This window comes from Sycon ciliatum, chromosome 12 (assembly GCF_964019385.1).
Source record: "Sycon ciliatum chromosome 12, ocSycCili1.1, whole genome shotgun sequence".
Lineage (NCBI taxonomy): Eukaryota > Metazoa > Porifera > Calcarea > Leucosolenida > Sycettidae > Sycon > Sycon ciliatum.
The window spans coordinates 8,119,414-8,191,502 of NC_088654.1; the positions used below are offsets into that span (position 1 = coordinate 8,119,414).

A 72,089-nucleotide genomic window follows, 5' to 3' on the forward strand; every position below is an offset into this window, starting at 1 on the left:
TGCCCAATCTGCAATAATCGGTTTACAAGGGCGGATAACTTAGATCCGCCAGGACGAATACAGGCACACGCCGACCGTTCTTCCGTGGACCTGCGCTGTGGAACACTCTGCCAGCCAGTGTACGTTCCTGCAAAGCCGTGGCCGATTTCGCAGCAGCCGTGTACCCGTACACTCTCAGGCCATAAACGTTTTTAAAAGAAGAGAAACAGTGACATGCCCCCCCCCCCCACACACACGGACAGTATGTATAGGCATATAACGAACGGTCTTTTCCTGTTGGCTCTGTTTGTCCAATACATGAGATATAACGTCTTTCTTGTTGTTTTTCCTTCTCCATGTAGCTGCTTCCAGCATGGTAAACGACAGTACCATGGCCTTTTCAGATTTTCATTGTACCTATTTGTAGTACCTCCCGGGATCAGTATTTTCCACTTGAAATAACATCCACCCCAATGCCTCATTCTTAGCATTCTTTTATTCGCTTCCATGTAATTGGGCTTATTCCCCGTTTGGTATTGCGAATTCAAATAAAAAACAACAACAAACAACAACAATCCGCACCTACGTAACCATCACCGCGAGAGGGGCTTCCAGCCCAGTACGCAGAAGATTAGCTCATACATATACAAGTACACCTTTCAAAGCGGAGGAACCCCTTGATAGGCAACAAACCACTGGGTCATCCTGATAAAGATAATTATTGAAATTTGCAAGTTCTTCAAGGGCAAACATGTGGTAGGGTGCACTGGGTCATGCGCCAATGTCAAAAGCGGTACTAGTATTTATAGTTACAAGCACAGTTGTGTGCACGTGTGTGCGAAATGATACAAAGATTGAAGCGTGTTTCTACATACCAACAACACTGTGTGTGCATATGACGTTTTTTTGTGTGTTGTGAGTGTGTTTCTATATTTCTGTTTCCCTTTCTCTTTCACTACCATGCCACTCAGCTGTGAAGCATTCGTCTATGTTGGAACATAGCTATAATGTCATGAAGTTGATTGTTCCAACTAGGAACACACGCTTCTTGCCGAACTAACACTTGACACTTGACTGACTCACGACTGCCATCCGGAGCACACGAGGAGCACGTCGCACCTTCCACTCGGCAAACCTGCAAGAAAGCACCACTCCCTGCTCAATACACGGTTTTTCGGGGAATTCACCCCTCATCAGTTGAGCTTGAGTAGGCTGAGGAAGATTGTGCCTGAATAGCACCACTTATATAATTATTGCTCTCCAGGCCAAACCATCACCAGGGATACAAACTTACAGAGACGCTTTGTTTCCAGCGCGACAAACACCTCGTGAAGCTCTAGGTAGCAGCGTGAGTCAGAGTCGCTCATGGAGTTGTGAAAAACAGACGTTGAGAGCCAGTATAGCTATTCGCAACGCTGTCACCTCCAACAACTAGTCGCACGTCCGCGTGAGGGACAACAATACGATGAGGGGTGAATTCCCCGAAACACCGTGTATTGAGCAGGGAGTGGTGCTTTCTTGCAGGTTTGCCGAGTGGAAGGTGCGACGTGCTCCTCGTGTGCTCCGGATGGCAGTCGTGAGTCAGTCAAGTGTCAAGTATTAGTTCGGCAAGAAGCGTGTGTTCCTAGTTGGAACAATCAACTTCATGACTATTACCGCCGAAGTCCCAACTTCTAAGTTCGTATAGCTATAATGTGTTGTACTATTAAGAGCCATGCTGGTTTAAGGATTTCTCTGAGAACTTTGAAGGAACGCTGTTGTGGGTTTGTGCTCGTGTCGAAAACATGAGTTTTATAGTGTCAGCTGAGTAAAACCGGGAAATTATGTTTGTAATTCGATCTGATAGAAGCGTCTGAGCATTACGAAACAAGTTCACCCAATAATCCTTTTGCAAATACGTTGTGTGACCGAATTTATGAACGGTTTACGTTTTTCGAGCTCCGTCTGGTGAGCATTAGTTACTTAGTATAGCCTACGAATGGCTTTGGAACAAGAAGACTTCAGCTCTCTTACGAACGAGGATCTCAAGGAGCTGGCCCGGCGAAACGATCTGCAATGGATCGGGCAAAGTGGGTCCGAAACCGTGCGAGAAATAAAAAGTCGGTTTTCTGCCGCGAGTAGCAATGCGCCGGAAACAAGTGACTTACATAAATCAACCAGTGCTATTTCCCTTTTAGCTACTCTTGTGGACACGGTGAAGGTGCTGACTAACCAGGTACAGGAGCTGAAGGAAGTGGTGATGAGTCAAGCGAAGGCAAAGAATTCCGCCATTGAAGCCCTTGAGAAGAAGGTACGCGTTCCAACGGCCAAAGAGAGTTGAAAAGCTTGTGTCTTTGTGGGTAACTTGAACATTTGGGGCTCATGTAAAATCGCACTGATTTTGGGATTTCCGTGCAACCTTTTGCTTCAGCAAAAATGTTGTGCTTGACCGCATTCCTGTCACTTCGCAGTGGCTTTTCGTTGGTGCAGTTTGTATTTTCGATTTGTGTGAATATTTTGGGTCTATCATGATCATGGAAGAGTGTTCTCTCGACGGGAACAGGACTTCAACTCTAGATTTACAGCAGGAAAGAAAATCGATGCTGGTGGTGAAAGGTAAGACGTGATTGAACGATTTGTTGCTTAGCTGTTGGCAAGTCAAATACATGTACTTTGGTAAATTATCGAAAACATCCACAATCTCAAGTACTAATACTTATCTTTTCTCTCCGGTCCATGTGCTGTCCGAAACCTGGCTGGTTGTCCCAGTGAACTCCGGCTGGTGTTTTCGAGAGACATCTACGACCTTGCTGCCCTTCGCCACGATATGAGACAACTACTTCAGTATGACTGCGGTGTCACCACTGCCAGCACTTTCAGCGTGTCTCTGCCAGGAGCTTCGCCACCATTTGGGACACGATGTTGTGATCGACAGCGCTCATCACCAACTCCGTAGCCTCTCGATCTCATCACTGCGCCCACGGAAAAACTCTCAAGGACTCGTTGAAGCCTTTGAAGAGTATTGCTGCGGTAAAGGTACATGTCGACTCAATCGACATGTCGGAGCTGAGTGACCAATTGCTTTTACAACAAAATTTTACTTCCACAATCTTTGCTGGCCGTCCGAAACGCAATTATTTGTGTAGCTGTCAACTGGTCAACGGTGACTCTGCTCAGCCTTGTACGAAACTTGCTGGTGTGTGGCGGATTACGCTCAGCTCGTTTTAGCTGTTTCCGCCTTTCGCAAATCGATCAGCAGCTCCCAAAACCTTCAGGTACATCCGTTTGCAGGCGCAATCAGGCGATGTGGACCTTTCGTAGGCTGGACCGATTCATGATAGACGGTACACAGCACTGTCGTTTCTTTCTCTACTACTAAGGACTAGTACACTGTAGATCTACTAATAGTACTATGAAAATATAAATAAGATGAGTTGTGGTGGTGTGTGGCTGCGAGTGGAAACTAAAAACTGGAGCACTTGAAAACTACAACTACCACGAGGAAAAACAAAGACCACGATGGCAGGTTCAACAGAGTTGCGCAGAACAAGAGCAAACGCATGAAAATATTTGCGAGTGAAAAATACGATTTTTGCACTCTCCCGCTACGCTCAGCCGCGAAAAAACAAACCTTGCCTTCATCGCCTGCCACCTGGAGGCATGGATGGCTCGAAAACGAAGCTTTTTGACCTGGATTTGAACGTGCATCTTGGTCAGCGTATTGTTTAGTGCTGAAGGGTCTGCCTCAAACTCTGATGAACACGCCGACCTTAGCTGCAATTGCAGCGAAGCGGGAGGCCACAAACTAAAGCCTAGTTCACATTCGACGGGGCGCGACGGGATGCGACGTAAGGATCGACGGGTAGCGACGGGACGGACTGACGGCGTCCAATGTGAACACCAGGAACGGGAACGCAACCGTACGACCGTACAGATCGGGAAGCGACGGGAAGAGTTGGATCGATCCAACTTTTCATATCGTAGACGGGCCTAGACGGGGACGCAAGCTTACAAAACGGCTGCAATTCGAGTGTGAACAGGAGACGGCGTCGTGCGCCGAATACTCCCGATTCGTACTTGGAAGATTTTAGCATTTCGAACACTGCGCTTCCCATGATAAGTCACAGAATGGCTAGCACGACTTGAGTTGAATTTAAGCAACATAAGATCTCATGTCACTTATTGTATTTGGGGTCGTGACAGACGAACTATTCTATCATTTCCTGGGGCTCTTATTTGAATGCCACAACTTTCAAGGCTAATTTTTTGATCTTCATGAAAAACTGGTATTGTTAACTTGATTCCGCTTCTTTCAAGGTGAAGTAATTGAAAAGAAGTCCCGAAAAACGAGAAATTAGGTCCGAAAGTCACCCCGTCACGGACCGTGCCTTATGACTCGCGCTGTTTGACGTTCAACGTCGCAACGACCGCTGCTTGTCGTGTCGTACGAATCGTACAGCTCACCCCAGCCCTCCCGACAAGCCCCTACATCCCGTACCGTCGGCGTTGCGTCGAATGTGAACTAAGCATAAAGCCTGGTCCGTCGACAATGCTCTGCCTCAATATCTAGCTGATTTCTGTGCCCTTCAAGTGGACAAAATTAATTCGAAACATCGCTCTGGGAAGCGACAATTTTAATGACGCGGAACTAGTACAAAGAAAAAAGCAACTCAGAGGAATGAGGTTTTGTCCGACCCGCCCTGGAACACGCCACCTCGACCTGGTCCTATGCCATCACCAAAGTTGAGCTGAAGCGTTTAAATATTTTACAATCCAGAGTAGCTAGGAAGTATTTGCTACCTAAAAAGGTCAGTGTAGATAGATGCGAAACGTAATCCCAGTTAAATGCCCTTTGTGACTTAGAGTCCTTGCACTTTCGCAGACAAGTATCAGCTCTTGTTAGTCTATGTAAACTTAGAGGCAATATGCTTTGGTTCTGCAAGAGTGCTCAATGCCTGATTCAGAAAGAGCGGCGGACACAAAGGCACACAATGAAAACCTTGGCAAATTAATTCCGTTGTGACTCAGAGTTTCATGGCTGAACCAATCATCAGACAACGGTAATGGAATAGGAGGCAGCGCTGGTATATCTAAGTGGCAAGATGTGGGATAATACGATAGCGAGAGGAGTAATCGCGTGAATGTTTACAGGGACGGGCTATTTCAGAAGCAGATGCAGTAGGTGCAGGTCTAGCACTAACAAGTACGCGCTTAATCTCGCTCACACACCATACACACACATACTAACACGCACACACATAGTAACACCCACACACATACACGCACACACTAACACACACACACACATACACCCACCTACAACACCCTAACTTGCACATGGGCGCACGCACACACAGGACACCCTACCACCCACAACACCCTTACTCGCACACGCACAAACACACGCACACACGCATATACACACACCTATAGACACATGTCCACACGTATACACAGGCATCTGCGTTCGTATTACAAATCTAAGCGCACACAAACTCCTGCAATCACGCGTCAAAAAACCCGCAGTGATTGCAGGTGATTGCAACACTGCCTACTTCGGCTAAGAAACACTTTTAAGCTTGGAATAATTACGCCCGAGCTAAGGAAAAATATTGTTCATTTCATTGATGAGTGATTACTCGGTTATTCTATAGTATGACATTAGCAAATATCTCCTCAAGCACACTGGTGTGCCTGCCTCTACATCCCTGACCTACACCATCAACACACCTTTCTGACACCACCAGGCACATACCCTGCGCTAACATCACATTGCTAGCCCTGTCAATGCCCCAACAGCTCTCTGGCTACAACAGCCTCACACTCTGTACGCAGCCTCCTGATAACAGTATCCAAACCTACAATGACACCGCTAGTCGTGAAACTTATCCAGCCTCGAACATTCACGCACAGCTTCACAGACAGCGCTTACTTAAAACTACTAGATCAACACCCAAATCATAGTACCATAACAATTCACCATTACCTTGCCTGGCATGAATACCAGTTTGGCCAGTACCATCCCCGTGTTGCATTTACATCAGAGGAGCGACGAACTAGCCTTCCTTGCGGTTGATTGCCCTTGTCATTCTTTGTAGTATGGCACTAGAATCATCGAATAGATTTATATGTGGTCATGACGGCTGTACCCTCAGCTTCACTTGCCTTAGAAGCGTAGACCGGCACAGGCTTACGCATACAGGCGAGGAGCCTTTTCAATGCCCGATCTGTAATAATCGGTTTACAAGTGCGGATAACTTAGATACGCACCTCCGTGACCATTCCTGTGAGAGGGGTTTTTAGCCTTCAAATAGCACTGCTGCATCAACAACACCCGCCTCATCGACGGGTACTACCGCCTCCCGGCACAGGCGTAAGCATACAGGCGAGGAGCCTTTTCAATGCCCAATGTGTAATCATCGGTTTACAAAGGCGGATAACTTTGATGTGCACCTCAGTAGCCATCCCCGTGAAGAGGGTCTTCAGTCTATTAATAGCACTGCTGCATCAACAACACCCGCCTCATTGACGGGTACCACCGCCTCCGCTGTCCCGCAACAACACGTAACCATGGCAGGCTACTCCACAGTGAACGTGCCGCAGGAGCAACACCAGCAACAGGAGCTAGAACACCATCAACAGGAGCCAGAACACCAGCAACAGGAGCCAGAACACCAGCAACAGGAGCCAGAACACCAGCAACAGGAGCCAGAACACCAGCAACAGGAGCCAGAACACCAGGAACAGGAGCCAGAACACCAGCAACAGGAGTCAGAACACCAGCAACAGGAGCCACAACACCAGCAACAGGAGCCAGAACACCAGCAGGCAGAAAACAACCAACAAACCCACCATTAGGAGCTTCTGGTTCCAAATCCAGACCAGAGTAGTGGCATGACTGATGAAATGGAACATCCTCCTGGTTCACAAGGAGGTACAAAGGGTCCAACACCATAAAGGTTTTCTACTATCCTTGCAATGCCCCTACCTCCCACGGTGTAGGTGCTGTTTTGTGCTGGTGCAGCTCCAGGGTTTCGCGTAGCAGTGACGACTATGCCAACACCTTGCATATCCCTTGTATCAAGCAAGTCTGTGTCCAATCACACTTTGTCTTTTACGTGCTGATAACTTTCTAACGCTGACGTCACCTATATGTGCATGGTTTGATGTATATGTATCGACTGTCTAGTGTACACGGTCTGATGTATGTCTACATTCTTTGTCGTTGGCTTGCCACTATCATTAAAATACACATGCATATATATACATGGACGAAACAGTTCTGTCCGCAGATTGAGTATTTCGCTCCTGCTCTTGTAGCAGTTGAGCACTCTTGCGTGGGGTAGTGCCTTTGCTGTTTGCGTTATGCAGAGCTCACTGACTTGTCAGTTTGAGCACTCTGGCAAGGTACGCTCGGGCCTGATTGGAAATTTTTATTTCCATTGCTATCAGGTTCGGCCTCATTTCCTCTGTGCTGCGCTGACGAGTCCACAAAGGACGAAACAGTTCTGTCCGCAGATTGAGTATTTCGCTCCTGCTCTTGTAGCAGTTGAGCACTCTTTCGTGGGGTAGTGCCTTTGCTGTTTGCGTTATGCAGAGCTCACTGACTTGTCAGTTTGAGCACTCTGGCAAGGTACGCTCGGGCCTGATTGGAAATTTTTATTTCCATTGCTATCAGGTTTGGCCTCATTTCCTCTGTGCTGCGCTGACGAGTCCACAAAGGACGAAACAGTTCTGTCCGCAGATTGAGTATTTCGCTCCTGCTCTTGTAGCAGTTGAGCACTCTTGCGTGGGGTAGTGCCTTTGCTGTTTGCGTTATGCAGAGGTCACTGACTTGTCAGTTTGAGCACTCTGGCAAGGTACGCTCGGGCCTGATTGGAAATTTTTATTTCCATTTCTATCAGGTTCGGCCTCATTTCCTCTGTGCTGCGCTGACGAGTCCACAAAGGACGAAACAGTTCTGTCCGCAGATTGAGTATATATATATATATCTGCATTCCCTTCATGTGTTGTTTCCCGCATTTTTCCACTGCTCCATACATTCTTATGGTAGTGTAGTGTGAACTTGAGGCGCGTAAGAATATTCTTGCCGATTCTCTACCCCCAGTATAAATAATGGCTTCGTTTTCGTTCTTGCTCATTCCCATGTACCTACTGATGAAAATGGGTGAAAAGCTTTTAGTGTTATGAAACTTACAACCTTGTTGTTGTGTGTATATAAATTTTGTTCGCCTACCTCTCTATTTAAATATATATATATGTTGGACTCAGTAGAGCGTCCAGCCCCTATATGATGTCCAACCCCTATATAGAGTCCATTGGTCCAAAATCCACAGTACAGAGTCCAAAATTGGAATCAACTGTGAGCTCAGTTTAGATGGACATCACTCCCTGTATAGAGTCCAGCCAATTGGCTTCACCCCTTTATAGAGTCCATTGGTCCAAAATCAACTGTACGGAGTCCAAACTTTGAAATCAACTATAAAGATTAAAGAGTCTTTATGTGGACAACACTCCCTGTATAAAGTCCAGCCAATTAGGCATCCCCTATCGAGTTCGAAATTAGACATAGGATCTGCTGTAAGCAGTGAATATTAACCAGAAAACGGCCTCTCCCTTATCCTTTACATCATTCGCTTCTCAAGATAAAAAATAATGTATTGAGGCGCCACTGCAGCCACTTCACTACATGAAAAACCCTACAAACACCATCCTCAAATCAAGTGGTCTCTACGCAGACGCTGCAAATTACAATATCTCAATCATGCAGTGTTGCCAAATTATTGTGCACGCTGTGCACACGTCAGGCAGTTTCTTGGGATCGGGAGAGCTTGATTTGACTGAATTTGACTGACACTGCACAAGAGGTAAATAACTCTTGTTCTTGCTGTGAACTGAAAGAAGACGACGACTAAAACGCAAGGCACTTGCGCAGAGAAAAAAGGAGGAAAAAACATGGAGGACGTCGCTAAGAAGTGAGTGAGTCAGTAGAAATAATAAACACGCGGCCCAGCTTCGGTGTGGGAACGCGGAAACAAAACCGGGGTAGAGAACACAAACTATGACGTGTACTGCAAATAATCTCATGACGTTGAACATCATGTCAACGTCGTGACACACGCACACACACACATGTACACACCCACACAACGCCAAGAAAATACCTAGAAAAAAACAAGAATCGAAAGAGAATAATGGAGAGCCCAGGATCAATTATTTGTTTTCAAACTATTGCGCACACACACACACACACACACACACACACACACACACCTCAGACATGCCCATCGCGGGAGCGATGATAGAGAACAGCTATGTTAGACATAGCAACTTGTGCTGGGATTACACCATTCAACAGCTTGCAAGGCTGATGAATTGACCGCCACTATTTTTAGCATGGGAGCACACAACTACCAAGTTCTCAACGAATGTGATGCTCAATGAAAATCAATCCACTCAAAGACCTGTGAACAGGTGACGGTGGGGACAATAATCTATTAGTAATACGAGGAATAAGATCGTTTGTGCACACTCAAGACGCACAGACACACCAACATACATGTAGTGTACACAGTGTTTCACTGCAACTAAATTGAAATGAGATGATTTGAACAATCTGTAAAGCGTTGCCGTCAGTCAGTCTTCCCCAAGATGGAAATGCAATGATTTGTTGTCACGAGGCAGTTTCACTGACACAATGTCATGTTCGCGACATCAAAACGGTTACTTCAGGGAATACGAGTATTAGCTTGAAGCTTTTTCTTGTCATTGGCATACAAGCAATCCTCCTACTACTACTAGTACACTGGCACTGCGTTTGTGGATCCCATTGTATTTGACATCATACTATAATTTGTAGAGGAAGAGTGTCGTGGAGTTTCACATAATTTTCACAGGGATAAAAATACATTTCTCATGAAATAATTATAATAATTGATGATAGCTAGACGATCGTATACGAGTCCTTGCAGTCCTTGAGGACTATTACGAAGTGGTTGATTACTTCTAGGGCATTCATTCAAGCAACATCAAACAAACACGATACGCTCCTTGAAAATAGAAACAAATTCAAGCATAACGACAGAACAGCAGACCAATCGAAACGAGTAAAAGCTTCCTTACCTCAGTCATCGTCCTGCCCGAATGATGTAGTTGGACAGCCTTTTGACACGGTGGTACAGGCAGCTCTTGTCCAGTCAAACAGGGGTATCCTTGTGGCGTCGAACGAAAGAGAGTGTCAGTGTATCTGACTCGTCAGATTGGAACTGTGCTGAACTTTTCTCTTTCTCCGCTTTCTGCTTTCATCCCTCGCTCTGATGAAACCGTTCAAACGTCTTACTGGCAGCAATGGCCAGCCAAACAGGGGATCCTTGTGGCGTCGAACGAAAGAGAGTGTCAGTGTACCTGACTCGTCAGATTTGAACTGTGCTGAACTTTTCTCGTTCTGCAATTTCTGCTTTCATCCCGCGCACTGATGAAACGTCTTCAGAGAACCACAAGACGCTTTCCAGATTTGATTTTGAACGTCTCCTTATCCTCCTTGGTTACCTCGAGACAGATTACTGTCAGCAACTGCACAGCAGAACTGGGAGCCATGGCTAAAGTGGAGAAAGGAATGCGCTGCCACGAGGCAAGCAAAACTGAAAATGTGTTTGTTCTCTTTCGGGCACAACACACAGGACGGCGTGACTGGATAAACTGGACTCCTGGACTGTGAATAGGGGACTTGTAGAAAAAGTGTACTCCTTATAGGGGATTGCGCGGCAGGATGAAGCTGATCAAAACTGAGTGGACTCCTGGACTCTGTATAGTGGATTTTGGACCAATGGACTCTATATAGGGTGCTGGACATCATATAGTGCATGGACTCTATACTGAGTCCTACATATATATATATATACAATCTGCTTATATATATATATATATATATATATATATATATATATATATATATATATATATATATATATATATATAGAACAATAGAAGTATTTCTTGCGTCGGCAAAAAAGTGCTCAATGTCCTAAGACAGAGCGGGGTTATACACTCAGACACAAAGGATCTCCAAGTTTCTCAGTGTTGCTACTCTGAGTTTCGTGCAAAAGCAGTCTTCAGGCAACTTACTCTTCTCTCACATCAGTATCCCTTTACATACCAGAAAAAAGCACCCTAGGTGGGAATCACAGGTGGAGAAAAGAAGCACGCTAGCCAGTCTAGGTGGGAATCACAGGTGAAGGTAAGTGTGGCAAGTGTGGTGGTGTGAGCAATCGCGCAGGCCGGGTGGTGTGCAGAAAGTGAAGTGTGGCAGTAGGATGCATGCACATTAGATAGCAGGAGTTCTGTATATGTGTAACAGATAGCAAGCGCAGTCTACAGTTCAGGTCACCTCCGATAGGAGGTACTTGGTGCTGTGGCGACATTTTGTGACCAGGCTGCATCTGGTGTTGAGGAGCGATGCCTTGTCACTCTTCATTATGGCAATCTTCTCCGATAGGCATAGGTTGCACCGCTTCGAAGTTTTTTGTAGGCGCTGGATCTCTGCCTGATTCTCCACGAGATGTAGACGTCTTCACCTGCCTCCTTCAATGCCCATGCATGCTTTGACAGTTCTGTGCTGTTTCTGTGTGGGGCATTCCGGAACGATGACGTGTGGTTGTTGAACCGGAGTTTGAACGGGGTTTCGGAGATGCCGATATACTTCTTCCGGCTGAGATTGGAGTCCACTATAGCTTCGTACACTATCTCGCTGGCGTTGCAGTCCCCGTTGAGTGGGCAGTTTGCTTTGACACGGCAGTTACATCTCTTTTCTTCCGGCTGTCTGAGGACTTTCGCGTTGTGGCCCTTGATTATCGAGGCTAAGTTAGGCGAATAGCTGTAGCTGACTTTGATCGTGTTTTTGTTAAATATTTTTCTGAGGGCAGATCCTTCTGGGACATGGCGCTTGACAGGTCTCAGGAATGTCGCGCCAACATCAGTCTTCACGGATTGGCTGTACGGTGGGTTAAACCACCACCACACTTACCTTCACCTGTGATTCCCACCTAGACTGGCTAGCGTGCTTCTTTTCTCCACCTGTGATTCCCACCTAGGGTGCTTTTTTTCTGGTATGTAAAGGGATACTGATGTGAGAGAAGAGTAAGTTGCCTGAAGAGTGCTTTTGCACGAAACTAAGAGTAGCAACACTGAGAAACTTGGAGATCCTTTGTGTCTGAGTGTATATCGCTGGCTACAAGCGAGGGTCCCTGGTTCGAGTCCTGGTGGTGACAGTCAATTTTTTCTTCAGACTTTTCCCGTTTGTCTCTTTCCCTCAAACCAGTTAATATATATATATGTAGGACTCAGTATAGAGTCCATGCACTATATGATGTCCAGCACCCTATATAGAGTCCATTGGTCCAAAATCCACTATACAGAGTCCAGGAGTCCACTCAGTTTTGATCAGCTTCAACCTGCCGCGCAATCCCCTATAAGGAGTACACTTTTTCTACCAGTCCCCTATTCACAGTCCAGGAGTCCAGTTTTATCCAGTCACGCTGTCCTGTGTGTTGTGCCCGAAAAAGAACAATTCATTTTCAGTTTTGCTTGCCTGGTGGCAGCGCATTCCTTTCTTCACTTCAGCCATGGCTGCCAGTTCTGCTGTGAAGTTGCTGACAGTAATCTGTCTCGAGGTAACCAAGGAGGATAAGGAGACGTTCAAAATCAAATCTGGAAAGTGTCTTGTGGTTCTCTGAAGACGTTTCATCAGTGCGCGGGATGACAGCAGAAATTGCAGAACGAGAAAAGTTCAGCACAGTTCAAATCTGGCGAGTCAGGTACACTGACACTCTCTTTCGTTCGACGCCACAAGGATCCCCTGTTTGGCTGGCCATTGCTGCCAGTAAGACGTTTGAACGGTTTCATCAGAGCGAGGGATGAAAGCAGAAAGCGGAGAAAGAGAAAAGTTCAGCACAGTTCCAATCTGACGAGTCAGATACACTGACACTCTCTTTCGTTCGACGCCACAAGGATACCCCTGTTTGACTGGACAAGAGCTGCCTGTACCACCGTGTCAAAAGGCTGTCCAACTACATGGCAGGACGATGACTGAGGTAAGGAAGCTTTTACTCGTTTCGATTGGTCTGCTCACGGTTCTGTCGTTATGCTTGAATGTTTTTCCATTTTCAAGGAGCGTATCGCGTTTGTTTGATGTTGCTTGAATGAATGCCCTAAAAGTAATCAACCACTTCGTAATAGTCCTCAAGGACTGCAAGGACTTTGCATCAATCGTATACGATCGTCTAGCTATCATCAATTATTATAATTATTTCATGAGAAATGTATTTTATCCCTGTGATAATTATGTGAAACTCCACGACACTCTTCCTCTAGTATGATGTCAAATACAATGGGATCCACAAACGCAGTGTCAGTGTACTAGTAGTAGTAGGAGGATTGCTTGTATGCCAATGACAAGAAAAAGCTTCTCCCTGAAGTAACCGTTTTGATGTCACGAACATGACATTGTGTCAGTGAAACTGCCTCGTGACAACAAATCATTGCATTTCCATCTTGGGGAAGACTGACTGACGGCAACGCTGTACAGATTGTTCAAATCATCTCATTTCAATTTAGTTGCAGTGAAGTGAAACACTGTGTACACTACATGTATGGTGGTGTGTCTGTGCGTCTTGAGTGTGCACAAACGATCTTATTCCTCGTATTACTAATAGATTATTGTCCCCACCGTCACCTGTTCACAGGTCTTTGAGTGGTTTGATTTTCATTGAGCCTCACATTCGTTGAGAACTTGGTAGTTGTGTGCTCCCATGCATCATTACGGTAATAAGCGTATCCTTGTGCTATATATTTGTTGCAGGTGTGCTGATCTTCAGAAGCTTGCGGAACTGAGTGCTGCTGAACATTTGCATGGCCATGAGCAATGGTGAAGCTTGCTATTGCACTCTCAGCATGTGCTAGTATTATGCCGACTACTGCACTATGTTACTCTCTTACACTACTACATGTATGTAAACGTGCGTGCATCCGCCCAGGTATGCATTCGTTTCGTATAATTATTTGTTATCCCTCTTGACTTTACTTGTAAATGGGTGGACGTTTGCATGGCTGTTGGAGTTGTGTGTGTATTGTGTCTCTACTCTTTTTTTGGTGTTTTCTTGACGTTGAACAAGTTTGTGTGTGTGTGTGTGTGTGTGTGTGTGTGTGTGTGTGTGTGTGTGTGTGTGTGTGTGTGTGTGTGCGTGTGTGCGCGCGCGCGCGCGCAATAATTTGAAAACAAAAAATTCAACCTGGGCTCTCCATTATTCTCTTTCGATTCTTGTTTTTTTTTCTAGGCATTTTCTTGGCGTTGTGTGGGTGTGTGCATGTGTGTGTGTGCGTGCACAATTATTTGGCAACACTACATGATTGAGATATTGTAATTTGCAGCGTCTGCGAAGAGACCACTTGATTTGAGGATGGTGTTTGTAGGCTTTTTTATGTAATGAAGTGGCTGCAGTGGCGCCTCAATACATATTTTTACATTGAGAAGTGAATGATGTAAAGGATTAAAGGGAGGCCGTTTTCTGGTTATATTCACTGCTTACAGCAGATCCTATGTCTAATTTCGAACTCGATAGGGGATGCCTAATTGGCTGGACTTTATACAGGGAGTGTTGTCCACATAAGACTCTTTAATCTTTATAGTTGATTTCAAAGTTTGGACTCCGTACGGTTGATTTTGAACCAATGGCCTCTATAAAGGGGTGAAGCCAATTGGCTGGACTCTATACAGCGAGTGATGTCCATCTAAACTTTGAGCTCACAGTTGATTCCAAGTCTGGACTCTGTACAGTGGATTTTGGACCAATGGACTCTATATAGGGGTTGGACATCATATAGGGGCTGGACGCTCTACTGAGTCCAACATATATATGTTGAGTTCGAAACAGGACGACTGACAACGGGAACAAGTTAGTGGGAACGACATTTATTATAGACGACGAGACAAGAGACCAAGACGAACGAAACGACTACATAGTGATTATTGACGAGTGAGAAAAGAGAGAGAGAGATCAAGTCTAAACGGCAAGATAAAGGGCCTGGGTAGCTATGGCAAATATGGGTGCGCAAGTAGCTACCCAGGCCAACGGAGCAAAAGGAGACAAAAGGTGCGTACGCAAGTACATGCAGGCCAGCTAGAAAAGGTACGGGAGGAGGTACCTAACATACAACCCCTCCATGAAAAAAATCCCGCGTCCTCGCGGAGAGAAAAAAAAGAGAGAAAAAGATTTAAAAAAATGAACTGGAGGAGAAAACACACACACACACACACACATACTGCACGCGCGCATGGATCTCACGAAAGTGTATACTAAAAATGCACTCGTACACATCATTCCTGTACTACTTATTGTGTGTAATAACTATTGGAGTTTGACGAGGAACGTGAATTACTAGTATTTTGCACGGCTAATACAGCCTAGTTACACTTTTGCTAAACATCCAAAAATTAGAGCGTGGCTCACCATGATCGGACCCCTAACTTGGTTATGTTTTACGAACACACGCGCGCGCACACACTACAAAAAAAAATCACGAAAATAAATTTGACGAAGAAGCATACAAAAAAAAGAAAGAGAGAAAGGTAGCTGACCTGCATGGCTTGAACGAGAATAGACGAGGTAAGGTTGGCGTAGGAGAGACGAGGTTGATAGAGACGAGACGAGGTTGGCGTAGGAGAGACGAGGCTGACATGGACGAGACGAGGTTGACATAGACGAGACGAATGGTGGTTGAGGACGGCTGGGCATGGGATGATCTCAGGGTCGTGGGTCGATCAATAATCGGGCGCCAATGTTGAGTTCGAAACAGGACGACTGACAACGGGAACAAGTTAGTGGGAACGACATTCATTACAGACGACGAGACAAGAGACCAAGACGAACGAAACGACTACATGGTGATTATTGACGAGTGAGAAAAGAGAGAGAGAGATCAAGTCTAAACGGCAAGATAAAGGGCCTGGGTAGCTATGGCAAATATGGGTGCGCAAGTAGCTACCCAGGCCAACGGAGCAAAAGGAGACAAAAGGTGCGTACGCAAGTGCATGCAGGCCAGCTAGAAAAGGTACGGGAGGAGGTACCTAACATATAATATACTCAATCTGCGGACAGCATGCTGTTTCGTTCTTTTTGAACTCATCAGCGCAGCACAGAGGAAATGAGGCCGAACCTGATAGCAATGGAAATACAAATTTCCAATCAGGCCCGAACGTACCTTGCCAGAGTGCTCAAACTGACAAGTCAGTGAGCTCTGCATAACGCAAACAGCAAAGGCACTACCCCACGCAAGAGTGCTCAACTGCTACAAGAGCAGGAGCGAAATACTCAATCTGCGGACAGCATGCTGTTTCGTTCTTTTTGAACTCATCAGCGCAGCACAGAGGAAATAAGGCCGAACCTGATAGCAATGGAAATAAAAATTTCCAATCAGGCCCGAACGTACCTTGCCAGAGTGCTCAAACTGACAAGTCAGTGAGCTCTGCATAACGTAAACAGCAAAGGCACTACCCCACGCAAGAGTGCTCAACTGCTACAAGAGCAGGAGCGAAATACTCAATCTGCGGACAGCATGCTGTTTCGTTCTTTTTGAACTCATCAGCGCAGCACAGAGGAAATGAGGCCGAACCTGATAGCAATGGAAATAAAAATTTCCAATCAGGCCCGAACGTACCTTGCCAGAGTGCTCAAACTGACAAGTCAGTGAGCTCTGCATAACGCAAACAGCAAAGGCACTACCCCACGCAAGAGTGCTCAACTGCTACAAGAGCAGGAGCGAAATACTCAATCTGCGGACAGCATGCTGTTTCGTTCTTTTTGAAGTCATCAGCGCAGCACAGAGGAAATGAGGCCGAACCTGATAGCAATGGAAATAAAAATTTCCAATCAGGCCCGAGCGTACCTTGCCAGAGTGCTCAAACTGACAAGTCAGTGAGCTCTGCATAACGCAAACAGCAAAGGCACTACCCCACGCAAGAGTGCTCAACTGCTACAAGAGCAGGAGCGAAATACTCAATCTGCGGACAGCATGCTGTTTCGTTCTTTTGGAACTCATCAGCGCAGCACAGAGGAAATGAGGCCGAACCTGATAGCAATGGAAATAAAAATTTCCAATCAGGCTCGAACGTACCTTGCCAGAGTGCTCAAACTGAAAAGTCAGTGAGCTCTGCATAACGCAAACAGCAAAGGCACTACCCCACGCAAGAGTGCTCAACTGCTACAAGAGCAGGAGCGAAATACTCAATCTGCGGACAGCATGCTGTTTCGTTCTTTTTGAACTCATCAGCGCAGCACAGAGGAAATGAGGCCGAACCTGATAGCAATGGAAATAAAAATTTCCAATCAGGCCCGAACGTACCTTGCCAGAGTGCTCAAACTGAAAAGTCAGTGAGCTCTGCATAACGCAAACAGCAAAGGCACTACCCCACGCAAGAGTGCTCAACTGCTACAAGAGCAGGAGCGAAATACTCAATCTGCGGACAGCATGCTGTTTCGTTCTTTTTGAACTCATCAGCGCAGCACAGAGGAAATGAGGCCGAACCTGATAGCAATGGAAATAAAAATTTCCAATCAGGCCCGAACGTACCTTGCCAGAGTGCTCAAACTGACAAGTCAGTGAGCTCTGCATAACGCAAACAGCAAAGGCACTACCCCACGCAAGAGTGCTCAACTGCTACAAAGGCAGGAGCGAAGTACTCAATCTGCGGACAGCATGCTGTTTCGTTCTTTTTGAACTCATCAGCGCAGCACAGAGGAAATGAGGCCGAACCTGATAGCAATGGAAATAAAAATTTCCAATCAGGCCCGAACGTACCTTGCCAGAGTGCTCAAACTGACAAGTCAGTGAGCTCTGCATAACGCAAACAGCATATATATTATATATATATCTGTCAACTTCGTTGCATAAATGATGGCGTCACCTACATGTGTATGGTTTTTTTTTAAATTGACAATACTGCTAGTTTTATCTTTCAGTTGTTTGGGTTGTTTTTGAGTTATCACTTGAAGTTCAATGCACATTTTGCAATATTGCTGTATGCTATTCGCTGGTGCTTAGTATACCCGAGTTGATTTTATAGAAGTTTTGTCTATCGAGAACGAAATTTGCTATAATGTGCTTGAGAAACGAGAAAGTATCGATAAAACCAATAAATCGATCGAAAGCGTTAATGGTTAATCGTTAAGAGTGAATGAGCGTTTCAGCCCTAGTTTGATGTATATGTGTATACTGTCTATTTTACACGGTCCAATGTAGGTCTACATTGTATGTTGTTGGTTTTCCACTAAGATCATAAAACTACACCAGCATATGTATGTCTGCATTCGCTCGTGGATCATACAAGATTACAAAATCAGTTGTGCCTCGCAGGCGATGACAGTATATTTGATGTAATCCAATGATTGTAGCTCACCGGTCTATTTAAACGTCTCCCATATCTTGCCACTCGTAAAAGAAGATCAGCAAAATGAAAAAGCACCAAATTTTCATTTCGAAACTAAACCTAGCACTAATTACGCCAGTACTGAGGGAATCGCCTGTTTCTTTTCATCGACCAGTGGCTACTGGATGGTCCTATAGTACGACCTAGTGCAGATATCTCCTCAAGTACCACGGTGTTCCTGCCTCTACATCCCCTTACCTACACCAAACACACACACCTTTCCTGCAACACCAGGCGTATTCTCTGCGCTAACAGTACACTGCTAGCCCTGTCACCTACTCCACAGTGCCCTGTCTACAACCACCACGAGCTCTGTATACAGCTTCCTGTCCACATCAACCACACCCAAAATAAGAGTGCCAGATCTGAAACCCGTACAGCCTTCAAATTTACACACGGCCTCCCACAAAGCGATTGACACTACCACGTCAACACCCACTGCATATTGATAATAACCTCACCTGGCATAAATTCCTGCATGACCAATACGATCCTCATAATTATTGCCTGATAGGGATGGAATTCAGAGTAGCGACGAAAGGGCTTTGCTTATTCTTGGGGTCTGTGTTGTATGGCATTTGAATCATGGAAGAAATTCATATGTGGTTATGAAGGCTGCACTTACCACTGATCGCAAAGTGACGAGCTGACACGCCGCAGGCGTGCGAATGCAAGCGCGAAACCTCCCCAATGTCAGATTCGTAGGCGTTCTTTTTCAAGGTGCTATCACCTAACTGAACACATCCGTACCCATTCTTGTGAGACTGAAACTTATACAGCCTCCACATTCACGCACAGCCCCCACATAGCGATTAGCACTACCAAAATCAACACCCGGTGTTTAGGGCCAGCAAAAACACCAATACCTCTCGTGGCATAAATACAGGCTTGGCCAATACCAAACTTATGTTGTCTGATAAGCCTGAAACTAAGAGTGAACTAGACTTGCTGGCCGTTGTGGTTATTTGTAGTATGGCATGTGCACCATCGAAGAAATTCAAATGTGGTCGTGAAGGCTGCACACTCAGCTTCTCTCGCGCTCACGAAGTGGCAAGGCACAGGCGGACGCATACACGCGCGTCGATTGTCGTACCCCCTCCAGATTCGGCGGACAGTGCTAAGACAGGTGGTGAGACGGGTCAACCGGCCAATAACGTTGTTCAACAGGAGATGTTTTTGCCCAACCCGGCCGTGCAAATCCATGGAGCTGGGCTGCCGATGAACACAACAAGCAACAACATGCAACTCTATGATATGCCGAAACCTTTCGGTGGCGACGATGCGGGTTCGCTTCGTATTATAACTGGCAATATCTATCAGGACTTCGAATTTTACAACGTTTAGATCTCAAATCCATCCCTTTGACTCCCCCTCGCAATGCTCTTGGGATGGAGGAGATGCATCCCTACACGGCCGACGTCTTCGTCACACCACCGGTGCCAGGCGGTATGGGCACGGCAGCAGCAGAACTTGACTTGCTGGAAGCATCAGCGCCCATGGATGTCGGACCTTTCAATATCACTGATGGCGCAGATGAGGACGCCATCCTCCAACATCTGACCCATTCAGGGCCACAGTCCGAGTCACAATTGTCCGAGTCACAATCATATTCTTATCGACAATTACAACTTGCTCAATCATCATTCTTGCAAGATCAAACAAGCTCTTTAGTCAGAAGTAGCGGGCACATAACGCAGACATCACCTCAATGCCGGAATCTGGGAAGTGACATGGCTGGTGCACCAGTTGATGGTGGGAATGACGATACGTTCCCAAGATTCCCATCCGTTCCATTATTGTCAGGGTCAAAAGTTTCTCTGCCGGATGATCAGGTAGCAATGGGCTCATTAGCTACCACCAACCCGCCTTCCGGGTCTGCTGGTGCTGATGCCACCATAAGCCCTAACCAGAAGCACCAGCAGCACCAGCAGCAGCGGCAGCAGCAACAGTACACTATGACCGCTGGTGTAGTGGGACAAGAAGATGCCACAGCTTCAATTGCAAATATTTCCATGGTGCATGGGGCCGGCTGGCATGAGTTTCACTCGACTCACGGGATTGGGTATTCACATGGTTCCTCGGGGATGACGACGCCACCAGTCAATACGGTGCCAGCTACTGACAATCACGAAGAAGAGATTTGCAGCGTGAGACTGTCATCGAGTGGTGGATCTATACCATGGAAGCACCGGCCATTGAACCATGTATGTGATTATGGGGACTGCACTCGCCGCTTCCGAAGCAGTTTCGACCTGACCCGGCACATGTGTACACATACAGGTGAAAAGCCTTTTCAATGTGGAATCTGTCAGCGCGATTTTACAAGGCTGGTCAGCCTGAACGAGCACAAGGTCACACATACTCGTAAGAAACCATACCAGTGTGTGTTGTGCCCTAAAAGATTTGGTTGGCAGCGGAGTATGCGTCGACACATGAAGGTTCACCAACAGCGAGAATCAAGACCAACCCCAGGCGTGCATCACGGAGACTCTCCGGGACGTGTCGGTACACCTTCAGTTTCCAACATGGTGAGCTTGGCATCACTTTCAGTAATAAATGCAACTGGACAGTCATCTCAAGCAGTCACTGCGTCCCCTATTAGTGCAGCCTCCGTTGCGTCTTCGAATAGCACTGCTGCATCGACGGGCACCACCACCTCCGTCGACGCACAGCAACAGTTAACAATGGCAGGCTCATCCACGGTACAGCAACAGCAACAGATACATTATCTGCAGCAACAGCAACCAGAACACCAGCAGTAGCAACCCCAGGTATTTATATGTGGTCATGAACGCGTGAAGGACGGACAATATCGAGGTCGTGCTGGTATGACTTCGCTTTCAAACATGGCTAACAGACCATCACTTTCGATGCGGAATGCGGCTGAACAGTTCTCTGTCACATCCAATGCCCCAGCGGTTAGTGCAGCTTCAGCCATGTAGTCTCACAGAACTTCTACTCCGACGACACTCGCCAGACCCGCCTCCATGCAGCAACAAGTAACCATGGCAGGCCCATCCATGCGAAACGTACGTACGGCTGCATCAGCAGCGGCAACATCACCTCCAGAAAATGGAGTCCGAACATCAGCAGCAGAACCCCCAACACCACCGCCAACGGCACCTGGTTATAAATCTAGAAGAGAGGAGTGGATGACTGGTGAAATGGAAAAAAACTTCCTGGTTCATCAGCAGGCACCAATGGTTCAACACCATCAAAGTATTCTTCTATTCTTACATTTAGAATGGCCCTACCTCCACAGGTAAAGGTGCTGGACGTCTTAAGTGGCAAACGCATGTGTTTCTGTAAACTGTAGAGTTAAGTTTGCCTGATATGCTACTGCAGTGTGCTGGTGCAGCTCCAGGGTTTTGCGTAGCATAGACTACTATGCCAACACCTTGCCATATCCACTGTATCAATCGAGTCTGTGTCAAATCACACTTTGTCTCTTACATGCGGATAAATTCCTAACGCTGACATCACCTACATGTACATGGTTTGATGTACATGTATAGGTGTTCACTGTCTCCTGTCTACTGGATTGCTGTCTGATGCATGTCTACATTGTATGTCGTTGGCTTGGCTAAAGAAACTGCACCAGCAGATCTCTGTCTGCATTCACTCGTGCATCATACAAGATGCCTCAATCTGTTACGTTCTAGTCCAGAAGCCTATTAACTATTCTTCTCATGTTTTGTGCAAGCCATACCTAGTAAGAGGCTGACGTTACATGTACTTGCATAGCATTTTGACAAGAGTATAATCACGTATATTGCGTCTATATGTTCGCTTCCGGCCATGTTAACATGGTAATAGCTTGAAAGGAATATGGGACTTGTGCCTCGTAAAAAATGACATAATCTTAGCTGAACTCTAATGGTTGTAGTACACCGATCTATTGAAAACACTCTCATAATAATAATTATTATCTTGTGAAAGCCTTACCAATTACCAGGTTCACATTGGGCAATCCTCTCACACTCACAGGCAGATCTAGTTTCAGCATTTCTCCTGCATCCGTTTCATCTCTCCCGACCCAGTGATCCTGTTAGCTCTTTAAATACAGCAAAAAGTACTCTCCCATGTCATCTGCAGGCAGTCAGTATACCGGTCTACATCATGTGACATTTTTCTCTCCAAATTGAATTGCAAATTCAAGTGAATTGATAGTAAGTGCACCTCTGCAGAGTGGAAGGTTAGAAGGACAACTGATGTTCTCTACATTGCAGTCGAGCTAGTCAAGCCTACTATGTACGCCCGTCGTAGTAGTAGGCTGCGTGTTTTGAGACTCCCGATTTTTCCGTAGTTTTTAGGGTGTATTTGGAGACTAGCCCCAACAGCCTGGGTGGGATGGCTAGCCCAGATCACACTGAGCAACTGATGAGCGCCGAACAGGTCCATACACAGCTTCGCTCGTTGCCTGGCTTCGAACACAATGTTGTAGACTGAGAAGTGCTGAGAACTCTAGCTCGTCTTGAACGCCAACTTCAGGACCAGGAGAAACGATATCAACGAAGGGTCAGTGGATTGAGCTCCGAGCTTTCCCAGCTGAGGGAGGACCTGGCCGATACTCGCCTGTGCCAAAATTTGGACATCGGCAATGTTACGTGTGCGTCTTGTAAATCAAACTCCTCCGCCATTGCAGACCTACTACTACTAGAGAGAGAGAGCAAGAAACAACAAGCCAGAGGCAGCGCCGAAATCGAAAGAAACGTAGTACAGGCACACAAAGTCGTTCACACCCCGCCGAACCCGTAGAGAGTTCACGACCCATAGATCCCGATATGGACAAGATGGACCTGACCAGCAGTGCCAGATCCGACGTTGACAGCTCAAACAATATATGCTGATATTTGACCGCTTAGAGATCACAAGTTTCTGTGGCGGTCAATAACAAGAGAGTGATAAGAGTAGATACCGCATGGATTGAATTATCCTAGATGACACCTGTGAAGCACTGGCATGTATACATGACGGCTGTACCCTCATCTTCGCTTGCGTTACACACTTACCCAGTCCAGGCTTTCGCATACAGGCGAGGAGCTATTTCAATGCCCAATCTGCAATAATCGGTTTACAAGGGCGGATAACTTAGATCCGCACCTACGTAACCATCACCGCGAGAGGGGCTTCCAGCCCAGTACACAGAAGATTAGCTCATACAAGTACACCTTTCGAAACGGTGAACCCCTTGATAGGCAACAAGCCTCTGGGTCATCCTGATAAAGATATTAAAATCTGCAAGTTCGTCAAGGGCCAACATGTGGTAGGGTGCACTGGGTCACGTGCCAATGTCAAATGCGGTAATAGTATAGTTACAAGCACAGTTGTGTGCACGTGTGTGCGAAATGATACAAAGATTGAAGCGTGTATCTACATACCAACAACACTGTGTGTGCATATGACGTTTTGTTGTGTGTTGTGAGTGTGTTTCTATATTTCTGTTTCCCTTTCTCTTTCACTACCATGCCACTCAGCTGTGGAGCATTCGTCTATGTTGGAACATAGCTATAATGTCATGAAGTTGATTGTTCCAACTAGGAACACACGCTTCTTGCCGAACTAATACTTGACACTTGACTGACTCACGACTGCCATCCGGAGCACACGAGGAGCACGTCGCACCTTCCACTCGGCAAACCTGCAAGAAAGCACCACTCCCTGCTCAATACACGGTTTTTCGGGGAATTCACCCCTCATCAGTTGAGCTTGAGTAGGCTGAGGAAGATTGTGCCTGAATAGCACCACTTATATAATTATTGCTCTCCAGGCCAAACCATCACCAGGGATACAAACTTACAGAGACGCTTTGTTTCCAGCGCGACAAACACCTCGTGAAGCTCTAGGTAGCAGCGTGAGTCAGAGTCGCTCATGGAGTTGTGCTAAACAGACGTTGAGAGCCAGTATAGCTATTCGCAACGCTGTCACCTCCAACAACTAGTCGCACGTCCGCGTGAGGGACAACAATACGATGAGAGGTGAATTCCCCGAAACACCGTGTATTGAGCAGGGAGTGGTGCTTTCTTGCAGGTTTGCCGAGTGGAAGGTGCGACGTGCTCCTCGTGTGCTCCGGATGGCAGTCGTGAGTCAGTCAAGTGTCAAGTATTAGTTCGGCAAGAAGCGTGTGTTCCTAGTTGGAACAATCTACTTCATGACTATTACCGCCGAAGTCCCAACTTCTAAGTTCGTATAGCTATAATGTGTTGTACTATTAAGAGCCATGCTGGTTTAAGGATTTCTCTGAGAACTTTGAAGGAACGCTGTTGTGGGTTTGTGCTCGTGTCGAAAACATGAGTTTTATAGTGTCAGCTGAGTAAAACCGGGAAATTATGTTTGTAATTCGATCTGATAGAAGCGTCTGAGCATTACGAAACAAGTTCACCCAATAATCCTTTTGCAAATACGTTGTGTGACCGAATTTATGAACGGTTTACGTTTTTCGAGCTCCGTCTGGTGAGCATTAGTTACTTAGTATAGCCTACGAATGGCTTTGGAACAAGAAGACTTCAGCTCTCTTACGAACGAGGATCTCAAGGAGCTGGCCCGGCGAAACGATCTGCAATGGATCGGGCAAAGTGGGTCCGAAACCGTGCGAGAAATAAAAAGTCGGTTTTCTGCCGCGAGTAGCAATGCGCCGGAAACGAGTGACTTACATAAATCAACCAGTGCTATTTCCCTTTTAGCTACTCTTGTGGACACGGTGAAGGTGCTGACTAACCAGGTACAGGAGCTGAAGGAAGTGGTGATGAGTCAAGCGAAGGCAAAGAATTCCGCCATTGAAGCCCTTGAGAAGAAGGTACGCGTTCCAACGGCCAAAGAGAGTTGAAAAGCTTGTGTCTTTGTGGGTAACTTGAACATTTGGGGCTCATGTAAAATCGCACTGATTTTGGGATTTCCGTGCAACCTTTTGCTTCAGCAAAAATGTTGTGCTTGACCGCATTCCTGTCACTTCGCAGTGGCTTTTCGTTGGTGCAGTTTGTATTTTCGAGTTGTGTGAATATTTTGGGTCTATCATGATCATGGAAGAGTGTTCTCTCGACGGGAACAGGACTTCAACTCTAGATTTACAGCAGGAAAGAAAATCGATGCTGGTGGTGAGAGGGAAGACGTGATTGAACGATTTGTTGCTTAGCTGTTGGCAAGTCAAATACATGTACTTTGGTAAATTATCGAAAACATCCACAATCTCAAGTACTAATACTTATCTTTTCTCTCCGGTCCATGTGCTGTCCGAAACCTGGCTGGTTGTCCCAGTGAACTCCGGCTGGTGTTTTCGAGAGACATCTACGACCTTGCTGCCCTTCGCCACGATATGAGACAACTACTTCAGTATGACTGCGGTGTCACCACTGCCAGCACTTTCAGCGTGTCTCTGCCAGGAGCTTCGCCACCATTTGGGACACGATGTTGTGATCGACAGCGCTCATCACCAACTCCGTAGCCTCTCGATCTCATCACTGCGCCCACGGAAAAACTCTCAAGGACTCGTTGAAGCCTTTGAAGAGTATTGCTGCGGTAAAGGTACATGTCGACTCAATCGACATGTCGGAGCTGAGTGACCAATTGCTTTTACAACAAAATTTTACTTCCACAATCTTTGCTGGCCGTCCGAAACGCAATTATTTGTGTAGCTGTCAACTGGTCAACGGTGACTCTGCTCAGCCTTGTACGAAACTTGCTGGTGTGTGGCGGATTACGCTCAGCTCGTTTTAGCTGTTTCCGCCTTTCGCAAATCGATCAGCAGCTCCCAAAACCTTCAGGTACATCCGTTTGCAGGCGCAATCAGGCGATGTGGACCTTTCGTAGGCTGGACCGATTCATGATAGACGGTACACGGCACTGTCGTTTCTTTCTCTACTACTAAGGACTAGTACACTGTAGATCTACTAATAGTACTATGAAAATATAAATAAGATGAGTTGTGGTGGCGTGTGGCTGCGAGTGGAAACTAAAAACTGGAGCACTTGAAAACTACAACTACCACGAGGAAAAACAAAGACCACGATGGCAGGTTCAACAGAGTTGCGCAGAACAAGAGCAAACGCATGAAAATATTTGCGAGTGAAAAATACGATTTTTGCACTCTCCCGCTACGCTCAGCCGTGAAAAAACAAACCTTGCCTTCATCGCCTGCCACCTGGAGGCATGGATGGCTCGAAAACGAAGCTTTTTGACCAGGATTTGAACGTGCATCTTGGTCAGCGTATTGTTTAGTGCTGAAGGGTCTGCCTCAAACTCTGATGAACACGCCGACCTTAGCTGCAATTGCAGCGAAGCGGGAGGCCACAAACTAAAGCCTAGTTCACATTCGACGGGGCGCGACGGGATGCGACGTAAGGATCGACGGGTAGCGACGGGACGGACTGACAGCGTCCAATGTGAACACCAGGAACGGGAACGCAACCGTACGACCGTACAGATCGGGAAGCGACGGGAAGAGTTGGATCGATCCAACTTTTCATATCGTAGACGGGCCTAGACGGGGACGCAAGCTTACAAAACGGCTGCAATTCGAGTGTGAACAGGAGACGGCGTCGTGCGCCGAATACTCCCGATTCGTACTTGGAAGATTTTAGCATTTCGAACACTGCGCTTCCCATGATAAGTCACAGAATGGCTAGCACGACTTGAGTTGAATTTAAGCAACATAAGATCTCATGTCACTTATTGTATTTGGGGTCGTGACAGACGAACTATTCTATCATTTCCTGGGGCTCTTATTTGAATGCCACAACTTTCAAGGCTAATTTTTTGATCTTCATGAAAAACTGGTATTGTTAACTTGATTCCGCTTCTTTCAAGGAGAAGTAATTGAAAAGAAGTCCCGAAAAACGAGAAATTAGATCCGAAAGTCACCCCGTCACGGACCGTGCCTTATGACTCGCGCTGTTTGACGTTCAACGTCGCAACGACCGCTGCTTGTCGTGTCTTACGAATCGTACAGCTCACCCCAGCCCTCCCGACAAGCCCCTACATCCCGTACCGTCGGCGTTGCGTCGAATGTGAACTAAGCATAAAGCCTGGTCCGTCGACAATGCTCTGCCTCAATATCTAGCTGATTTCTGTGCCCTTCAAGTGGACAAAATTAATTCGAAACATCGCTCTGGGAAGCGACAATTTTAATGACGCGGAACTAGTACAAAGAAAAAAGCAACTCAGACGAATGAGGTTTTGTCCGACCCGCCCTGGAACACGCCACCTCGACCTGGTCCTATGCCATCACCAAAGCTGAGCTGAAGCGTTTAAATATTTTACAATCCAGAGTAGCTAGGAAGTATTTGCTACCTAAAAAGGTCAGTGTAGATAGATGCGAAACGTAATCCCAGTTAAATGCCCTTTGTGACTTAGAGTCCTTGCACTTTCGCAGACAAGTATCAGCTCTTGTTAGTCTATGTAAACTTAGAGGCAATATGCTTTGGTTCTGCAAGAGTGCTCAATGCCTGATTCAGAAAGAGCGGCGGACACAAAGGCACACAATGAAAACCTTGGCAAATTAATTCCGTTGTGACTCAGAGTTTCATGGCTGAACCAATCATCAGACAACGGTAATGGAATAGGAGGCAGCGCTGGTATATCTAAGTGGCAAGATGTGGGATAATACGATAGCGAGAGGAGTAATCGCGTGATTGTTTACAGGGACAGGCTATTTCAGAAGCAGATGCAGTAGGTGCAGGTCTAGCACTAACAAGTACGCGCTTAATCTTGCTCACACACCACACACACACATACTAACACGCACACACATAGTAACACCCACACACATACACGCACACACTAACACACACACACATACACCCACCTACAACACCCTAACTTGCACATGGGCGCACGCACACACAGGACACCCTACCACCCACAACACCCTTACTCGCACACGCACAAACACACGCACACACGCATATACACACACCTATATACACATGTCCACACGTATACACAGGCATCTGCGTTCGTATTACAAATCTAAGCGCACACAAACTCCTGCAATCACGCGTCAAAAAACCCGCAGTGATTGCAGGTGATTGCAACACTGCCTACTTCGGCTAAGAAACACTTTTAAGCTTGGAATAATTACGCCCGAGCTAAGGAAAAATATTGTTCATTTCATTGATGAGTGATTACTCGGTTATTCTATAGTATGACATTAGCAAATATCTCCTCAAGCACACTGGTGTGCCTGCCTCTACATCCCTGACCTACACCATCAACACACCTTTCTGACAACACCAGGCACATACCCTGTGCTAACATCACATTGCTAGCCCTGTCAATGCCCCAACAGCTCTCTGGCTACAACAGCCTCACACTCTGTACGCAGCCTCCTGATAACAGTATCCAAACGTACAATGACACTGCTAGTCGTGAAACTTATCCAGCCTCGAACATTCACGCACAGCTTCACAGACAGCGCTTACTTAAAACTACTAGATCAACACCCAAATCATAGTACCATAACAATTCACCATTACCTTGCCTGGCATGAATACCAGTTTGGCCAGTACCATCCCCGTGTTGCATTTACATTAGAGGAGCGACGAACTAGCCTTCCTTGCGGTTGATTGCCCTTGTCATTCTTTGTAGTATGGCACTAGAATCATCGAATAGATTTATATGTGGTCATGACGGCTGTACCCTCAGCTTCACTTGCCTTAGAAGCGTAGACCGGCACAGGCTTACGCATACAGGCGAGGAGCCTTTTCAATGCCCGATCTGTAATAATCGGTTTACAAGTGCGGATAACTTAGATACGCACCTCCGTGACCATTCCTGTGAGAGGGGTTTTTAGCCTTCAAATAGCACTGCTGCATCAACAACACCCGCCTCATCGACGGGTACTACCGCCTCCCGGCACAGGCGTAAGCATACAGGCGAGGAGCCTTTTCAATGCCCAATGTGTAATCATCGGTTTACAAAGGCGGATAACTTTGATGTGCACCTCAGTAGCCATCCCCGTGAAGAGGGTCTTCAGTCTAATAATAGCACTGCTGCATCAACAACACCCGCCTCATTGACGGGTACCACCGCCTCGGCTGTCCCGCAACAACACGTAACCATGGCAGGCTACTACACAGTGAACGTGCCGCAGGAGCAACACCAGCAACAGGAGCCAGAACACCAGCAACAGGAGCCAGAACACCAGCAACAGGAGCCAGAACACCAGCAACATGAGCCAGAACACTAGCAACAGGAGCTAGAACACCATCAACAGGAGCCAGAACACCAGCAACAGGAGCCAGAACACCAGCAACAGGAGCCAGAACACCAGCAACAGGAGCCAGAACACCAGCAACAGGAGCCAGAACACCAGGAACAGGAGCCAGAACACCAGCAACAGGAGTCAGAACACCAGCAACAGGAGCCACAACACCAGCAACAGGAGCCAGAACACCAGCAGGCAGAAAAAAACCAACAAACCCACCATTAGGAGCTTCTGGTTCCAAATCCAGACCAGAGTAGTGGCATGACTGATGAAATGGAACATCCTCCTGGTTCACAAGGAGGTACAAAGGGTCCAACACCATAAAGGTATTCTACTATCCTTGCAATGCCCCTACCTCCCACGGTGTAGGTGCTGTTTTGTGCTGGTGCAGCTCCAGGGTTTCGCGTAGCATTGACGACTATGCCAACACCTTGCATATCCCTTGTATCAAGCAAGTCTGTGTCCAATCACACTTTGTGTTTTACGTGCTGATAACTTTCTAACGCTGACGTCACCTACATGTGCATGGTTGGAGGTATATGTACCGACTGTCTAGTGTACACGGTCTGATGTATGTCTACATTCTTTGTCGTTGGCTTGCCACTATCATTAAAATACACATTCATATATATACATGGACGAAACAGTTCTGTCCGCAGATTGAGTATTTCGCTCCTGCTCTTGTAGCAGTTGAGCACTCTTGCGTGGGGTAGTGCCTTTGCTGTTTGCGTTATGCAGAGCTCACTGACTTGTCAGTTTGAGCACTCTGGCAAGGTACGCTAGGGCCTGATTGGAAATTTTTATTTCCATTGCTATCAGGTTCGGCCTCATTTCCTCTGTGCTGCGCTGACGAGTCCACAAAGGACGAAACAGTTCTGTCCGCAGATTGAGTATTTCGCTCCTGCTCTTGTAGCAGTTGAGCACTCTTGCGTGGGGTAGTGCCTTTGCTGTTTGCGTTATGCAGAGCTCACTGACTTGTCAGTTTGAGCACTCTGGCAAGGTACGCTCGGGCCTGATTGGAAATTTTTATTTCCATTGCTATCAGGTTTGGCCTCATTTCCTCTGTGCTGCGCTGACGAGTCCACAAAGGACAAAACAGTTCTGTCCGCAGATTGAGTATTTCGCTCCTGCTCTTGTAGCAGTTGAGCACTCTTGCGTGGGGTTCCATTGCTATCAGGTTCGGCCTCATTTCCTCTGTGCTGCGCTGACGAGTCCACAAAGGACGAATCAGTTCTGTTCGCAGATTGAGTATATATATATATATAGAGCTCACTGACTTGTCAGTTTGAGCACTCTGGCAAGGTACGTTCGGGCCTGATTGGAAATTTTTATTTCCATTGCTGTCAGGTTCGGCCTCATTTCCTCTGTGCTGCGCTGATGAGTTCAAAAAGAACGAAACAGCATGCTGTCCGCAGATTGAGTATATATATATATCTGCATTCCCTTCATGTGTTGTTTCCCGCATTTTTCCACTGCTCCATACATTCTTATGGTAGTGTAGTGTGAACTTGAGGCGCGTAAGAATATTCTTGCCGATTCTCTACCCCCAGTATAAATAATGGCTTCGTTTTCGTTCTTGCTCATTCCCATGTACCTACTGATGAAAATGGGTGAAAAGCTTTTAGTGTTATGAAACTTACAACCTTGTTGTTGTGTGTATATAAATTTTGTTCGCCTACCTCTCTATTTAAATATATATATGTAGGACTCAGTATAGAGTCCATGCACTATATGATGTCCAGCACCCTATATAGAGTCCATTGGTCCAAAATCCACTATACAGAGTCCAGGAGTCCACTCAGTTTTGATCAGCTTCATCCTGCCGCGCAATCCCCTATAAGGAGTACACTTTTTCTACAAGTCCCCTATTCACGGTCCAGGAGTCCAGTTTATCCTGTCACGCCGTCCTGTGTGATGTGCCCGAAAGGGAACACATTTTTCAGTTTTGCTTGCCTCGTGGCAGCGCATTCCTTTCTTCACTTCAGCCATGGCTGCCAATTCTGCTGTGCAGTTGCTGACAGTAATCTGTCTCGAGCTAACCAAGGAGGATAAGGAGACGTTCAAAATCAAATCTGGAAAGCGTCTTGTGGTTCTCTGAAGACGTTTCATCAGTGCGCGGGATGAAAGCAGAAATTGCAGAACGAGAAAAGTTCAGCACAGTTCAAATCTGACGAGTCAGGTACACTGACGCTCTCTTTCGTTCGACGCCACAAGGATCCCCTGTTTGGCTGGCCATTGCTGCCAGTAAGACGTTTGAACGGTTTCATCAGAGCGAGGGATGAAAGCAGAAAGCGGAGAAAGAGAAAAGTTCAGCACAGTTGCAATCTGACGAGTCAGATACACTGACACTCTCTTTCGTTCGACGCCACAAGGATACCCCTGTTTGACTGGACAAGAGCTGCATGTACCACCGTGTCAAAAGGCTGTCCAACTACATGGCAGGACGATGACTGAGGTAAGGAAGCTTTTACTCGTTTCGATTGGTCTGCTGTTCTGTCGTTATGCTTGAATTTTTTTTCCATTTTCAAGGAGCGTATCGCGTTTGTTTGATGTTGCTTGAATGAATGCCCTAAAAGTAATCAACCACTTCGTAATAGTCCTCAAGGACTGCAAGGACTTTGCATCAATCGTATAATGACCGTCTAGCTATCATCAATTATTATTTTATTTCATGAGAAATGTATTTTTATCCCTGTGATAATTATGTGAACTCCACGACACTCTTCCTGTAGTATGATGTCAAATACAATGGGATCCACAAACGCAGTGCCAGTGTACTAGTAGTAGTAGGACTAGGAGGATTGCTTGTATGCCAATGACAAGAAAGCTTCAAGCTAATACTCGTATTCCCTGAAGTAACCGTTTTGATGTCACGAACATGACATTGTGTCAGTGAAACTGCCTCGTGACAACAAATCATTGCATTTCCATCTTGGGGAAGACTGACTGACCGCAACGCTGTACAGATTGTTCAAATCATCTCATTTCAATTTAGTTGCAGTGAAGTGAAACACTGTGTACACTACATGCATGTTGGTGTGTCTGTGCGTCTTGAGTGTGCACAAACGATCTTATTCCTCGTATTACTAATAGATTATTGTCCCCACCATCACCTGTTCACAGGTCTTTGAGTGGATTGATTTTCATTGAGCATCACATTCGTTGAGAACTTGGTAGTTGTGTGCTCCCATGCATCATTACGGTAATAAGCGTATCCTTGTGCTATCTATTTGTTGCAGGTGTGCTGATCTTCAGAAGCTTGCGGAACTGAGTGCTGCTGAACATTTGCATGGCCATGAGCAATGGTGAAGCTTGCTATTGCACTCTCAGCATGTGCTAGTATTATGCTGACCACTGCACTATGTTACTCTCTTACACTACTACGTGTATGTAAACGTGCGTGTACCCGTCCCCGTACGCATTCGTTTCGTATAATAATTTGTTATCCCTCTTGACTTTACATGTAAATGGGTGGACGTTTGCATGGCTGTTGGAGTTGCGTGTGTATTGTGTCTCTATTCTTTTCTTGGTGTTTTCTTGGCGTTGTATAAGTTTGTGTGTGTGTGTGTGTGTGTGTGTGCGTGCGCGCGCGCACAATAATTTGAAAACAAATAATTAATCCTGGGCTCTCCATTATTCTCTTTTGATTCTTGGTTTTTTCCTAGGTATTTTCTTGGCGGTGTGTGGGTGTGTGCATGTGTGTGTGCGTGCACAATAATTTGGCAACACTACATGATTGAGATATTGTAATTTGCAGCGTCTGCGAAGAGACCACTTGATTTGAGGATGGTGTTTGTAGGGTTTTCATGTAATGAAGTGGCTGCAGTGGCGCCTCAATACATATTTTTTTATCTTGAGAAGTGAATGATGTAAAGGATTAAAGGGAAAGGCCGTTTTCTGGTTAATATTCACTGCTTACAGCAGATCCTATGTCTATTTTCGAACTCGATAGGGGATGCCTAATTGGCTGGACTTTATACGTGTTGTCCACATAAAGACTCTTTATAGTTGATTTCAAAGTTTGGACTCCGTACAGTTGATTTTGGACCAATGGACTCTATATAGGGGTGAAGCCAATTGGCTGGACTCTATACAGGGAGTGATGTCCATCGAAACTTTGAGCTCACAGTTGATTCCAAGTTTGGACTCTGTACAGTGGATTTTGGACCAATGGACTCTATATAGGGGTTGGACATCATATAGGGGCTGGACGCTCTACTGAGTCCAACATATATATGTTGGACTCAGTAGAGCGTCCAGCCCCTATATGATGTCCAACCCCTATATAGAGTCCATTGGTCCAAAATCCACAGTACAGAGTCCAAAATTGGAATCAACTGTGAGCTCAGTTTAGATGGACATCACTCCCTGTATAGAGTCCAGCCAATTGGCTTCACCCCTATATAGAGTCCATTGGTCCAAAATCAACTGTACGGAGTCCAAACTTTGAAATCAACTATAAAGATTAAAGAGTCTTTATGTGGACAACACTCCCTGTATAAAGTCCAGCCAATTAGGCATCCCCTATCGAGTTCGAAATTAGACATAGGATCTGCTGTAAGCAGTGAATATTAACCAGAAAACGGCCTCTCCCTTATCCTTTACATCATTCGCTTCTCAAGATAAAAAATAATGTATTGAGGCGCCACTGCAGCCACTTCACTACATGAAAAACCCTACAAACACCATCCTCAAATCAAGTGGTCTCTACGCAGACGCTGCAAATTACAATATCTCAATCATGCAGTGTTGCCAAATTATTGTGCACGCTGTGCACACGTCAGGCAGTTTCTTGGGATCGGGAGAGCTTGACTTGACTGAATTTGACTGACACTGCACAAGAGGTAAATAATTCTTGTTCTTGCTGTGAACTGAAAGAAGACGACGACTAAAACGCAAGGCGCTTGCGCAGAGAAAAAAGGAGGAAAAAACATGGAGGACGTCGCTAAGAAGTGAGTGAGTCAGTAGAAATAATAAACACGCGGCCCAGCTTCGGTGTGGGAACGCGGAAACAAAACCGGGGTAGAGAACACAAACTATGACGTGTACTGCAAATAATCTCATGACGTTGAACATCATGTCAACGTCGTGACACACGCACACACACACATGTACACATCCACACAACGCCAAGAAAATACCTAGAAAAAAACAAGAATCGAAAGAGAATAATGGAGAGCCCAGGATCAATTATTTGTTTTCAAACTATTGCGCACACACACACACACACACACACACACACACACACACACACACACACACACACACACACACACAAACTTATAGAACGCCAAGAAAACACCAAGAAAAGAATAGAGACACAATACACACGCAACTCCAACAGCCATGCAAACGTCCACCCATTTACACGTAAAGTCAAGAGGAATAACAAATAATTATACGAAACGAATGCATACCGGGACGGGTACACGCACGTTTACATACACGTAGTAGTGTAAGAGAGTAACATAGTGCAGTGGTCAGCATAATACTAGCACATGCTGAGAGTGCAATAGCAAGCTTCACCATTGCTCATGGCCATGCAAATGTTCAGCAGCACTCAGTTCCGCAAGCTTCTGAAGATCAGCACACCTGCAACAAATATATAGCGCAAGGATACGCTTATTAACGTAATGATGCATGGGAGCACACAACTACCAAGTTCTCAACGAATGTGATGCTCAATGAAAATCAATCCACTCAAAGACCTGTGAACAGGTGACGGTGGGGACAATAATCTATTAGTAATACGAGGAATAAGATCGTTTGTGCACACTCAAGGCGCACAGACACACCAACATACATGTAGTGTACACAGTGTTTCACTGCAACTAAATTGAAATCAGATGATTTGAACAATCTGTAAAGCGTTGCCGTCAGTCAGTCTTCCCCAAGATGGAAATGCAATGATTTGTTGTCACGAGGCAGTTTCACTGACACAATGTCATGTTCGCGACATCAAAACGGTTACTTCAGGGAATACGAGTATTAGCTTGAAGCTTTTTCTTGTCATTGGCATACAAGCAATCCTCCTACTACTACTAGTACACTGGCACTGCGTTTGTGGATCCCATTGTATTTGACATCATACTATAATTTGTAGAGGAAGAGTGTCGTGGAGTTTCACATAATTTTCACAGGGATAAAAATACATTTCTCATGAAATAATTATAATAATTGATGATAGCTAGACGATCGTATACGATTGATGCAAAGTCCTTGCAGTCCTTGAGGACTATTACGAAGTGGTTGATTACTTTTAGGGCATTCATTCAAGCAACATCAAACAAACACGATACGCTCCTTGAAAATAGAAACAAATTCAAGCATAACGACAGAACAGCAGACCAATCGAAACGAGTAAAAGCTTCCTTACCTCAGTCATCGTCCTGCCCGGATTATGTAGTTGGACAGCCTTTTGACACGGTGGTACAGGCAGCTCTTGTCCAGTCAAACAGGGGTATCCTTGTGGCGTCGAACGAAAGAGAGTGTCAGTGTATCTGACTCGTCAGATTGCAACTGTGCTGAACTTTTCTCTTTCTCCGCTTTCTGCTTTCATCCCTCGCTCTGATGAAACCGTTCAAACGTCTTACTGGCAGCAATGGCCAGCCAAACAGGGGATCCTTGTGGCGTCGAACGAAAGAGAGTGTCAGTGTACCTGACTCGTCAGATTTGAACTGTACTGAACTTTTCTCGTTCTGCAATTTCTGCTTTCATCCCGCGCACTGATGAAACGTCTTCAGAGAACCACAAGACGCTTTCCAGATTTGATTTTGAACGTCTCCTTATCCTCCTTGGTTACCTCGAGACAGATTACTGTCAGCAACTGCACAGCAGAACTGGGAGCCATGGCTAAAGTGGAGAAAGGAATGCGCTGCCACGAGGCAAGCAAAACTGAAAATGTGTTTGTTCTCTTTCGGGCACAACACACAGGACGGCGTGACTGGATAAACTGGACTCCTGGACTGTGAATAGGGGACTTGTAGAAAAAGTGTACTCCTTATAGGGGATTGCGCGGCAGGATGAAGCTGATCAAAACTGAGTGGACTCCTGGACTCTGTATAGTGGATTTTGGACCAATGGACTCTATATAGGGTGCTGGACATCATATAGTGCATGGACTCTATACTGAGTCCTACATATATATATATATTCGCTCCTGCTCTTGTAGCAGTTGAGCACTCTTGCGTGGGGTAGTGCCTTTGCTGTTTGCGTTATGCAGAGCTCACTGACTTGTCAGTTTGAGCACTCTGGCAAGGTACGCTCGGGCCTGATTGGAAATTTTTATTTCCATTGCTATCAGGTTCGGCCTCATTTTCTCTGTGCTGCGCTGATGAGTTCAAAAAGAACGAAACAGCATGCTGTCCGCAGATTGAGTATTTCGCTCCTGCTCTTGTAGCAGTTGAGCACTCTTGCGTGGGGTAGTGCCTTTGCTGTTTGCGTTATGCAGAGCTCACTGACTTGTCAGTTTGAGCACTCTGGCAAGGTACGTTCGGGCCTGATTGGAAATTTTTATTTCCATTGCTATCAGGTTCGGCCTCATTTTCTCTGTGCTGCGCTGATGAGTTCAAAAAGAACGAAACAGCATGCTGTCCGCAGATTGAGTATTTCGCTCCTGCTCTTGTAGCAGTTGAGCACTCTTGCGTGGGGTAGTGCCTTTGCTGCTTGCGTTATGCAGAGCTCACTGACTTGTCAGTTTGAGCACTCTGGCAAGGTACGTTCGGGCCTGATTGGAAATTTTTATTTCCATTGCTATCAGGTTCGGCCTCATTTTCTCTGTGCTGCGCTGATGAGTTCAAAAAGAACGAAACAGCATGCTGTCCGCAGATTGAGTATTTCGCTCCTGCTCTTGTAGCAGTTGAGCACTCTTGCGTGGGGTAGTGCCTTTGCTGTTTGCGTTATGCAGAGCTCACTGACTTGTCAGTTTGAGCACTCTGGCAAGGTACGTTCGGGCCTGATTGGAAATTTTTATTTCCATTGCTATCAGGTTCGGCCTCATTTTCTCTGTGCTGCGCTGATGAGTTCAAGAAGAACGAAACAGCATGCTGTCCGCAGATTGAGTATTTCGCTCCTGCTCTTGTAGCAGTTGAGCACTCTTGCGTGGGGTAGTGCCTTTGCTGTTTGCGTTATGCAGAGCTCACTGACTTGTCAGTTTGAGCACTCTGGCAAGGTACGTTCGGGCCTGATTGGAAATTTTTATTTCCATTGCTATCAGGTTCGGCCTCATTTTCTCTGTGCTGCGTTGATGAGTTCAAAAAGAACGAAACAGCATGCTGTCCGCAGATTGAGTATTTCGCTCCTGCTCTTGTAGCAGTTGAGCACTCTTGCGTGGGGTAGTGCCTTTGCTGTTTGCGTTATGCAGAGCTCACTGACTTGTCAGTTTGAGCACTCTGGCAAGGTACGTTCGGGCCTGATTGGAAATTTTTATTTCCATTGCTATCAGGTTCGGCCTCATTTCCTCTGTGCTGCCCTGATGAGTTCAAAAAGAACGAAACAGCATGCTGTCTGCAGATTGAGTATATATATATATATATACTCAATCTGCGGACAGAATATATATATATAGAACAATAGAAGTATTTCTTGCGTCGGCAAAAAAGTGCTCAATGTCCTAAGACAGAGCGGGGTTATACACTCAGACACAAAGGATCTCCAAGTTTCTCAGTGTTGCTACTCTGAGTTTCGTGCAAAAGCACTCTTCAGGCAACTTACTCTTCTCTCACATCAGTATCCCTTTACATACCAGAAAAAAAGCACCCTAGGTGGGAATCACAGGTGGAGAAAAGAAGCACGCTAGCCAGTCTAGGTGGGAATCACAGGTGAAGGTAAGTGTGGCAAGTGTGGTGGTGTGAGCAATCGTGCAGGCCGGGTGGTGTGCAGAAAGTGAAGTGTGGCAGTAGGATGCATGCACATTAGATAGCAGGAGTTCTGTATATTTGTAACAGATAGCAAGCGCAGTCTACAGTTCAGGTCACCTCCGATAGGAGGTACTTGGTGCTGTGGCGACATTTTGTGACCAGGCTGCATCTGGTGTTGAGGAGCGATGCCTTGTCACTCTTCATTATGGCAATCTTCTCCGATAGGCATAGGTTGCACCGCTTCGAAGGTTTTTTGTAGGCGCTGGATCTCTGCTTGATTCTCCACGAGATGTAGACGTCTTCACCTGCCTCCTTCAATGCCCATGCATGCTTTGACAGTTCTGTGCTGTTTCTGTGTGGGGCATTCCGGAACGATGACGTGTGGTTGTTGAACCGGAGTTTGAACGGGGTTTCGGAGATGCCGATATACTTCTTCCGGCTGAGATTGGAGTCCACTGTAGCTTCGTACACTATCTTGCTGGCGTTGCAGTCCCCGTTGAGTGGGCAGTTTGCTTTGACACGGCAGTTACATCTCTTTTCTTCCGGCTGTCTGAGGACTTTCGCGTTGTGGCCCTTGATTATCGAGGCTAAGTTAGGCGAACAGCTGTAGCTGACTTTGATCGTGTTTTTGTTAAATATTTTTCTGAGGGCAGATCCTTCTGGGACATGGCGCTTGACAGGTCTCAGGAATGTCGCGCCAACATCAGTCTTCACGGATTGGCTGTACGGTGGGTTAAACCACCACCACACTTGCCACACTTATCTTCACCTGTGATTCCCACCTAGACTGGCTAGCGTGCTTCTTTTCTCCACCTGTGATTCCCACCTAGGGTGCTTTTTTTCTGGTATGTAAAGGGATACTGATGTGAGAGAAGAGTAAGTTGCCTGAGGAGTGCTTTTGCACGAAACTAAGAGTAGCAACACTGAGAAACTTGGAGATCCTTTGTGTCTGAGTGTATATCGCTGGCTACAAGCGAGGGTCCCTGGTTCGAGTCCTGGTGGTGACAGTCAATTTTTTCTTCAGACTTTTCCCGTTTGTCTCTTTCCCTCAAACCAGTTAATATATATATGTAGGACTCAGTATAGAGTCCATGCACTATATGATGTCCAGCACCCTATATAGAGTCCATTGGTCCAAAATCCTCTATACAGAGTCCAGGAGTCCACTCAGTTTTGATCAGCTTCAACCTGCCGCGCAATCCCCTATAAGGAGTACACTTTTTCTACCAGTCCCCTATTCACAGTCCAGGAGTCCAGTTTTATCCAGTCACGCTGTCCTGTGTGTTGTGCCCGAAAAAGAACAATTCATTTTCAGTTTTGCTTGCCTGGTGGCAGCGCATTCCTTTCTTCACTTCAGCCATGGCTGCCAGTTCTGCTGTACACTGACACTCTCTTTCGTTCGACGCCACAAGGATCCCCTGTTTGGCTGGCCATTGCTGCCAGTAAGACGTTTGAACGGTTTCATCAGAGCGAGGGATGAAAGCAGAAAGCGGAGAAAGAGAAAAGTTCAGCACAGTTCCAATCTGACGAGTCAGATACACTGACACTCTCTTTCGTTCGACGCCACAAGGATACCCCTGTTTGACTGGACAAGAACTGCCTGTACCACCGTGTCAAAAGGCTGTCCAACTACATGGCAGGACGATGACTGAGGTAAGGAAGCTTTTACTCGTTTCGATTGGTCTGCTCACGGTTCTCTCGTTATGCTTGAATTTTTTTCCATTTTCAAGGAGCGTATCGCGTTTGTTTGATGTTGCTTGAATGAATGCCCTAAAAGTAATCAACCACTTCGTAATAGTCCTCAAGGACTGCAAGGACTTTGCATCAATCGTATACGATCGTCTAGCTATCATCAATTATTATAATTATTTCATGAGAAATGTATTTTATCCCTGTGATAATTATGTGAAACTCCACGACACTCTTCCTCTAGTATGATGTCAAATACAATGGGATCCACAAACGCAGTGCCAGTGTACTAGTAGTAGTAGGAGGATTGCTTGTATGCCAATGACAAGAAAAAGCTTCTCCCTGAAGTAACCGTTTTGATGTCACGAACATGACATTGTGTCAGTGAAACTGCCTCGTGACAACAAATCATTGCATTTCCATCTTGGGGAAGACTGATTTACGGCAACGCTGTACAGATTGTTCAAATCATCTCATTTCAATTTAGTTGCAGTGAAGTGAAACACTGTGTACACTACATGTATGGTGGTGTGTCTGTGCGTCTTGAGTGTGCACAAACGATCTTATTCCTCGTATTACTAATAGATTATTGTCCCCACCGTCACCTGTTCACAGGTCTTTGAGTGGATTGATTTTCATTGAGCCTCACATTCGTTGAGAACTTGGTAGTTGTGTGCTCCCATGCATCATTACGGTAATAAGCGTATCCTTGTGCTATCTATTTGTTGCAGGTGTGCTGATTTTCAGAAGCTTGCGGAACTGAGTGCTGCTGAACATTTGCATGGCCATGAGCAATGGTGAAGCTTGCTATTGCACTCTCAGCATGTGCTAGTATTATGCCGACTACTGCACTATGTTACTCTCTTACACTACTACATGTATGTAAACGTGCGTGCATCCGCCCAGGTATGCATTCGTTTCGTATAATTATTTGTTATCCCTCTTGACTTTACTTGTAAATGGGTGGACGTTTGCATGGCTGTTGGAGTTGCGTGTGTATTGTGTCTCTACTCTTTTTTTGGTGTTTTCTTGACGTTGTACAAGTTTGTGTGTGTGTGTGTGTGTGTGTGTGTGTGCGTGTGTGCGCGCGCGCGCGCGCGCGCGCAATAATTTGAAAACAAATAATTCAACCTGGGCTCTCCATTATTCTCTTTCGATTCTTGTTTTTTTTTCTAGGCATTTTCTTGGCGTTGTGTGGGTGTGTGCATGTGTGTGTGTGCGTGCACAATTATTTGGCAACACTACATGATTGAGATATTGTAATTTGCAGCGTCTGCGAAGAGACCACTTGATTTGAGGATGGTGTTTGTAGGCTTTTTTATGTAATGAAGTGGCTGCAGTGGCGCCTTAATACATATTTTTACATTGAGAAGTGAATGATGTAAAGGATTAAAGGGAGGCCGTTTTCTGGTTATATTCACTGCTTACAGCAGATCCTATGTCTAATTTCGAACTCGATAGGGGATGCCTAATTGGCTGGACTTTATACAGGGAGTGTTGTCCACATAAGACTCTTTAATCTTTATAGTTGATTTCAAAGTTTGGACTCCGTACGGTTGATTTTGAACCAATGGCCTCTATAAAGGGGTGAAGCCAATTGGCTGGACTCTATACAGGGAGTGATGTCCATCTAAACTTTGAGCTCACAGTTGATTCCAAGTCTGGACTCTGTACAGTGGATTTTGGACCAATGGACTCTATATAGGGGTTGGACATCATATAGGGGCTGGACGCTCTACTGGGTCCAACATATATATGTTGAGTTCGAAACAGGACGACTGACAACGGGAACAAATTAGTGGGAACGACATTTATTATAGACGACGAGACAAGAGACCAAGACGAACGAAACGACTACATGGTGATTATTGACGAGTGAGAAAAGAGAGAGAGAGATCAAGTCTAAACGGCAAGATAAAGGGCCTGGGTAGCTATGGCAAATATGGGTGCGCAAGTAGCTACCCAGGCCAACGGAGCAAAAGGAGACAAAAGGTGCGTACGCAAGTGCATGCAGGCCAGCTAGAAAAGGTACGGGAGGAGGTACCTAACATACAACCCCTCCATGAAAAAAATCCCGCGTCCTCGCGGAGAGAAAAAAAAAGAGAGAAAAAGATTTTAAAAAATGAACTGGAGGAGAAAACACACACACACACACACACACACACACACACATACTGCACGCGCGCATGGATCTCACGAAAGTGTATACTAAAAATGCACTCGTACACATCATTCCTGTACTACTTATTGTGTGTAATAACTATTGGAGTTTGACGAGGAACGTGAATTACTAGTATTTTGCACGGCTAATACAGCCTAGTTACACTTTTGCTAAACATCCAAAAATTAGAGCGTGGCTCACCATGATCGGACCCCTAACTTGGTTATGTTTTACGAACACACGCGCGCGCACACACTACAAAAAAAATTCACGAAAATAAATTTGACGAAGAAGCATACAAAAAAAAGAAAGAGAGAAAGGTAGCTGACCTGCATGGCTTGAACGAGAATAGACGAGGTAAGGTTGGCGTAGGAGAGACGAGGTTGATAGAGACGAGACGAGGTTGGCGTAGGAGAGACGAGGCTGACATGGACGAGACGAGGTTGACATAGACGAGACGAATGGTGGTTGAGGACGGCTGGGCATGGGATGATCTCAGGGTCGTGGGTCGATCAATAATCGGGCGCCAATGTTGAGTTCGAAACAGGACGACTGACAACGGGAACAAGTTAGTGGGAACGACATTCATTACAGACGACGAGACAAGAGACCAAGACGAACGAAACGACTACATGGTGATTATTGACGAGTGAGAAAAGAGAGAGAGAGATCAAGTCTAAACGGCAAGATAAAGGGCCTGGGTAGCTATGGCAAATATGGGTGCGCAAGTAGCTACCCAGGCCAACGGAGCAAAAGGAGACAAAAGGTGCGTACGCAAGTGCATGCAGGCCAGCTAGAAAAGGTACGGGAGGAGGTACCTAACATATAATATACTCAATCTGCGGACAGCATGCTGTTTCGTTCTTTTTGAACTCATCAGCGCAGCACAGAGGAAATGAGGCCGAACCTGATAGCAATGGAAATACAAATTTCCAATCAGGCCCGAACGTACCTTGCCAGAGTGCTCAAACTGACAAGTCAGTGAGCTCTGCATAACGCAAACAGCAAAGGCACTACCCCACGCAAGAGTGCTCAACTGCTACAAGAGCAGGAGCGAAATACTCAATCTGCGGACAGCATGCTGTTTCGTTCTTTTTGAACTCATCAGCGCAGCACAGAGGAAATGAGGCCGAACCTGATAGCAATGGAAATAAAAATTTCCAATCAGGCCCGAACGTACCTTGCCAGAGTGCTCAAACTGACAAGTCAGTGAGCTCTGCATAACGTAAACAGGAAAGGCACTACCCCACGCAAGAGTGCTCAACTGCTACAAGAGCAGGAGCGAAATACTCAATCTGCGGACAGCATGCTGTTTCGTTCTTTTTGAACTCATCAGCGCAGCACAGAGGAAATGAGGCCGAACCTGGTAGCAATGGAAATAAAAATTTCCAATCAGGCCCGAACGTACCTTGCCAGAGTGCTCAAACTGACAAGTCAGTGAGCTCTGCATAACGCAAACAGCAAAGGCACTACCCCACGCAAGAGTGCTCAACTGCTACAAGAGCAGGAGCGAAATACTCAATCTGCGGACAGCATGCTGTTTCGTTCTTTTTGAAGTCATCAGCGCAGCACAGAGGAAATGAGGCCGAACCTGATAGCAATGGAAATAAAAAATTCCAATCAGGCCCGAGCGTACCTTGCCAGAGTGCTCAAACTGACAAGTCAGTGAGCTCTGCATAACGCAAACAGCAAAGGCACTACCCCACGCAAGAGTGCTCAACTGCTACAAGAGCAGGAGCGAAATACTCAATCTGCGGACAGCATGCTGTTTCGTTCTTTTTGAACTCATCAGCGCAGCACAGAGGAAATGAGGCCGAACCTGATAGCAATGGAAATAAAAATTTCCAATCAGGCCGGAACGTACCTTGCCAGAGTGCTCAAACTGACAAGTCAGTGAGCTCTGCATAACGCAAACAGCAAAGGCACTACCCCACGCAAGAGTGCTCAACTGCTACAAGAGCAGGAGCGAAATACTCAATCTGCGGACAGCATGCTGTTTCGTTCTTTTTGAACTCATCAGCGCAGCACAGAGGAAATGAGGCCGAACCTGATAGCAATGGAAATAAAAATTTCCAATCAGGCCCGAACGTACCTTGCCAGAGTGCTCAAACTGACAAGTCAGTGAGCTCTGCATAACGCAAACAGCATATAATTATATTATATATATATCTGTCAACTTCGTTGCATAAATGATGGCGTCACCTACATGTGTATGTTTTTTTTTTTAAATTGATAATACTGCTAGTTTTATCTTTCAGTTGTTTGGGTTGTTTTTGAGTTACCACTTGAAGTTCAATGCACATTTTGCAATATTGCTGTATGCTATTCGCTGGTGCTTAGTATACCCGAGTTGATTTTATAGAAGTTTTGTCTATCGAGAACGAAATTTGCTATAATGTGCTTGAGAAACGAGAAAGTATCGATAAAACCAATAAATCGATCGAAAGCGTTAATGGTTAATCGTTAAGAGTGAATGAGCGTTTCAGCCCTAGTTTGATGTATATGTGTATACTGTCTATTTTACACGGTCCAATGTAGGTCTACATTGTATGTTGTTGGTTTTCCACTAAGATCATAAAACTACACCAGCATATGTATGTCTGCATTCGCTCGTGGATCATACAAGATTACAAAATCAGTTGTGCCTCGCAGGCGATGACAGTATATTTGATGTAATCCAATGATTGTAGCTCACCGGTCTATTTAAACTTCTCCCATATCTTGCGACTCGTAAAAGAAGATCAGCAAAATGAAAAAGCACCAAATTTTCATTTCAAAACTAAACCTAGCACTAATTACGCCAGTACTGAGGGAATCGCCGGTTTCTTTTTATCGACCAGTGATTACTGGATGGTCCTATAGTACGACCTAGTGCAGATATCTCCTCAAGTACCACAGTGTTCCTGCCACTACATCCCCTTACCTACACCAAACACACACACCTTTCCTGCAACACCAGGCGTATTCTCTGCGCTAACAGTACACTGCTAGCCCTGTCACCTACTCCACAGTGCCCTGTCTACAACCACCACGAGCTCTGTATACAGCTTCCTGTCCACATCAACCACACCCAAAATAAGAGTGCCAGACCTGAAACCCGTACAGCCTTCAAATTTACACACGGCCTCCCACAAAGCGATTGACACTACCACGTCAACACCCACTGCATATTGATAATAACCTCACCTGGCATAAATTCCTGTATGACCAATACGATCCTCATAATTATTGCCTGATAGGGATGGAATTCAGAGTAGCGACGAAAGGGCTTTGCTTATTCTTGGGGTCTGTGTTGTATGGCATTTGAATCATGGAAGAAATTCATATGTGGTTATGAAGGCTGCACTTACCACTGATCGCAAAGTGACGAGCTGACACGCCGCAGGCGTGCGAATGCAAGCGCGAAACCTCCCCAATGTCAGATTCGTAGGCGTTCTTTTTCAAGGTGCTATCACCTAACTGAACACATCCGTACCCATTCTTGTGAGACTGAAACTTATACAGCCTCCACATTCACGCACAGCCCCCACATAGCGATTAGCACTACCAAAATCAACACCCGGTGTTTAGGGCCAGCAAAAACACCAATACCTCTCGTGGCATAAATACAGGCTTGGCCAATACCAAACTTATGTTGTCTGATAAGCCTGAAACTAAGAGTGAACTAGACTTGCTGGCCGTTGTGGTTATTTGTAGTATGGCATGTGCACCATCGAAGAAATTCAAATGTGGTCGTGAAGGCTGCACACTCAGCTTCTCTCGCGCTCACGAAGTGGCAAGGCACAGGCGGACGCATACACGCGCGTCGATTGTCGTACCCCCTCCAGATTCGGCGGACAGTGCTAAGACAGGTGGTGAGACGGGTCAACCGGCCAATAACGTTGTTCAACAGGAGATGTTTTTGCCCAACCCGGCCGTGCAAATCCATGGAGCTGGGCTGCCGATGAACACAACAAGCAACAACATGCAACTCTATGATATGCCGAAACCTTTCGGTGGCGACGATGCGGGTTCGCTTCGTATTATAACTGGCAATATATATCAGGACTTCGAATTTTTACAACGTTTAGATCTCAAATCCATCCCTTTGACTCCCCCTCGCAATGCTCTAGGGATGGAGGAGATGCATCCCTACACGGCCGACGTCTTCGTCACACCACCGGTGCCAGGCGGTATGGGCACGGCAGCAGCAGAACTTGACTTGCTGGAAGCATCAGCGCCCATGGATGTCGGACCTTTCAATATCACTGATGGCGCAGATGAGGACGCCATCCTCCAACATCTGACCCATTCAGGGCCACAGTCCGAGTCACAATCATATTCTTATCGACAATTACAACTTGCTCAATCATCATTCTTGCAAGATCAAACAAGCTCTTTAGTCAGAAGTAGCGGGCACATAACGCAGACATCACCTCAATGCCGGAATCTGGGAAGTGACATGGCTGGTGCACCAGTTGATGGTGGGAATGACGATACGTTCCCAAGATTCCCATCCGTTCCATTATTGTCAGGGTCAAAAGTTTCTCTGCCGGATGATCAGGTAGCAATGGGCTCATTAGCTACCACCAACCCGCCTTCCGGGTCTGCTGGTGCTGATGCCACCATAAGCCCTAACCAGAAGCACCAGCAGCACCAGCAGCAGCGGCAGCAGCAACAGTACACTATGACCGCTGGTGTAGTGGGACAAGAAGATGCCACAGCTTCAATTGCAAATATTTCCATGGTGCATGGGGCCGGCTGGCATGAGTTTCACTCGACTCACGGGATTGGGTATTCACATGGTTCCTCGGGGATGACGACGCCACCAGTCAATACGGTGCCAGCTACTGACAATCACGAAGAAGAGATTTGCAGCGTGAGACTGTCATCGAGTGGTGGATCTATACCATGGAAGCACCGGCCATTGAACCATGTATGTGATTATGGGGACTGCACTCGCCGCTTCCGAAGCAGTTTCGACCTGACCCGGCACATGTGTACACATACAGGTGAAAAGCCTTTTCAATGTGGAATCTGTCAGCGCGATTTTACAAGGCTGGTCAGCCTGAACGAGCACAAGGTCACACATACTCGTAAGAAACCATACCAGTGTGTGTTGTGCCCTAAAAGATTTGGTTGGCAGCGGAGTATGCGTCGACACATGAAGGTTCACCAACAGCGAGAATCAAGACCAACCCCAGGCGTGCATCACGGAGACTCTCCGGGACGTGTCGGTACACCTTCAGTTTCCAACATGGTGAGCTTGGCATCACTTTCAGTAATAAATGCAACTGGACAGTCATCTCAAGCAGTCACTGCGTCCCCTATTAGTGCAGCCTCCGTTGCGTCTTCGAATAGCACTGCTGCATCGACGGGCACCACCACCTCCGTCGACGCACAGCAACAGTTAACAATGGCAGGCTCATCCACGGTACAGCAACAGCAACAGATACATTATCTGCAGCAACAGCAACCAGAACACCAGCAGTAGCAACCCCAGGTATTTATATGTGGTCATGAACGCGTGAAGGACGGACAATATCGAGGTCGTGCTGGTATGACTTCGCTTTCAAACATGGCTAACAGACCATCACTTTCGATGCGGAATGCGGCTGAACAGTTCTCTGTCACATCCAATGCCCCAGCGGTTAGTGCAGCTTCAGCCATGTAGTCTCACAGAACTTCTACTCCGACGACACTCGCCAGACCCGCCTCCATGCAGCAACAAGTAACCATGGCAGGCCCATCCATGCGAAACGTACGTACGGCTGCATCAGCAGCGGCAACATCACCTCCAGAAAATGGAGTCCGAACATCAGCAGCAGAACCCCCAACACCACCGCCAACGGCACCTGGTTATAAATCTAGAAGAGAGGAGTGGATGACTGGTGAAATGGAAAAAAACTTCCTGGTTCATCAGCAGGCACCAATGGTTCAACACCATCAAAGTATTCTTCTATTCTTACATTTAGAATGGCCCTACCTCCACAGGTAAAGGTGCTGGACGTCTTAAGTGGCAAACGCATGTGTTTCTGTAAACTGTAGAGTTAAGTTTGCCTGATATGCTACTGCAGTGTGCTGGTGCAGCTCCAGGGTTTTGCGTAGCATAGACTACTATGCCAACACCTTGCCATATCCACTGTATCAATCGAGTCTGTGTCAAATCACACTTTGTCTCTTACATGCGGATAAATTCCTAACGCTGACATCACCTACATGTACATGGTTTGATGTACATGTATAGGTGTTCACTGTCTCCTGTCTACTGGATTGCTGTCTGATGCATGTCTACATTGTATGTCGTTGGCTTGGCTAAAGAAACTGCACCAGCAGATCTCTGTCTGCATTCACTCGTGCATCATACAAGATGCCTCAATCTGTTACGTTCTAGTCCAGAAGCCTATTAACTATTCTTCTCATGTCTTGTGCAAGCCATACCTAGTAAGAGGCTGACGTTACATGTACTTGCATAGCATTTTGACAAGAGTATAATCACGTATATTGCGCCTATATGTTCGCTTCCGGCCATGTTAACATGGTAATAGCTTGAAAGGAATATGGGACTTGTGCCTCGTAAAAAATGACATAATCTTAGCTGAACTCTAATGGTTGTAGTACACCGATCTATTGAAAACACTCTCATAATAATAATTATTATCTTGTGAAAGCCTTACCAATTACCAGGTTCACATTGGGCAATCCTCTCACACTCACAGGCAGATCTAGTTTCAGCATTTCTCCTGCATCCGTTTCATCTCTCCCGACCCAGTGATCCTGTTAGCTCTTTAAATACAGCAAAAAGTACTCTCCCATGTCATCTGCAGGCAGTCAGTATACCGGTCTACATCATGTGACATTTTTCTCTCCAAATTGAATTGCAAATTCAAGTGAATTGATAGTAAGTGCACCTCTGCAGAGTGGAAGGTTAGAAGGACAACTGATGTTCTCTACATTGCAGTCGAGCTAGTCAAGCCTACTATGTACGCCCGTCGTAGTAGTAGGCTGCGTGTTTTGAGACTCCCGATTTTTCCGTAGTTTTTAGGGTGTATTTGGAGACTAGCCCCAACAGCCTGGGTGGGATGGCTAGCCCAGATCACACTGAGCAACTGATGAGCGCCGAACAGGTCCATACACAGCTTCGCTCGTTGCCTGGCTTCGAACACAATGTTGTAGACTGAGAAGTGCTGAGAACTCTAGCTCGTCTTGAACGCCAACTTCAGGACCAGGAGAAACGATATCAACGAAGGGTCAGTGGATTGAGCTCCGAGCTTTCCCAGCTGAGGGAGGACCTGGCCGACACTCGCCTGTGCCAAAATTTGGACATCGGCAATGTTACGTGTGCGTCTTGTAAATCAAACTCCTCCACCATTGCAGACCAACTACTACTAGAGAGAGAGCAAGAAACAACAAGCCAGAGGCAGCGCCGAAATCGAAAGAAACGTAGTACAGGCACAGAAAGTCGTTCACACCCCGCCGAACCCGTAGAGAGTTCACGACCCATAGATCCCGATATGGACAAGATGGACCTGACCAGCAGTGCCAGATCCGACGTTGACAGCTCAAACAATATATGCTGATATTTGACCGCTTAGAGATCACAAGTTTCTGTGGCGGTCAATAACAAGAGAGTGATAAGAGTAGATACCGCATGGATTGAATTATCCTAGATGACACCTGTGAAGCACTGGCATGTATACATGACGGCTGTACCCTCATCTTCGCTTGCGTTACACACTTACCCAGTCCAGGCTTTCGCATACAGGCGAGGAGCTATTTCAATGCCCAATCTGCAATAATCGGTTTACAAGGGCGGATAACTTAGATCCGCACCTACGTAACCATCACCGCGAGAGGGGCTTCCAGCCCAGTACACAGAAGATTAGCTCATACAAGTACACCTTTCGAAACGGTGAACCCCTTGATAGGCAACAAGCCTCTGGGTCATCCTGATAAAGATATTAAAATCTGCAAGTTCGTCAAGGGCCAACATGTGGTAGGGTGCACTGGGTCACGTGCCAATGTCAAATGCGGTAATAGTATAGTTACAAGCACAGTTGTGTGCACGTGTGTGCGAAATGATACAAAGATTGAAGCGTGTATCTACATACCAACAACACTGTGTGTGCATATGACGTTTTGTTGTGTGTTGTGAGTGTGTTTCTATATTTCTGTTTCCCTTTCTCTTTCACTACCATGCCACTCAGCTGTGGAGCATTCGTCTATGTTGGAACATAGCTATAATGTCATGAAGCTGATTGTTCCAACTAGGAACACACGCTTCTTGCCGAACTAATACTTGACACTTGACTGACTCACGACTGCCATCCGGAGCACACGAGGAGCACGTCGCACCTTCCACTCGGCAAACCTGCAAGAAAGCACCACTCCCTGCTCAATACACGGTTTTTCGGGGAATTCACCCCTCATCAGTTGAGCTTGAGTAGGCTGAGGAAGATTGTGCCTGAATAGCACCACTTATATAATTATTGCTCTCCAGGCCAAACCATCACCAGGGATACAAACTTACAGAGACGCTTTGTTTCCAGCGCGACAAACACCTCGTGAAGCTCTAGGTAGCAGCGTGAGTCAGAGTCGCTCATGGAGTTGTGCTAAACAGACGTTGAGAGCCAGTATAGCTATTCGCAACGCTGTCACCTCCAACAACTAGTCGCACGTCCGCGTGAGGGACAACAATACGATGAGAGGTGAATTCCCCGAAACACCGTGTATTGAACAGGGAGTGGTGCTTTCTTGCAGGTTTGCCGAGTGGAAGGTGCGACGTGCTCCTCGTGTGCTCCGGATGGCAGTCGTGAGTCAGTCAAGTGTCAAGTATTAGTTCGGCAAGAAGCGTGTGTTCCTAGTTGGAACAATCTACTTCATGACTATTACCGCCGAAGTCCCAACTTCTAAGTTCGTATAGCTATAATGTGTTGTACTATTAAGAGCCATGCTGGTTTAAGGATTTCTCTGAGAACTTTGAAGGAACGCTGTTGTGGGTTTGTGCTCGTGTCGAAAACATGAGTTTTATAGTGTCAGCTGAGTAAAACCGGGAAATTATGTTTGTAATTCGATCTGATAGAAGCGTCTGAGCATTACGAAACAAGTTCACCCAATAATCCTTTTGCAAATACGTTGTGTGACCGAATTTATGAACGGTTTACGTTTTTCGAGCTCCGTCTGGTGAGCATTAGTTACTTAGTATAGCCTACGAATGGCTTTGGAACAAGAAGACTTCAGCTCTCTTACGAACGAGGATCTCAAGGAGCTGGCCCGGCGAAACGATCTGCAATGGATCGGGCAAAGTGGGTCCGAAACCGTGCGAGAAATAAAAAGTCGGTTTTCTGCCGCGAGTAGCAATGCGCCGGAAACGAGTGACTTACATAAATCAACCAGTGCTATTTCCCTTTTAGCTACTCTTGTGGACACGGTGAAGGTGCTGACTAACCAGGTACAGGAGCTGAAGGAAGTGGTGATGAGTCAAGCGAAGGCAAAGAATTCCGCCATTGAAGCCCTTGAGAAGAAGGTACGCGTTCCAACGGCCAAAGAGAGTTGAAAAGCTTGTGTCTTTGTGGGTAACTTGAACATTTGGGGCTCATGTAAAATCGCACTGATTTTGGGATTTCCGTGCAACCTTTTGCTTCAGCAAAAATGTTGTGCTTGACCGCATTCCTGTCACTTCGCAGTGGCTTTTCGTTGGTGCAGTTTGTATTTTCGAGTTGTGTGAATATTTTGGGTCTATCATGATCATGGAAGAGTGTTCTCTCGACGGGAACAGGACTTCAACTCTAGATTTACAGCAGGAAAGAAAATCGATGCTGGTGGTGAGAGGGAAGACGTGATTGAACGATTTGTTGCTTAGCTGTTGGCAAGTCAAATACATGTACTTTGGTAAATTATCGAAAACATCCACAATCTCAAGTACTAATACTTATCTTTTCTCTCCGGTCCATGTGCTGTCCGAAACCTGGCTGGTTGTCCCAGTGAACTCCGGCTGGTGTTTTCGAGAGACATCTACGACCTTGCTGCCCTTCGCCACGATATGAGACAACTACTTCAGTATGACTGCGGTGTCACCACTGCCAGCACTTTCAGCGTGTCTCTGCCAGGAGCTTCGCCACCATTTGGGACACGATGTTGTGATCGACAGCGCTCATCACCAACTCCGTAGCCTCTCGATCTCATCACTGCGCCCACGGAAAAACTCTCAAGGACTCGTTGAAGCCTTTGAAGAGTATTGCTGCGGTAAAGGTACATGTCGACTCAATCGACATGTCGGAGCTGAGTGACCAATTGCTTTTACAACAAAATTTTACTTCCACAATCTTTGCTGGCCGTCCGAAACGCAATTATTTGTGTAGCTGTCAACTGGTCAACGGTGACTCTGCTCAGCCTTGTACGAAACTTGCTGGTGTGTGGCGGATTACGCTCAGCTCGTTTTAGCTGTTTCCGCCTTTCGCAAATCGATCAGCAGCTCCCAAAACCTTCAGGTACATCCGTTTGCAGGCGCAATCAGGCGATGTGGACCTTTCGTAGGCTGGACCGATTCATGATAGACGGTACACGGCACTGTCGTTTCTTTCTCTACTACTAAGGACTAGTACACTGTAGATCTACTAATAGTACTATGAAAATATAAATAAGATGAGTTGTGGTGGCGTGTGGCTGCGAGTGGAAACTAAAAACTGGAGCACTTGAAAACTACAACTACCACGAGGAAAAACAAAGACCACGATGGCAGGTTCAACAGAGTTGCGCAGAACAAGAGCAAACGCATGAAAATATTTGCGAGTGAAAAATACGATTTTTGCACTCTCCCGCTACGCTCAGCCGTGAAAAAACAAACCTTGCCTTCATCGCCTGCCACCTGGAGGCATGGATGGCTCGAAAACGAAGCTTTTTGACCTGGATTTGAACGTGCATCTTGGTCAGCGTATTGTTTAGTGCTGAAGGGTCTGCCTCAAACTCTGATGAACACGCCGACCTTAGCTGCAATTGCAGCGAAGCGGGAGGCCACAAACTAAAGCCTAGTTCACATTCGACGGGGCGCGACGGGATGCGACGTAAGGATCGACGGATAGCGACGGGACGGACTGACAGCGTCCAATGTGAACACCAGGAACGGGAACGCAACCGTACGACCGTACAGATCGGGAAGCGACGGGAAGAGTTGGATCGATCCAACTTTTCATATCGTAGACGGGCCTAGACGGGGACGCAAGCTTACAAAACGGCTGCAATTCGAGTGTGAACAGGAGACGGCGTCGTGCGCCGAATACTCCCGATTCGTACTTGGAAGATTTTAGCATTTCGAACACTGCGCTTCCCATGATAAGTCACAGAATGGCTAGCACGACTTGAGTTGAATTTAAGCAACATAAGATCTCATGTCACTTATTGTATTTGGGGTCGTGACAGACGAACTATTCTATCATTTCCTGGGGCTCTTATTTGAATGCCACAACTTTCAAGGCTAATTTTTTGATCTTCATGAAAAACTGGTATTGTTAACTTGATTCCGCTTCTTTCAAGGAGAAGTAATTGAAAAGAAGTCCCGAAAAACGAGAAATTAGATCCGAAAGTCACCCCGTCACGGACCGTGCCTTATGACTCGCGCTGTTTGACGTTCAACGTCGCAACGACCGCTGCTTGTCGTGTCTTACGAATCGTACAGCTCACCCCAGCCCTCCCGACAAGCCCCTACATCCCGTACCGTCGGCGTTGCGTCGAATGTGAACTAAGCATAAAGCCTGGTCCGTCGACAATGCTCTGCCTCAATATCTAGCTGATTTCTGTGCCCTTCAAGTGGACAAAATTAATTCGAAACATCGCTCTGGGAAGCGACAATTTTAATGACGCGGAACGAGTACAAAGAAAAAAGCAACTCAGACGAATGAGGTTTTGTCCGACCCGCCCTGGAACACGCCACCTCGACCTGGTCCTATGCCATCACCAAAGCTGAGCTGAAGCGTTTAAATATTTTACAATCCAGAGTAGCTAGGAAGTATTTGCTACCTAAAAAGGTCAGTGTAGATAGATGCGAAACGTAATCCCAGTTAAATGCCCTTTGTGACTTAGAGTCCTTGCACTTTCGCAGACAAGTATCAGCTCTTGTTAGTCTATGTAAACTTAGAGGCAATATGCTTTGGTTCTGCAAGAGTGCTCAATGCCTGATTCAGAAAGAGCGGCGGACACAAAGGCACACAATGAAAACCTTGGCAAATTAATTCCGTTGTGACTCAGAGTTTCATGGCTGAACCAATCATCAGACAACGGTAATGGAATAGGAGGCAGCGCTGGTATATCTAAGTGGCAAGATGTGGGATAATACGATAGCGAGAGGAGTAATCGCGTGATTGTTTACAGGGACAGGCTATTTCAGAAGCAGATGCAGTAGGTGCAGGTCTAGCACTAACAAGTACGCGCTTAATCTTGCTCACACACCACACACACACATACTAACACGCACACACATAGTAACACCCACACACATACACGCACACACTAACACACACACACATACACCCACCTACAACACCCTAACTTGCACATGGGCGCACGCACACACAGGACACCCTACCACCCACAACACCCTTACTCGCACACGCACAAACACACGCACACACGCATATACACACACCTATATACACATGTCCACACGTATACACAGGCATCTGCGTTCGTATTACAAATCTAAGCGCACACAAACTCCTGCAATCACGCGTCAAAAAACCCGCAGTGATTGCAGGTGATTGCAACACTGCCTACTTCGGCTAAGAAACACTTTTAAGCTTGGAATAATTACGCCCGAGCTAAGGAAAAATATTGTTCATTTCATTGATGAGTGATTACTCGGTTATTCTATAGTATGACATTAGCAAATATCTCCTCAAGCACACTGGTGTGCCTGCCTCTACATCCCTGACCTACACCATCAACACACCTTTCTGACAACACCAGGCACATACCCTGTGCTAACATCACATTGCTAGCCCTGTCAATGCCCCAACAGCTCTCTGGCTACAACAGCCTCACACTCTGTACGCAGCCTCCTGATAACAGTATCCAAACGTACAATGACACTGCTAGTCGTGAAACTTATCCAGCCTCGAACATTCACGCACAGCTTCACAGACAGCGCTTACTTAAAACTACTAGATCAACACCCAAATCATAGTACCATAACAATTCACCATTACCTTGCCTGGCATGAATACCAGTTTGGCCAGTACCATCCCCGTGTTGCATTTACATTAGAGGAGCGACGAACTAGCCTTCCTTGCGGTTGATTGCCCTTGTCATTCTTTGTAGTATGGCACTAGAATCATCGAATAGATTTATATGTGGTCATGACGGCTGTACCCTCAGCTTCACTTGCCTTAGAAGCGTAGACCGGCACAGGCTTACGCATACAGGCGAGGAGCCTTTTCAATGCCCGATCTGTAATAATCGGTTTACAAGTGCGGATAACTTAGATACGCACCTCCGTGACCATTCCTGTGAGAGGGGTTTTTAGCCTTCAAATAGCACTGCTGCATCAACAACACCCGCCTCATCGACGGGTACTACCGCCTCCCGGCACAGGCGTAAGCATACAGGCGAGGAGCCTTTTCAATGCCCAATGTGTAATCATCGGTTTACAAAGGCGGATAACTTTGATGTGCACCTCAGTAGCCATCCCCGTGAAGAGGGTCTTCAGTCTAATAATAGCACTGCTGCATCAACAACACCCGCCTCATTGACGGGTACCACCGCCTCAGCTGTCCCGCAACAACACGTAACCATGGCAGGCTACTACACAGTGAACGTGCCGCAGGAGCAACACCAGCAACAGGAGCCAGAACACCAGCAACAGGAGCCAGAACACCAGCAACAGGAGCCAGAACACCAGCAACATGAGCCAGAACACTAGCAACAGGAGCTAGAACACCATCAACAGGAGCCAGAACACCAGCAACAGGAGCCAGAACACCAGCAACAGGAGCCAGAACACCAGCAACAGGAGCCAGAACACCAGCAACAGGAGCCAGAACACCAGGAACAGGAGCCAGAACACCAGCAACAGGAGTCAGAACACCAGCAACAGGAGCCACAACACCAGCAACAGGAGCCAGAACACCAGCAGGCAGAAAAAAACCAACAAACCCACCATTAGGAGCTTCTGGTTCCAAATCCAGACCAGAGTAGTGGCATGACTGATGAAATGGAACATCCTCCTGGTTCACAAGGAGGTACAAAGGGTCCAACACCATAAAGGTATTCTACTATCCTTGCAATGCCCCTACCTCCCACGGTGTAGGTGCTGTTTTGTGCTGGTGCAGCTCCAGGGTTTCGCGTAGCATTGACGACTATGCCAACACCTTGCATATCCCTTGTATCAAGCAAGTCTGTGTCCAATCACACTTTGTGTTTTACGTGCTGATAACTTTCTAACGCTGACGTCACCTACATGTGCATGGTTTGAGGTATATGTACCGACTGTCTAGTGTACACGGTCTGATGTATGTCTACATTCTTTGTCGTTGGCTTGCCACTATCATTAAAATACACATTCATATATATACATGGACGAAACAGTTCTGTCCGCAGATTGAGTATTTCGCTCCTGCTCTTGTAGCAGTTGAGCACTCTTGCGTGGGGTAGTGCCTTTGCTGTTTGCGTTATGCAGAGCTCACTGACTTGTCAGTTTGAGCACTCTGGCAAGGTACGCTAGGGCCTGATTGGAAATTTTTATTTCCATTGCTATCAGGTTCGGCCTCATTTCCTCTGTGCTGCGCTGACGAGTCCACAAAGGACGAAACAGTTCTGTCCGCAGATTGAGTATTTCGCTCCTGCTCTTGTAGCAGTTGAGCACTCTTGCGTGGGGTAGTGCCTTTGCTGTTTGCGTTATGCAGAGCTCACTGACTTGTCAGTTTGAGCACTCTGGCAAGGTACGCTCGGGCCTGATTGGAAATTTTTATTTCCATTGCTATCAGGTTCGGCCTCATTTCCTCTGTGCTGCGCTGACGAGTCCACAAAGGACAAAACAGTTCTGTCCGCAGATTGAGTATTTCGCTCCTGCTCTTGTAGCAGTTGAGCACTCTTGCGTGGGGTTCCATTGCTATCAGGTTCGGCCTCATTTCCTCTGTGCTGCGCTGACGAGTCCACAAAGGACGAATCAGTTCTGTTCGCAGATTGAGTATATATATATATATAGAGCTCACTGACTTGTCAGTTTGAGCACTCTGGCAAGGTACGTTCGGGCCTGATTGGAAATTTTTATTTCCATTGCTGTCAGGTTCGGCCTCATTTCCTCTGTGCTGCGCTGATGAGTTCAAAAAGAACGAAACAGCATGCTGTCCGCAGATTGAGTATATATATATATCTGCATTCCCTTCATGTGTTGTTTCCCGCATTTTTCCACTGCTCCATACATTCTTATGGTAGTGTAGTGTGAACTTGAGGCGCGTAAGAATATTCTTGCCGATTCTCTACCCCCAGTATAAATAATGGCTTCGTTTTCGTTCTTGCTCATTCCCATGTACCTACTGATGAAAATGGGTGAAAAGCTTTTAGTGTTATGAAACTTACAACCTTGTTGTTGTGTGTATATAAATTTTGTTCGCCTACCTCTCTATTTAAATATATATATATGTTGGACTCAGTAGAGCGTCCAGCCCCTATATGATGTCCAACCCCTATATAGAGTCCATTGGTCCAAAATCCACAGTACAGAGTCCAAAATTGGAATCAACTGTGAGCTCAGTTTAGATGGACATCACTCCCTGTATAGAGTCCAGCCAATTGGCTTCACCCCTATATAGAGTCCATTGGTCCAAAATCAACTGTACGGAGTCCAAACTTTGAAATCAACTATAAAGATTAAAGAGTCTTTATGTGGACAACACTCCCTGTATAAAGTCCAGCCAATTAGGCATCCCCTATCGAGTTCGAAATTAGACATAGGATCTGCTGTAAGCAGTGAATATTAACCAGAAAACGGCCTCTCCCTTATCCTTTACATCATTCGCTTCTCAAGATAAAAAATAATGTATTGAGGCGCCACTGCAGCCACTTCACTACATGAAAAACCCTACAAACACCATCCTCAAATCAAGTGGTCTCTACGCAGACGCTGCAAATTACAATATCTCAATCATGCAGTGTTGCCAAATTATTGTGCACGCTGTGCACACGTCAGGCAGTTTCTTGGGATCGGGAGAGCTTGACTTGACTGAATTTGACTGACACTGCACAAGAGGTAAATAATTCTTGTTCTTGCTGTGAACTGAAAGAAGACGACGACTAAAACGCAAGGCGCTTGCGCAGAGAAAAAAGGAGGAAAAAACATGGAGGACGTCGCTAAGAAGTGAGTGAGTCAGTAGAAATAATAAACACGCGGCCCAGCTTCGGTGTGGGAACGCGGAAACAAAACCGGGGTAGAGAACACAAACTATGACGTGTACTGCAAATAATCTCATGACGTTGAACATCATGTCAACGTCGTGACACACGCACACACACACATGTACACATCCACACAACGCCAAGAAAATACCTAGAAAAAAACAAGAATCGAAAGAGAATAATGGAGAGCCCAGGATCAATTATTTGTTTTCAAACTATTGCGCACACACACACACACACACACACACACACACACACACACACACACACACACACACACACAAACTTATAGAACGCCAAGAAAACACCAATAAAAGAGTAGAGACACAATACACACGCAACTCCAACAGCCATGCAAACGTCCACCCATTTACACGTAAAGTCAAGAGGAATAACAAATAATTATACGAAACGAATGCATACCGGGACGGGTACACGCACGTTTACATACACGTAGTAGTGTAAGAGAGTAACATAGTGCAGTGGTCAGCATAATACTAGCACATGCTGAGAGTGCAATAGCAAGCTTCACCATTGCTCATGGCCATGCAAATGTTCAGCAGCACTCAGTTCCGCAAGCTTCTGAAGATCAGCACACCTGCAACAAATATATAGCGCAAGGATACGCTTATTAACGTAATGATGCATGGGAGCACACAACTACCAAGTTCTCAACGAATGTGATGCTCAATGAAAATCAATCCACTCAAAGACCTGTGAACAGGTGACGGTGGGGACAATAATCTATTAGTAATACGAGGAATAAGATCGTTTGTGCACACTCAAGGCGCACAGACACACCAACATACATGTAGTGTACACAGTGTTTCACTGCAACTAAATTGAAATCAGATGATTTGAACAATCTGTAAAGCGTTGCCGTCAGTCAGTCTTCCCCAAGATGGAAATGCAATGATTTGTTGTCACGAGGCAGTTTCACTGACACAATGTCATGTTCGCGACATCAAAACGGTTACTTCAGGGAATACGAGTATTAGCTTGAAGCTTTTTCTTGTCATTGGCATACAAGCAATCCTCCTACTACTACTAGTACACTGGCACTGCGTTTGTGGATCCCATTGTATTTGACATCATACTATAATTTGTAGAGGAAGAGTGTCGTGGAGTTTCACATAATTTTCACAGGGATAAAAATACATTTCTCATGAAATAATTATAATAATTGATGATAGCTAGACGATCGTATACGATTGATGCAAAGTCCTTGCAGTCCTTGAGGACTATTACGAAGTGGTTGATTACTTTTAGGGCATTCATTCAAGCAACATCAAACAAACACGATACGCTCCTTGAAAATAGAAACAAATTCAAGCATAACGACAGAACAGCAGACCAATCGAAACGAGTAAAAGCTTCCTTACCTCAGTCATCGTCCTGCCCGGATTATGTAGTTGGACAGCCTTTTGACACGGTGGTACAGGCAGCTCTTGTCCAGTCAAACAGGGGTATCCTTGTGGCGTCGAACGAAAGAGAGTGTCAGTGTATCTGACTCGTCAGATTGCAACTGTGCTGAACTTTTCTCTTTCTCCGCTTTCTGCTTTCATCCCTCGCTCTGATGAAACCGTTCAAACGTCTTACTGGCAGCAATGGCCAGCCAAACAGGGGATCCTTGTGGCGTCGAACGAAAGAGAGTGTCAGTGTACCTGACTCGTCAGATTTGAACTGTACTGAACTTTTCTCGTTCTGCAATTTCTGCTTTCATCCCGCGCACTGATGAAACGTCTTCAGAGAACCACAAGACGCTTTCCAGATTTGATTTTGAACGTCTCCTTATCCTCCTTGGTTACCTCGAGACAGATTACTGTCAGCAACTGCACAGCAGAACTGGGAGCCATGGCTAAAGTGGAGAAAGGAATGCGCTGCCACGAGGCAAGCAAAACTGAAAATGTGTTTGTTCTCTTTCGGGCACAACACACAGGACGGCGTGACTGGATAAACTGGACTCCTGGACTGTGAATAGGGGACTTGTAGAAAAAGTGTACTCCTTATAGGGGATTGCGCGGCAGGATGAAGCTGATCAAAACTGAGTGGACTCCTGGACTCTGTATAGTGGATTTTGGACCAATGGACTCTATATAGGGTGCTGGACATCATATAGTGCATGGACTCTATACTGAGTCCTACATATATATATATATTCGCTCCTGCTCTTGTAGCAGTTGAGCACTCTTGCGTGGGGTAGTGCCTTTGCTGTTTGCGTTATGCAGAGCTCACTGACTTGTCAGTTTGAGCACTCTGGCAAGGTACGTTCGGGCCTGATTGGAAATTTTTATTTCCATTGCTATCAGGTTCGGCCTCATTTTCTCTGTGCTGCGCTGATGAGTTCAAAAAGAACGAAACAGCATGCTGTCCGCAGATTGAGTATTTCGCTCCTGCTCTTGTAGCAGTTGAGCACTCTTGCGTGGGGTAGTGCCTTTGCTGCTTGCGTTATGCAGAGCTCACTGACTTGTCAGTTTGAGCACTCTGGCAAGGTACGTTCGGGCCTGATTGGAAATTTTTATTTCCATTGCTATCAGGTTCGGCCTCATTTTCTCTGTGCTGCGCTGATGAGTTCAAAAAGAACGAAACAGCATGCTGTCCGCAGATTGAGTATTTCGCTCCTGCTCTTGTAGCAGTTGAGCACTCTTGCGTGGGGTAGTGCCTTTGCTGTTTGCGTTATGCAGAGCTCACTGACTTGTCAGTTTGAGCACTCTGGCAAGGTACGTTCGGGCCTGATTGGAAATTTTTATTTCCATTGCTATCAGGTTCGGCCTCATTTTCTCTGTGCTGCGCTGATGAGTTCAAAAAGAACGAAACAGCATGCTGTCCGCAGATTGAGTATTTCGCTCCTGCTCTTGTAGCAGTTGAGCACTCTTGCGTGGGGTAGTGCCTTTGCTGTTTGCGTTATGCAGAGCTCACTGACTTGTCAGTTTGAGCACTCTGGCAAGGTACGTTCGGGCCTGATTGGAAATTTTTATTTCCATTGCTATCAGGTTCGGCCTCATTTTCTCTGTGCTGCGTTGATGAGTTCAAAAAGAACGAAACAGCATGCTGTCCGCAGATTGAGTATTTCGCTCCTGCTCTTGTAGCAGTTGAGCACTCTTGCGTGGGGTAGTGCCTTTGCTGTTTGCGTTATGCAGAGCTCACTGACTTGTCAGTTTGAGCACTCTGGCAAGGTACGTTCGGGCCTGATTGGAAATTTTTATTTCCATTGCTATCAGGTTCGGCCTCATTTCCTCTGTGCTGCCCTGATGAGTTCAAAAAGAACGAAACAGCATGCTGTCCGCAGATTGAGTATATATATATATATATACTCAATCTGCGGACAGAATATATATATATAGAACAATAGAAGTATTTCTTGCGTCGGCAAAAAAGTGCTCAATGTCCTAAGACAGAGCGGGGTTATACACTCAGACACAAAGGATCTCCAAGTTTCTCAGTGTTGCTACTCTGAGTTTCGTGCAAAAGCACTCTTCAGGCAACTTACTCTTCTCTCACATCAGTATCCCTTTACATACCAGAAAAAAAGCACCCTAGGTGGGAATCACAGGTGGAGAAAAGAAGCACGCTAGCCAGTCTAGGTGGGAATCACAGGTGAAGGTAAGTGTGGCAAGTGTGGTGGTGTGAGCAATCGTGCAGGCCGGGTGGTGTGCAGAAAGTGAAGTGTGGCAGTAGGATGCATGCACATTAGATAGCAGGAGTTCTGTATATTTGTAACAGATAGCAAGCGCAGTCTACAGTTCAGGTCACCTCCGATAGGAGGTACTTGGTGCTGTGGCGACATTTTGTGACCAGGCTGCATCTGGTGTTGAGGAGCGATGCCTTGTCACTCTTCATTATGGCAATCTTCTCCGATAGGCATAGGTTGCACCGCTTCGAAGGTTTTTTGTAGGCGCTGGATCTCTGCTTGATTCTCCACGAGATGTAGACGTCTTCACCTGCCTCCTTCAATGCCCATGCATGCTTTGACAGTTCTGTGCTGTTTCTGTGTGGGGCATTCCGGAACGATGACGTGTGGTTGTTGAACCGGAGTTTGAACGGGGTTTCGGAGATGCCGATATACTTCTTCCGGCTGAGATTGGAGTCCACTGTAGCTTCGTACACTATCTTGCTGGCGTTGCAGTCCCCGTTGAGTGGGCAGTTTGCTTTGACACGGCAGTTACATCTCTTTTCTTCCGGCTGTCTGAGGACTTTCGCGTTGTGGCCCTTGATTATCGAGGCTAAGTTAGGCGAACAGCTGTAGCTGACTTTGATCGTGTTTTTGTTAAATATTTTTCTGAGGGCGCCAACATCAGTCTTCACGGATTGGCTGTACGGTGGGTTAAACCACCACCACACTTGCCACACTTATCTTCACCTGTGATTCCCACCTAGACTGGCTAGCGTGCTTCTTTTCTCCACCTGTGATTCCCACCTAGGGTGCTTTTTTTCTGGTATGTAAAGGGATACTGATGTGAGAGAAGAGTAAGTTGCCTGAGGAGTGCTTTTGCACGAAACTAAGAGTAGCAACACTGAGAAACTTGGAGATCCTTTGTGTCTGAGTGTATATCGCTGGCTACAAGCGAGGGTCCCTGGTTCGAGTCCTGGTGGTGACAGTCAATTTTTTCTTCAGACTTTTCCCGTTTGTCTCTTTCCCTCAAACCAGTTAATATATATATGTAGGACTCAGTATAGAGTCCATGCACTATATGATGTCCAGCACCCTATATAGAGTCCATTGGTCCAAAATCCTCTATACAGAGTCCAGGAGTCCACTCAGTTTTGATCAGCTTCAACCTGCCGCGCAATCCCCTATAAGGAGTACACTTTTTCTACCAGTCCCCTATTCACAGTCCAGGAGTCCAGTTTTATCCAGTCACGCTGTCCTGTGTGTTGTGCCCGAAAAAGAACAATTCATTTTCAGTTTTGCTTGCCTGGTGGCAGCGCATTCCTTTCTTCACTTCAGCCATGGCTGCCAGTTCTGCTGTGAAGTTGCTGACAGTAATCTGTCACGAGGTAACCAAGGAGGATAAGGAGACGTTCAAAATCAAATCTGGAAAGTGTCTTGTGGTTCTCTGAAGACGTTTCATCAGTGCGCGGGATGACAGCAGAAATTGCAGAACGAGAAAAGTTCAGCACAGTTCAAATCTGGCGAGTCAGGTACACTGACACTCTCTTTCGTTCGACGCCACAAGGATCCCCTGTTTGGCTGGCCATTGCTGCCAGTAAGACGTTTGAACGGTTTCATCAGAGCGAGGGATGAAAGCAGAAAGCGGAGAAAGAGAAAAGTTCAGCACAGTTCCAATCTGACGAGTCAGATACACTGACACTCTCTTTCGTTCGACGCCACAAGGATACCCCTGTTTGACTGGACAAGAACTGCCTGTACCACCGTGTCAAAAGGCTGTCCAACTACATGGCAGGACGATGACTGAGGTAAGGAAGCTTTTACTCGTTTCGATTGGTCTGCTCACGGTTCTCTCGTTATGCTTGAATTTTTTTCCATTTTCAAGGAGCGTATCGCGTTTGTTTGATGTTGCTTGAATGAATGCCCTAAAAGTAATCAACCACTTCGTAATAGTCCTCAAGGACTGCAAGGACTTTGCATCAATCGTATACGATCGTCTAGCTATCATCAATTATTATAATTATTTCATGAGAAATGTATTTTATCCCTGTGATAATTATGTGAAACTCCACGACACTCTTCCTCTAGTATGATGTCAAATACAATGGGATCCACAAACGCAGTGCCAGTGTACTAGTAGTAGTAGGAGGATTGCTTGTATGCCAATGACAAGAAAAAGCTTCTCCCTGAAGTAACCGTTTTGATGTCACGAACATGACATTGTGTCAGTGAAACTGCCTCGTGACAACAAATCATTGCATTTCCATCTTGGGGAAGACTGATTGACGGCAACGCTGTACAGATTGTTCAAATCATCTCATTTCAATTTAGTTGCAGTGAAGTGAAACACTGTGTACACTACATGTATGGTGGTGTGTCTGTGCATCTTGAGTGTGCGCAAACGATCTTATTCCTCGTATTACTAATAGATTATTGTCCCCACCGTCACCTGTTCACAGGTCTTTGAGTGGATTGATTTTCATTGAGCCTCACATTCGTTGAGAACTTGGTAGTTGTGTGCTCCCATGCATCATTACGGTAATAAGCGTATCCTTGTGCTATCTATTTGTTGCAGGTGTGCTGATTTTCAGAAGCTTGCGGAACTGAGTGCTGCTGAACATTTGCATGGCCATGAGCAATGGTGAAGCTTGCTATTGCACTCTCAGCATGTGCTAGTATTATGCCGACTACTGCACTATGTTACTCTCTTACACTACTACATGTATGTAAACGTGCGTGCATCCGCCCAGGTATGCATTCGTTTCGTATAATTATTTGTTATCCCTCTTGACTTTACTTGTAAATGGGTGGACGTTTGCATGGCTGTTGGAGTTGCGTGTGTATTGTGTCTCTACTCTTTTTTTGGTGTTTTCTTGACGTTGTACAAGTTTGTGTGTGTGTGTGTGTGTGTGTGTGTGTGTGCGTGTGTGCGCGCGCGCGCGCGCGCGCAATAATTTGAAAACAAATAATTCAACCTGGGCTCTCCATTATTCTCTTTCGATTCTTGTTTTTTTTTTCTAGGCATTTTCTTGGCGTTGTGTGGGTGTGTGCATGTGTGTGTGTGCGTGCACAATTATTTGGCAACACTACATGATTGAGATATTGTAATTTGCAGCGTCTGCGAAGAGACCACTTGATTTGAGGATGGTGTTTGTAGGCTTTTTTATGTAATGAAGTGGCTGCAGTGGCGCCTTAATACATATTTTTACATTGAGAAGTGAATGATGTAAAGGATTAAAGGGAGGCCGTTTTCTGGTTATATTCACTGCTTACAGCAGATCCTATGTCTAATTTCGAACTCGATAGGGGATGCCTAATTGGCTGGACTTTATACAGGGAGTGTTGTCCACATAAGACTCTTTAATCTTTATAGTTGATTTCAAAGTTTGGACTCCGTACGGTTGATTTTGAACCAATGGCCTCTATAAAGGGGTGAAGCCAATTGGCTGGACTCTATACAGGGAGTGATGTCCATCTAAACTTTGAGCTCACAGTTGATTCCAAGTCTGGACTCTGTACAGTGGATTTTGGACCAATGGACTCTATATAGGGGTTGGACATCATATAGGGGCTGGACGCTCTACTGAGTCCAACATATATATGTTGAGTTCGAAACAGGACGACTGACAACGGGAAAAAATTAGTGGGAACGACATTTATTATAGACGACGAGACAAGAGACCAAGACGAACGAAACGACTACATGGTGATTATTGACGAGTGAGAAAAGAGAGAGAGAGATCAAGTCTAAACGGCAAGATAAAGGGCCTGGGTAGCTATGGCAAATATGGGTGCGCAAGTAGCTACCCAGGCCAACGGAGCAAAAGGAGACAAAAGGTGCGTACGCAAGTGCATGCAGGCCAGCTAGAAAAGGTACGGGAGGAGGTACCTAACATACAACCCCTCCATGAAAAAAATCCCGCGTCCTCGCGGAGAGAAAAAAAAAGAGAGAAAAAGATTTAAAAAAATGAACTGGAGGAGAAAACACACACACACACACACACACACACACACACACACACATACTGCACGCGCGCATGGATCTCACGAAAGTGTATACTAAAAATGCACTCGTACACATCATTCCTGTACTACTTATTGTGTGTAATAACTATTGGAGTTTGACGAGGAACGTGAATTACTAGTATTTTGCACGGCTAATACAGCCTAGTTACACTTTTGCTAAACATCCAAAAATTAGAGCGTGGCTCACCATGATCGGACCCCTAACTTGGTTATGTTTTACGAACACACGCGCGCGCACACACTACAAAAAAAATTCACGAAAATAAATTTGACGAAGAAGCATACAAAAAAAAGAAAGAGAGAAAGGTAGCTGACCTGCATGGCTTGAACGAGAATAGACGAGGTAAGGTTGGCGTAGGAGAGACGAGGTTGATAGAGACGAGACGAGGTTGGCGTAGGAGAGACGAGGCTGACATGGACGAGACGAGGTTGACATAGACGAGACGAATGGTGGTTGAGGACGGCTGGGCATGGGATGATCTCAGGGTCGTGGGTCGATCAATAATCGGGCGCCAATGTTGAGTTCGAAACAGGACGACTGACAACGGGAACAAGTTAGTGGGAACGACATTCATTACAGACGACGAGACAAGAGACCAAGACGAACGAAACGACTACATGGTGATTATTGACGAGTGAGAAAAGAGAGAGAGAGATCAAGTCTAAACGGCAAGATAAAGGGCCTGGGTAGCTATGGCAAATATGGGTGCGCAAGTAGCTACCCAGGCCAACGGAGCAAAAGGAGACAAAAGGTGCGTACGCAAGTGCATTCAGGCCAGCTAGAAAAGGTACGGGAGGAGGTACCTAACATATAATATACTCAATCTGCGGACAGCATGCTGTTTCGTTCTTTTTGAACTCATCAGCGCAGCACAGAGGAAATGAGGCCGAACCTGATAGCAATGGAAATACAAATTTCCAATCAGGCCCGAACGTACCTTGCCAGAGTGCTCAAACTGACAAGTCAGTGAGCTCTGCATAACGCAAACAGCAAAGGCACTACCCCACGCAAGAGTGCTCAACTGCTACAAGAGCAGGAGCGAAATACTCAATCTGCGGACAGCATGCTGTTTCGTTCTTTTTGAACTCATCAGCGCAGCACAGAGGAAATGAGGCCGAACCTGATAGCAATGGAAATAAAAATTTCCAATCAGGCCCGAACGTACCTTGCCAGAGTGCTCAAACTGACAAGTCAGTGAGCTCTGCATAACGTAAACAGCAAAGGCACTACCCCACGCAAGAGTGCTCAACTGCTACAAGAGCAGGAGCGAAATACTCAATCTGCGGACAGCATGCTGTTTCGTTCTTTTTGAACTCATCAGCGCAGCACAGAGGAAATGAGGCCGAACCTGATAGCAATGGAAATAAAAATTTCCAATCAGGCCCGAACGTACCTTGCCAGAGTGCTCAAACTGACAAGTCAGTGAGCTCTGCATAACGCAAACAGCAAAGGCACTACCCCACGCAAGAGTGCTCAACTGCTACAAGAGCAGGAGCGAAATACTCAATCTGCGGACAGCATGCTGTTTCGTTCTTTTTGAAGTCATCAGCGCAGCACAGAGGAAATGAGGCCGAACCTGATAGCAATGGAAATAAAAAATTCCAATCAGGCCCGAGCGTACCTTGCCAGAGTGCTCAAACTGACAAGTCAGTGAGCTCTGCATAACGCAAACAGCAAAGGCACTACCCCACGCAAGAGTGCTCAACTGCTACAAGAGCAGGAGCGAAATACTCAATCTGCGGACAGCATGCTGTTTCGTTCTTTTTGAACTCATCAGCGCAGCACAGAGGAAATGAGGCCGAACCTGATAGCAATGGAAATAAAAATTTCCAATCAGGCCGGAACGTACCTTGCCAGAGTGCTCAAACTGACAAGTCAGTGAGCTCTGCATAACGCAAACAGCAAAGGCACTACCCCACGCAAGAGTGCTCAACTGCTACAAGAGCAGGAGCGAAATACTCAATCTGCGGACAGCATGCTGTTTCGTTCTTTTTGAACTCATCAGCGCAGCACAGAGGAAATAAGGCCGAACCTGATAGCAATGGAAATACAAATTTCCAATCAGGCCCGAACGTACCTTGCCAGAGTGCTCAAACTGACAAGTCAGTGAGCTCTGCATAACGCAAACAGCAAAGGCACTACCCCACGCAAGAGTGCTCAACTGCTACAAGAGCAGGAGCGAAATACTCAATCTGCGGACAGCATGCTGTTTCGTTCTTTTTGAACTCATCAGCGCAGCACAGAGGAAATGAGGCCGAACCTGATAGCAATGGAAATAAAAATTTCCAATCAGGCCCGAACGTACCTTGCCAGAGTGCTCAAACTGACAAGTCAGTGAGCTCTGCATAACGCAAACAGCATATAATTATATTATATATATATCTGTCAACTTCGTTGCATAAATGATGGCGTCACCTACATGTGTATGTTTTTTTTTTTAAATTGATAATACTGCTAGTTTTATCTTTCAGTTGTTTGGGTTGTTTTTGAGTTACCACTTGAAGTTCAATGCACATTTTGCAATATTGCTGTATGCTATTCGCTGGTGCTTAGTATACCCGAGTTGATTTTATAGAAGTTTTGTCTATCGAGAACGAAATTTGCTATAATGTGCTTGAGAAACGAGAAAGTATCGATAAAACCAATAAATCGATCGAAAGCGTTAATGGTTAATCGTTAAGAGTGAATGAGCGTTTCAGCCCTAGTTTGATGTATATGTGTATACTGTCTATTTTACACGGTCCAATGTAGGTCTACATTGTATGTTGTTGGTTTTCCACTAAGATCATAAAACTACACCAGCATATGTATGTCTGCATTCGCTCGTGGATCATACAAGATTACAAAATCAGTTGTGCCTCGCAGGCGATGACAGTATATTTGATGTAATCCAATGATTGTAGCTCACCGGTCTATTTAAACTTCTCCCATATCTTGCGACTCGTAAAAGAAGATCAGCAAAATGAAAAAGCACCAAATTTTCATTTCAAAACTAAACCTAGCACTAATTACGCCAGTACTGAGGGAATCGCCGGTTTCTTTTCATCGACCAGTGATTACTGGATGGTCCTATAGTACGACCTAGTGCAGATATCTCCTCAAGTACCACAGTGTTCCTGCCACTACATCCCCTTACCTACACCAAACACACACACCTTTCCTGCAACACCAGGCGTATTCTCTGCGCTAACAGTACACTGCTAGCCCTGTCACCTACTCCACAGTGCCCTGTCTACAACCACCACGAGCTCTGTATACAGCTTCCTGTCCACATCAACCACACCCAAAATAAGAGTGCCAGACCTGAAACCCGTACAGCCTTCAAATTTACACACGGCCTCCCACAAAGCGATTGACACTACCACGTCAACACCCACTGCATATTGATAATAACCTCACCTGGCATAAATTCCTGTATGACCAATACGATCCTCATAATTATTGCCTGATAGGGATGGAATTCAGAGTAGCGACGAAAGGGCTTTGCTTATTCTTGGGGTCTGTGTTGTATGGCATTTGAATCATGGAAGAAATTCATATGTGGTTATGAAGGCTGCACTTACCACTGATCGCAAAGTGACGAGCTGACACGCCGCAGGCGTGCGAATGCAAGCGCGAAACCTCCCCAATGTCAGATTCGTAGGCGTTCTTTTTCAAGGTGCTATCACCTAACTGAACACATCCGTACCCATTCTTGTGAGACTGAAACTTATACAGCCTCCACATTCACGCACAGCCCCCACATAGCGATTAGCACTACCAAAATCAACACCCGGTGTTTAGGGCCAGCAAAAACACCAATACCTCTCGTGGCATAAATACAGGCTTGGCCAATACCAAACTTATGTTGTCTGATAAGCCTGAAACTAAGAGTGAACTAGACTTGCTGGCCGTTGTGGTTATTTGTAGTATGGCATGTGCACCATCGAAGAAATTCAAATGTGGTCGTGAAGGCTGCACACTCAGCTTCTCTCGCGCTCACGAAGTGGCAAGGCACAGGCGGACGCATACACGCGCGTCGATTGTCGTACCCCCTCCAGATTCGGCGGACAGTGCTAAGACAGGTGGTGAGACGGGTCAACCGGCCAATAACGTTGTTCAACAGGAGATGTTTTTGCCCAACCCGGCCGTGCAAATCCATGGAGCTGGGCTGCCGATGAACACAACAAGCAACAACATGCAACTCTATGATATGCCGAAACCTTTCGGTGGCGACGATGCGGGTTCGCTTCGTATTATAACTGGCAATATATATCAGGACTTCGAATTTTTACAACGTTTAGATCTCAAATCCATCCCTTTGACTCCCCCTCGCAATGCTCTAGGGATGGAGGAGATGCATCCCTACACGGCCGACGTCTTCGTCACACCACCGGTGCCAGGCGGTATGGGCACGGCAGCAGCAGAACTTGACTTGCTGGAAGCATCAGCGCCCATGGATGTCGGACCTTTCAATATCACTGATGGCGCAGATGAGGACGCCATCCTCCAACATCTGACCCATTCAGGGCCACAGTCCGAGTCACAATCATATTCTTATCGACAATTACAACTTGCTCAATCATCATTCTTGCAAGATCAAACAAGCTCTTTAGTCAGAAGTAGCGGGCACATAACGCAGACATCACCTCAATGCCGGAATCTGGGAAGTGACATGGCTGGTGCACCAGTTGATGGTGGGAATGACGATACGTTCCCAAGATTCCCATCCGTTCCATTATTGTCAGGGTCAAAAGTTTCTCTGCCGGATGATCAGGTAGCAATGGGCTCATTAGCTACCACCAACCCGCCTTCCGGGTCTGCTGGTGCTGATGCCACCATAAGCCCTAACCAGAAGCACCAGCAGCACCAGCAGCAGCGGCAGCAGCAACAGTACACTATGACCGCTGGTGTAGTGGGACAAGAAGATGCCACAGCTTCAATTGCAAATATTTCCATGGTGCATGGGGCCGGCTGGCATGAGTTTCACTCGACTCACGGGATTGGGTATTCACATGGTTCCTCGGGGATGACGACGCCACCAGTCAATACGGTGCCAGCTACTGACAATCACGAAGAAGAGATTTGCAGCGTGAGACTGTCATCGAGTGGTGGATCTATACCATGGAAGCACCGGCCATTGAACCATGTATGTGATTATGGGGACTGCACTCGCCGCTTCCGAAGCAGTTTCGACCTGACCCGGCACATGTGTACACATACAGGTGAAAAGCCTTTTCAATGTGGAATCTGTCAGCGCGATTTTACAAGGCTGGTCAGCCTGAACGAGCACAAGGTCACACATACTCGTAAGAAACCATACCAGTGTGTGTTGTGCCCTAAAAGATTTGGTTGGCAGCGGAGTATGCGTCGACACATGAAGGTTCACCAACAGCGAGAATCAAGACCAACCCCAGGCGTGCATCACGGAGACTCTCCGGGACGTGTCGGTACACCTTCAGTTTCCAACATGGTGAGCTTGGCATCACTTTCAGTAATAAATGCAACTGGACAGTCATCTCAAGCAGTCACTGCGTCCCCTATTAGTGCAGCCTCCGTTGCGTCTTCGAATAGCACTGCTGCATCGACGGGCACCACCACCTCCGTCGACGCACAGCAACAGTTAACAATGGCAGGCTCATCCACGGTACAGCAACAGCAACAGATACATTATCTGCAGCAACAGCAACCAGAACACCAGCAGTAGCAACCCCAGGTATTTATATGTGGTCATGAACGCGTGAAGGACGGACAATATCGAGGT

General features: G+C 46.2%; 4 protein-coding genes and 1 long non-coding RNA gene across 5 annotated transcripts; all 5 read left to right on the plus strand.

Annotated features, from left to right (window-relative positions):
- Positions 1-6,366: 6,366 nt before the first annotated feature.
- LOC135827932 (ataxin-8-like) lies at positions 6,367-6,816 on the plus strand. Its single transcript, XM_065340368.1, has one exon. The coding sequence runs from the start codon at positions 6,367-6,369 to the stop codon at positions 6,814-6,816; it is 450 nt and encodes a 149-aa protein (XP_065196440.1).
- Positions 6,817-19,824: 13,008 nt separating this feature from the next.
- Positions 19,825-22,099, plus strand: LOC135827933 (transcription factor Sp1-like). The gene has a single exon (XM_065340370.1). It carries the CDS (start codon positions 19,825-19,827, stop codon positions 21,196-21,198), a length of 1,374 nt encoding a protein of 457 aa, XP_065196442.1. The 3' UTR covers positions 21,199-22,099.
- A 9,233-nt stretch (positions 22,100-31,332) lies between these two features.
- Positions 31,333-33,386, plus strand: LOC135828322 (uncharacterized). Its single transcript, XR_010555628.1, has 2 exons — positions 31,333-32,091; positions 32,876-33,386. It is a non-coding gene; the product is annotated as an uncharacterized LOC135828322 (long non-coding RNA).
- Positions 33,387-46,458: 13,072 nt separating this feature from the next.
- On the plus strand, positions 46,459-48,836 carry LOC135827935 (transcription factor Sp1-like). Its single transcript, XM_065340371.1, has one exon. It carries the CDS (start codon positions 46,459-46,461, stop codon positions 47,815-47,817), a length of 1,359 nt encoding a protein of 452 aa, XP_065196443.1. The 3' UTR covers positions 47,818-48,836.
- Positions 48,837-70,673: 21,837 nt separating this feature from the next.
- On the plus strand, positions 70,674-72,032 carry LOC135827936 (transcription factor Sp1-like). The gene has a single exon (XM_065340372.1). It carries the CDS (start codon positions 70,674-70,676, stop codon positions 72,030-72,032), a length of 1,359 nt encoding a protein of 452 aa, XP_065196444.1.
- The last annotated feature ends 57 nt before the right edge of the window (positions 72,033-72,089 follow it).

Coding starts and splice junctions, on each gene's coding strand:
- LOC135827935 (XM_065340371.1), top strand. CDS start 46,459: ATGGAGGAGATGCATCCCTACACGGCCGACGTCTTCGTCACACCACCG.
- LOC135827932 (XM_065340368.1), top strand. CDS start 6,367: ATGTGTAATCATCGGTTTACAAAGGCGGATAACTTTGATGTGCACCTC.
- LOC135827933 (XM_065340370.1), top strand. CDS start 19,825: ATGGAGGAGATGCATCCCTACACGGCCGACGTCTTCGTCACACCACCG.
- LOC135827936 (XM_065340372.1), top strand. CDS start 70,674: ATGGAGGAGATGCATCCCTACACGGCCGACGTCTTCGTCACACCACCG.